At 43.4% G+C, this 61,707-nt stretch overlaps 3 protein-coding genes across 3 annotated transcripts; 1 reads left to right on the forward strand and 2 right to left on the reverse strand.

Annotated features, from left to right (window-relative positions):
* Positions 1-16,245: 16,245 nt before the first annotated feature.
* Positions 16,246-22,306, reverse strand: LOC129860647 (uncharacterized). The gene is made up of 7 exons (XM_055931248.1): positions 20,457-22,306; positions 19,369-19,494; positions 18,705-18,779; positions 18,323-18,496; positions 17,922-18,079; positions 17,545-17,718; positions 16,246-17,144 (listed from the first exon to the last, which is right to left on the reverse strand). Exons 1-7 carry the CDS (start codon positions 20,475-20,477, stop codon positions 16,538-16,540), a joined length of 1,335 nt encoding a protein of 444 aa, XP_055787223.1. The 5' UTR covers positions 20,478-22,306; the 3' UTR covers positions 16,246-16,537.
* An 18,005-nt stretch (positions 22,307-40,311) lies between these two features.
* LOC129860648 (tumor necrosis factor receptor superfamily member 5-like) lies at positions 40,312-56,854 on the forward strand. Its single transcript, XM_055931249.1, has 9 exons — positions 40,312-40,610; positions 52,442-52,520; positions 52,652-52,777; positions 53,520-53,666; positions 53,861-53,954; positions 54,078-54,136; positions 55,303-55,395; positions 55,480-55,511; positions 55,613-56,854. The coding sequence occupies exons 1-9, from the start codon at positions 40,581-40,583 to the stop codon at positions 55,892-55,894; spliced, it is 942 nt and encodes a 313-aa protein (XP_055787224.1). The 5' UTR covers positions 40,312-40,580; the 3' UTR covers positions 55,895-56,854.
* Positions 56,855-59,229: 2,375 nt separating this feature from the next.
* LOC129860649 (iroquois-class homeodomain protein irx-1-B-like) lies at positions 59,230-60,727 on the reverse strand. Its single transcript, XM_055931250.1, has 2 exons — positions 60,498-60,727; positions 59,230-60,296 (listed from the first exon to the last, which is right to left on the reverse strand). The coding sequence occupies exons 1-2, from the start codon at positions 60,711-60,713 to the stop codon at positions 59,511-59,513; spliced, it is 1,002 nt and encodes a 333-aa protein (XP_055787225.1). The 5' UTR covers positions 60,714-60,727; the 3' UTR covers positions 59,230-59,510.
* Positions 60,728-61,707: the final 980 nt, after the last annotated feature.

Consider the following 61,707-nt stretch of genomic DNA (forward strand, 5'->3'; position numbering starts at 1 on the left):
GCAGGTGATAAGTAGGTATATTAAAGCATGAGTCATAGAAAGCATGGCATGCGAAGGCACTTACCTCCATCATGTACTGGTCAACAACATGCAGATCTGACACAGACCCCTTATAGGATTTATACATTTCCACATCGTCTGACGTAGGTAGATATCTATAAATGAAACATTTCACTGTGGGAGTTCTTTGTTAACACATAAATCACTAGAAAAATCCCTTTCATGTCATAAGAGAGGTCCCACTTGATTGTGTCATAAGTCAATAAGCAATGTCAGGGTTGAGTAGGTCTGCTTTGCTTCAGACCGATAAAGTGGCTGATATCTATAGTGTGGCATTTCATTCCTCTTCATCAAATAATAATTTATGCAAAATATAATTCCTCAGTCAGTCAGTATAGTGGTGATACATAGTCAGAATGGCAGTGAGGCTTTGGCAATTGAATACTTATAATGCATAAATTAAGTGAAATACAACAAACACTTTTTCACAAGACACACTCTGCTTCATACAAAATAAGCCAGGGTGTCATTTAAGATCATGCTATGTGATGCCCCCTCTCTCTGGCTTTGTCTGAGAGCCATGTGCTAAGCTGATTTCCAGTGGCCTGGAGAAAGGGGAGTGATTAAAAGCCAAGTAGCTCAGATGGCCTCTGTCAGCTCCTATAAAGCAGCATGACCGTTGATGCTGGCCACAGCCATCCATTCATTCACTTGCACTGAGTTTGAACCCAGATCCAGGCCTGGGAATCTTCCAAAATGGACTCTCTTCCTGTCATTTGAGTGTGTTTCAACTCCAAACCAAAGATGTACTTTTTCGTGAGCCTAGGGTTGTGTCGTTGAAGTAGATCTATAGAGCTATAGCCACAGATCATTAATAATGCAGGCCCAGTGGGGAGTGGTTTCTGTCAGAGATTGTATTCCTGAGGCCCATGCCATGCCACATTAAAATTGATATTACGTTTTCATAGAATAAATATAATCCTCTATGCGGTACATTAGATCAGCGTTCCTTGAGCAGATCAGCAGCTCACAAAATAAAGCACTGAGTGAGTAAACTGGTAGGACGTAAGACCGAGACCCACGACACAAGCATTTTACCCAGCGGTATAACAGCTGAGAGAAACTCAATAGTGCCCATCTCCTCAAAAACCTCGCTAATGAAATTTTCATTAGTAGTCTGCTCTGGTAAAAAGGTTCTGGCACTAACTTAACTTGCCATGTCTCACTAGGGTCCATTGCTGTATGTACATGTATGTTCCCTTTATGTACCCTGCATTTATAACACTTGATGTTACACAACCTAATGTTTTACCAGCTACACCCCTTACTGGGCTAGTGCATGTAGGCTATCTGTCACGTTCCTGACCTGTTTTTCCTTTCTCTTGTATTATTTTAGTTGGTCAGGGCGTGAGTTGGGGTGGGTTGTCGATGTGTTTGTTCTATGTTGGGATGTTTGTGTTCGGCCGGGTATGATTCTCAATCAGAGACAGCTGTCAATCGTTGTCCCTGATTGAGAATCATACTTAGGCAGCCGGTGATTCACATGGTTTTTGTGGGTGGTTGTATCGCGTGTCTGTGTTAGTGCCACACGGGACTGTTTGCGGTTTGTCACGTTTGTTGTTTTGTATGTTGAAGTGTTCAGTCTATTTTCATTAAATATGAACACTAACCACTCTGCATATTGGTCTGATCCTTCTCGCCTCTCCTCCTCGTCCGAGGAGGATTACGACGATCGTTACACTACCATGCAAAATGTTTTACTAGTGCCCTGCATTGGACTTGATAAATCCCTGCATCAAGACTGAATTTTTTATTTTCCTCAGTGCAGACAACTGCGGTTGTATCCAAATTCGAGATGAATCTGCAACATGGATGTGTTTTTCTGACATAATCCCTTCTTACCTCCTAAGGGAAGTGATCAGTTCATCAGAGAAGCCTCCCTCAACCTCATTAACCAAGAACAGTTTGTCTTTCAGTTCTCCTGGCTGCACAGGGAAACCTTTGAGGAAAATATCTGGGGGAGCAATAAAAATAAACAAAATCAACAATGACAAATTAAAGCTTTTCTCTTGACAGTCAGAAATGTATGGATTTTCTGACTTTACCTGAAACTTGGAATTAAATAACTACAAAAGCATTTAAGACAAAAGGTGCTTGAATTAATTCTCTGCTCTCAAGTGCCTTTGGGTTGTGCACTCATTTGCATTCTATCAAATCTGAACTAATGAACATTTTTGTTTTACCTGGGAGGAAAACAATTCATTAGTAGTACACTACCATGCTAAAAACAGCATATGGGATGGAATTGTTGTGACATGCTGCAGTCAGGGATGGATTCATGCACTGATTGAGTGACACCCAGTTCAAGGTTAGGGTTTGAGAAGTAATGTGGCAGCGAGCTTCTATGCTATTCTCCTCGTCTTAATTTGATAGGTCGACCGTCAGCGGAGGAATTAAAAAGCACCAATCTGACAGGGTTGTGCGGGGTCCTCACGGCACTCCGCTTCTTTACGTGAGGATAATTCTGCTCCAAAGCAAGAGGTCTCATCTGGAAGGAGAAATAATATGTATTTCATACTGTACATCACAAGGCCGTTCTAAACAACACTCCACAAACATATTCTATTACCTTCCTTTCTTCCCACCTAAATATGTCACCTTGTGTAACGGCAGCCTTCCTCCTCTTCACAAGAAGAGGAGGTGTAGCAGGGATCGGACCAACACGCAGCGTAGCCAGTGCTCAACATGTTTAATAGACGAAACCGTGAACACTTACAAAAATACAAAATAACAAACGTGGCAAACCGAAACAGTCCTATCTGGTGCAGAGAAACACAAAGACAGGAAACAACCACCCACAAATCAGGATACCTTAATATGGTTCCCAATCAGAGACAATGACAAACACCTGCCTCTGATTGAGAACCACCTCAGGCCAATTAACAATCCCCACATAGAAACACAAAACATAGAATGCCCACCCAGCTCACGTCCTGACCAACACAAAACAAGGAAAACACACAAGAACTATGGTCAGAACGTGACACCTTGGATGAAACGTTGAATACGAAAATGGAACATGTTGAGTAAATGTTGAAAAGTACAAGTATAGTGGTTAGTCAGTCACGACCCTTGATGTACCGATTTGCTTTGGCTGTAATGTGACAGGACTGATATGTCAAGTCTTGTGACATCAAGACTGAAGTTATTTTCTATTCAAATGTCAGTGTCTGTGTCGCAATTAAACATGACAAAATGTGTCACATCCAGTGATGACAAAGGATAATCGACTGGTACATTAAAAAGGTAGAGCACTTACAGCTCATGGACTTAAGAATCCTTCACAAAATAACACATGATTCCTCACCGGAGGGTTTTGCTCTAGGCTTTTACGTCACATTCGAAATTACATAATACAGCGTTCAAGAAAAAGAAGGTAGAGAAGCCCTGCTAAGGTACACAATGGTAGGTCTTTGTAGACAGAAGGTGCTCTTTGGTAAAAGGGGTAAATTTGTCATAAAAAATAAACGGAGGACCAAGGCACTCTTCATATAATTAATTAAAATGCCTTCATTTGTATGGCATGTTCAATGGAACAAAGATTTTAACTCTGGCGCGTTTCGTCCTTGACAAAGGCCACGCATCCGAAACGCATCAAGAGTTTGAAAATCTTTATTCCATTGAACATGCCAAACAAATAAAAACATTTTAAATATATGAATAGAGAATTCAACTTTATTTTATGATTACTACACTTACAACATTGTGTTTAAGAGCAGTGATGTTCTTTTAAAATATTACACTTTAAAGTCATGACCTGATGTTGCTAAACTCAGCAAAAAAAGAAACGTCCTCTCACTGTCAACTGCGTATATTTTCAGCAAACTCAACATGTGTAAATATTTGTATGAACATGACAAGATTCAAAAGACAAACTGAACAAGTTCCACAAACATGGGGCTAACAGAAATTGAATAATGTGTCCCTGAACAAAGGGGGGGTCAAAATCAAAAGCAACAGTCAGGTTCTGGTGTGGCCACCAGCTGTATTAAGTACTGCAGTGCATCTCCTCCTCATGGACTGCACCAGATTTGCCAATTCTTGCTGTGAGATGTTACTCCACTCGTCCACCAAGGCATCCGCAAGTTCCCGGACATTTCTGGAGGGAATGGCCCTAGCCCTCACCCTCTGATCCAACAGGTCCCAGGTCTCAATGGGATTGAGATCCGGGCTCTTCGCTGGCCATGGCAGAAAACTGACATTCTTGTCTTGCAGGAAATCACACACAGAACGAGCAGTTTGGCTTGTGGCATTGTCATGCTGGAGGGTCATGTCAGGATGAGCCGGCAGGAAGGGTACCACATGAGGGAGGAGGATGTCTTCCCTGTAACGCTCAGCGTTGAGATTGCCTGCAATGACAACAAGCTCAGTCCGATGATGCTGTGACACACCGCCCCAGACCATGGGTTTGTGCCCATAGGCAATGTTGTTGCCGGTGATGTCTGGTGAGCACCTGCCTTACAGCAGGCCTACAAGCCCTCAGTTCAGCCTCTTTCAGCCTATTGCGGACAGTCTGAGCACTGATGGAGGGATTGTGCGTTCCTGGTGTAACTCGGGCAGTTGTTGTTGCCATCCTGTACCTGTCCCACAGGTGTGATGTCCGGATATACCGATCTTGTTGTTACACGTGGTCTGCCACTGCGAGGATGATCAGCTGTCCATCCTGTCTCCCTGTAGCGCTGTCTTAAGTGTCTCACAGTACGGACATTGCAATTTATTGCCCTGGCCACATCTGCAGTCCTCATGCCTCCTTGCAGCATGCCTAAGGCACGTTCATGCAGATGAGCAGGGCCCCTGGGCATCTTTCTTTTTGTGTTTTTCAGAGTCAGTAGAAAGGCCTCTTTTGTTTCCTAAGTTTTCATAACTGTGACCTTAATTGCCTACTGTCTGTATGCTGTTAAGTGTCTTAACGACCGTTCCACAGGTGCATGTTCATTAATTGTTTATGGTTCATTGAACAAGCATGGGAAACAGTGTTGAAACCCTTTACAATGAAGATCTGTGAAGTTATTTGGATTTGTACGAATTATCTTTGAAAGACGGGGTCCTGAAAAAGGGACGTTTCTTTTTTTGCTGAGTTTATGTTCCTGCCCAGCCTTATGCCTCGATCACACCTACAGCGTCATTGTGTTTTGGTACACCAGAAGTACATTTCCAAAGGAACGTTGCATTTGCCTCGCAGCAGTTCCAGTGCTTTCTGTGTGGTGTATACATTGGATTTGTCACGCCCTGGCCTTAGTATTCTTTGTTTTCTTTATTATTTTAGTTAGGTCAGGGTGTGACATGGGGAATGTTTGTGTTTTGTTGGTTTTGGGTGTTTTTATGGTAAAGGGGTTGTTGGGTATAGTATATGGGTTTGTGTGGAGTACATGTGTCTAGTGTTGTCTATGTATGTTTAGTTGTCTAGGAGAGTCTATGGTTACCTGAATGAGTTCCCAATTAGAGACAGCTGATTTCGGTTGTCTCTGATTGGGAGCCTTATTTAGGGTAGCCATAGGCTCTCATTGGTTGTGAGTAATTGTCTATGTGATACGTTTGTAGCCTGTGTGTGCACATCGTTGTTTAGCTTCACGATCGTTTTGTTTAGTTCATAAGTGTGTTTGTTTCGTTTGCCTTCTTCAAATAAAAAGGAGATGGCTTATTTTCCTAAAGCTGCGTTTTGGTCCGTCAATCCACCACACGATCGTGACAGAATTACTCACCAATACAGGACCAAGCGGCATGGAAAGCGGCAACAGGACCCACCTACACAGGATTCGTGGACATGGGAGGAGATACTGGATGGTAAGGGGCCGTGGGCTCAACCGGGAGAATATCGCCTTCCTCGTGAAGAGCTGGAGGCAGCTAAAGCCGAGAGGAGGCGATATGAGGAGGCAGCACGGAGACAAGGCTGGAAACCCGTGAGTACAACCCAAAAATTTCTTGGGGGGGGCCTTAAAGGGAGTGTGGCGAAGTCAGGTAGGAAACCTGCGCCTACTCCCTGTACTTACCGTGGAGAGCGAGAGTACGGGCAGACACCGTGTTACGCAGTAGAGCGCACGGTGTCTCCTGTACGCGTGCATAGCCCGGTTCGGTACATTTCAGCTCCACGTATCGGCCGGGCTAGACTGAGCGTTGAGCCGTATGTCATGAAGCCGGCCCAACGCATCTGGTCACCAGTGCGTCTCCTCGGGCCGGCGTACATGGCACCAGCCTTACGCATGGTGTCCCCGGTTCGCCTACATAGGCCGGTGCGGGTTATTCCACCTCCCCGCACTGGTCAGGCGACGGGGAGCATACAACCAGGTAAGGTTGGGCAGGCTCGGCGTTCAAGGGAGCCAGTACGCCTGCACGGTCCGGTATTTCCGGCGCCACCTCCCCGCCCCAACCCAGTACCACCAGTGCCTCCTCCACGCACTAGCTATATGGTGCGTGTCTCCAGCCCTTTACCACCAGTGTCTAAACTACGCACCAAGCCTCCTGTGTGTCCCCAGAGTCCTGTGCGTCCTGTTGCTGCTCCCCGCACTAGCCCTGAGATGCGTGTCCCCAGCCCGGTGCCACCAGTCCCGGCACCACGCACCAGGCCTACAGTGCGCCTCAGCCGGCAGGAGTCTGCCGTCTGCACAGCGATGACTGAACTGCCCGTCTCCCCAGCGCCATCTGAGCCATCCGTCTCCCCAGCGCCATCTGAGCCATCCGTCTCCCCAGCGCCATCTGAGCCATCCGTCTGCCATGAGCCTGCAAAGCCGCCCGTCTGCCATGAGCCTGCAAAGCCGCCCGTCTGCCATGAGCCCACTGAGCCGCCAGCCAGACAGGAGCCGCTAGAGCCGCCAGCCAGACAGGAGCCGCTAGAGCCGCCAGCCAGACAGGAGCCGCTAGAGCCGCCAGCCAGACAGGATCCGCCAGAGCCGCCAGCCAGACAGGATCTGCCAGAGCCGCCAGCCAGACAGGATCTGCCAGAGCCGCCAGCCAGACAGGATCTGCCAGAGCCGCCAGCCAGACAGGATCTGCCAGAGCCGCCAACCAGACAGGATCTGCCAGAGCCGCCAACCAGACAGGATCTGCCAGAGCCGCCAACCAGACAGGATCTGCCAGATCCGTCAGCCAGCCATGAGCAGCCAGATCCGTCAGCCAGCCATGAGCAGCCAGATCCGTCAGCCAGCCATGAGCAGCCAGATCCGTCAGCCAGCCATGAGCAGCCAGATCCGTCAGCCAGCCATGAGCAGCCAGATCCGTCAGCCAGCCATGAGCAGCCAGATCCGTCAGCCAGCCATGAGCAGCCAGATCCGTCAGCCAGCCATGAGCAGCCAGATCCGTCAGCTAGCCATGAGCAGCCAGATCCGTCAGCTAGCCATGAGCAGCCAGATCCGTCAGCTAGCCATGAGCAGCCAGATCCGTCAGCCAGCCATGAGCAGCCAGATCCGTCAGCCAGCCATGAGCAGCCAGATCCGTCAGCCAGCCATGAGCAGCCAGATCCGTCAGCCAGCCATGAGCAGCCAGATCCGTCAGCCAGCCATGAGCAGCCAGATCCGTCAGCCAGCCATGAGCAGCCAGATCCGTCAGCCAGCCATGAGCAGCCAGATCTGTCAGCCAGCCATGGGCCGTCCCTCAGTCCGGAGCTGCAGTCCCTCAGTCCGGAGCTGCAGTCCCTCAGTCCGGAGCTGCCATTCCTCAGTCCGGAGCTGCCATTCCTCAGTCCGGAGCTGCCATTCCTCAGTCCGGAGCTGCCATTCCTCAGTCCGGAGCTGCCATTCCTCAGTCCGGAGCTGCCCCTTACCCTGGTGCTGCCCCTTACCCTGGTGCTGCCCCTGACCCTGGTACTGCCCCTGACCCTGGTACTGCCCCTGACCCTGGTACTGCCCCTTACCCTGGTACTGGCCCTTAGTCCGGAGCTGCCCCTTAGTCCGGAACTGCCCCTTAATGCAATGGGGTTAATGTGGAGGGGGGTCATTTGGAGGAAGCCTAGGAGGTGGTTAGGGACTGTGGTGACGTGGGGACCACAACCAGAGCCGGAGCCGCCACCGTGGATGGAAGCCCACCCAGACCCTCCCCTAGACTGTGTAATGGTGCGCCCGGAGTTCGCACCTTAAGGGGGGGGTTATGTCACGCCCTGGCCTTAGTATTCTTTGTTTTCTTTATTATTTTAGTTAGGTCAGGGTGTGACATGGGGAATGTTTGTGTTTTGTTGGTTTTGGGTGTTTTTATGGTAAAGGGGTTGTTGGGTATAGTATATGGGTTTGTGTGGAGTACATGTGTCTAGTGTTGTCTATGTATGTTTAGTTGTCTAGGAGAGTCTATGGTTACCTGAATGAGTTCCCAATTAGAGACAGCTGATTTCGGTTGTCTCTGATTGGGAGCCTTATTTAGGGTAGCCATAGGCTCTCATTGGTTGTGAGTAATTGTCTATGTGATACGTTTGTAGCCTGTGTGTGCACATCGTTGTTTAGCTTCACGATCGTTTTGTTTAGTTCATAAGTGTGTTTGTTTCGTTTGCCTTCTTCAAATAAAAAGGAGATGGCTTATTTTCCTAAAGCTGCGTTTTGGTCCGTCAATCCACCACACGATCGTGACAGAATTACTCACCAATACAGGACCAAGCGGCATGGAAAGCGGCAACAGGACCCACCTACACAGGATTCGTGGACATGGGAGGAGATACTGGATGGTAAGGGGCCGTGGGCTCAACCGGGAGAATATCGCCTTCCTCGTGAAGAGCTGGAGGCAGCTAAAGCCGAGAGGAGGCGATATGAGGAGGCAGCACGGAGACAAGGCTGGAAACCCGTGAGTACAACCCAAAAATTTCTTGGGGGGGGCCTTAAAGGGAGTGTGGCGAAGTCAGGTAGGAAACCTGCGCCTACTCCCTGTACTTACCGTGGAGAGCGAGAGTACGGGCAGACACCGTGTTACGCAGTAGAGCGCACGGTGTCTCCTGTACGCGTGCATAGCCCGGTTCGGTACATTTCAGCTCCACGTATCGGCCGGGCTAGACTGAGCGTTGAGCCGTATGTCATGAAGCCGGCCCAACGCATCTGGTCACCAGTGCGTCTCCTCGGGCCGGCGTACATGGCACCAGCCTTACGCATGGTGTCCCCGGTTCGCCTACATAGGCCGGTGCGGGTTATTCCACCTCCCCGCACTGGTCAGGCGACGGGGAGCATACAACCAGGTAAGGTTGGGCAGGCTCGGCGTTCAAGGGAGCCAGTACGCCTGCACGGTCCGGTATTTCCGGCGCCACCTCCCCGCCCCAACCCAGTACCACCAGTGCCTCCTCCACGCACTAGCTATATGGTGCGTGTCTCCAGCCCTTTACCACCAGTGTCTAAACTACGCACCAAGCCTCCTGTGTGTCCCCAGAGTCCTGTGCGTCCTGTTGCTGCTCCCCGCACTAGCCCTGAGATGCGTGTCCCCAGCCCGGTGCCACCAGTCCCGGCACCACGCACCAGGCCTACAGTGCGCCTCAGCCGGCAGGAGTCTGCCGTCTGCACAGCGATGACTGAACTGCCCGTCTCCCCAGCGCCATCTGAGCCATCCGTCTCCCCAGCGCCATCTGAGCCATCCGTCTCCCCAGCGCCATCTGAGCCATCCGTCTGCCATGAGCCTGCAAAGCCGCCCGTCTGCCATGAGCCTGCAAAGCCGCCCGTCTGCCATGAGCCCACTGAGCCGCCAGCCAGACAGGAGCCGCTAGAGCCGCCAGCCAGACAGGAGCCGCTAGAGCCGCCAGCCAGACAGGAGCCGCTAGAGCCGCCAGCCAGACAGGATCCGCCAGAGCCGCCAGCCAGACAGGATCTGCCAGAGCCGCCAGCCAGACAGGATCTGCCAGAGCCGCCAGCCAGACAGGATCTGCCAGAGCCGCCAGCCAGACAGGATCTGCCAGAGCCGCCAACCAGACAGGATCTGCCAGAGCCGCCAACCAGACAGGATCTGCCAGAGCCGCCAACCAGACAGGATCTGCCAGATCCGTCAGCCAGCCATGAGCAGCCAGATCCGTCAGCCAGCCATGAGCAGCCAGATCCGTCAGCCAGCCATGAGCAGCCAGATCCGTCAGCCAGCCATGAGCAGCCAGATCCGTCAGCCAGCCATGAGCAGCCAGATCCGTCAGCCAGCCATGAGCAGCCAGATCCGTCAGCCAGCCATGAGCAGCCAGATCCGTCAGCCAGCCATGAGCAGCCAGATCCGTCAGCTAGCCATGAGCAGCCAGATCCGTCAGCTAGCCATGAGCAGCCAGATCCGTCAGCTAGCCATGAGCAGCCAGATCCGTCAGCCAGCCATGAGCAGCCAGATCCGTCAGCCAGCCATGAGCAGCCAGATCCGTCAGCCAGCCATGAGCAGCCAGATCCGTCAGCCAGCCATGAGCAGCCAGATCCGTCAGCCAGCCATGAGCAGCCAGATCCGTCAGCCAGCCATGAGCAGCCAGATCCGTCAGCCAGCCATGAGCAGCCAGATCCGTCAGCCAGCCATGAGCAGCCAGATCTGTCAGCCAGCCATGGGCCGTCCCTCAGTCCGGAGCTGCAGTCCCTCAGTCCGGAGCTGCAGTCCCTCAGTCCGGAGCTGCCATTCCTCAGTCCGGAGCTGCCATTCCTCAGTCCGGAGCTGCCATTCCTCAGTCCGGAGCTGCCATTCCTCAGTCCGGAGCTGCCATTCCTCAGTCCGGAGCTGCCCCTTACCCTGGTGCTGCCCCTTACCCTGGTGCTGCCCCTGACCCTGGTACTGCCCCTGACCCTGGTACTGCCCCTGACCCTGGTACTGCCCCTTACCCTGGTACTGGCCCTTAGTCCGGAGCTGCCCCTTAGTCCGGAACTGCCCCTTAATGCAATGGGGTTAATGTGGAGGGGGGTCATTTGGAGGAAGCCTAGGAGGTGGTTAGGGACTGTGGTGACGTGGGGACCACAACCAGAGCCGGAGCCGCCACCGTGGATGGAAGCCCACCCAGACCCTCCCCTAGACTGTGTAATGGTGCGCCCGGAGTTCGCACCTTAAGGGGGGGGTTATGTCACGCCCTGGCCTTAGTATTCTTTGTTTTCTTTATTATTTTAGTTAGGTCAGGGTGTGACATGGGGAATGTTTGTGTTTTGTTGGTTTTGGGTGTTTTTATGGTAAAGGGGTTGTTGGGTATAGTATATGGGTTTGTGTGGAGTACATGTGTCTAGTGTTGTCTATGTATGTTTAGTTGTCTAGGAGAGTCTATGGTTACCTGAATGAGTTCCCAATTAGAGACAGCTGATTTCGGTTGTCTCTGATTGGGAGCCTTATTTAGGGTAGCCATAGGCTCTCATTGGTTGTGAGTAATTGTCTATGTGATACGTTTGTAGCCTGTGTGTGCACATCGTTGTTTAGCTTCACGATCGTTTTCTTGTTTTGTTTAGTTCATAAGTGTGTTTGTTTCGTTTGCCTTCTTCAAATAAAAAGGAGATGGCTTATTTTCCTAAAGCTGCGTTTTGGTCCGTCAATCCACCACACGATCGTGACAGGATTTATCGAACGTATGCATCAAATTGTATGTGTAGACGGCTTGACAGAAATGGTAGCATACATATCCAAGTGATGCTGAGTACCATTATGCGCAATGAGGATGTAGGTGTGATTGAGGCTTTAGCCTTAGCAGAAAGTGTTAGAAACAGAGAATTTAGCTTGTTTATTGGCTCTTCGCCAAACAGTTTTTTTTTAATCCTGACAAATTAGGATATGGAAATGTAAAGTGTATCCCACTGGGGGCGAAGTGAGCCACAGGTGTTTTATGAATTACAAATCCAGTCATTTCTCCGTGTACGTCCCAAATGGCATCCTAATCACTTCATAGTGCACTACTTTTAGCTAGGGCCCTAGGGCTGTAGGGAACAGGGTACCATTTGGGACACACCCTCAGTCATCAATTAGACAAACTAGATTAATGCTCTCAACACAACCTTGATTAGACACACTTACATAAGAGCATACTAGGGAGCTCGTGTCGAATCAATCACCGTATTAATTAAGCACATATTTTAAAGTACAAGAAGGGCAAGCTCTGGGATGGCACTACACAGTGCACAATCTAATTTTTCTTCTTAAAACTGAGAGATGTGTTTGAATATGAGACTTGGGTGATGTTGCTCTCTCTGTGTAAAACATCTAATGGAATAATCCTATGAGGATAACTAGTCTCTTTTGCTTGTATTAGAGAACTGATCTTTACAGCCTTATAAGCTATAAAACAGATAAAAGGATCTAGCATATCCAACTGGCTAAAGCTAAATCCCAAAACATCATCTGCTTGCTACTTAAGGAAGCTAACTAGCTGTATAAAATGTGCTTCACTCAAAGTTGCTTTGATAGGGACATATTTTTCTAATAAATTTAGTCCAACACAGTGTGTTTGATATGTAATAGCTGGAAAAATAGCGGATCATGCCCTGAGCAGTGGTTATTGGCTACTTACACAACGGGTGGGTCTAATCCTGGATGCTGATTGGTTAAAATCGCATTCCAGCCAGTGTCTATTACACAAGTTACCACCGGCTAAAGCTATGATGTTGAAATGCCTATTTACTCTGTTCCATCTCACTGCGCAATCCGCTGTCTCATCAGCCCAGCCAGACAATTTATAACCTCGATCTCCACTGTAAAAAGCATCTAGACATTTCTTTTAGACTAGCAATTGGTTTTCAATAGCGCAGATTTGTATAAAACTTGCGGTCAGTTTCTCTGACATTTGCAGCATTGTTTCAATATTTAAAATTCGATCTCCAGCTGTCCCATAGTAATGAATGTGTAGTGGTCTAGAGTCGGGGCGAGACAGACATGCAGTCAGCTTTTCTCAGCCAGTCGAAATCATGAATCAGCATAATTTTTATGGATATATACAAAGAAATGTCAATAGAAAACAGGTAAAACTAAACGAAATGCAGCTAGTTTGCAGACTTTCCAGCTTCAATTTGAAGTGATTGTGTTAGCTGTGTTGTTGGCTAGCTCCTCTGAACAACAGTGTCTTGACAAGAGTGCACATTTTATATGCCAGGTGAAATCGTGCATCATTAGCTCATTCTTATAAATGTATCCAAATAAATGTAACTAGAAAACAGCTTAAACAAATGCAAATGCGGTTACTTTGCTGTTATTCTGGCTTCACTGTTTGACGTAACTGTAAATTAGCCGTAATTGCAATATTAACCTGGCGCTAACGCTGCAGATAGCACTACTGGGCGATCTGAAAAGTTAGTCAGTCATCAGTAACATAATACTTTTAGCAAAAAAAAATATTTTCAATGTACAATCTGTAGAAACAATGGGAATAGAAAAGTTCAGAACTTTTGTGAAACATCACAGCGCAGTTGAAAAATATTTGGCAAATAGAAATCGAATATGGATGGTGTTAAGAGATATATGGGAGGGGTTGAAGGGAGCTGAAGGTTGGTACTAATAACAACAAGATAACTCATGTAAAACATACTGTGCCTGTAAAACGTATATAGGTTAAGATGTTTTTTGAAAGAGCACAGTTTGAAATATATGGCAAATAGAAATAGCAGGGCAAAGCAGAAATTTGCCGAACTGACTTGCTGGAAAGGTGGCATCCTGTGACTTTGAAAGTCACTGAGCTCTTCAGTAAGGCCATTCTACTGCCAATGTTTGTCTATGGAGATTGCATAGGTGTGTCTGAAAAAGCCGAATCCACTATTTTGAAGGGGTGTCCACATACTTTTGTATATAGGATGCCATTGAAAATATTTGGCATGGGTCCTCAGATCCTCAAAAGGTTCACCATCGAGAGCATCCTGACTGGTCGCATCACTGCCTGGTATGGCAACTGCTCGGCCTCCTACCACAAGGCACTACAGAGGGTAGTGCGAACGGCCCAGTACATCACTGGGGCCAAGCTTCCTGACATCCAGGACCTCTATACCAGGCGGTGTCAGAGGAAGGCCATAAAAATTGTCAAAGACTCCAACCACCCTAGTCATAGACTGTTCTCTCTGCTATCGCATGGCAAGCGGTACCGGAGCGCCAAGTCTTGGTCCAAGAGGCTTCTAAACAGCTTCTACCCCAAGCCATAAGACTTCCGAACACCTAATCAAATGGCTACCCAGACTACTTGCATTGACCCCCCCCCCCCTCTCTTTTACACCGCTGCTACTCTCTGCTGTTATCATCTATGCATAGTCACTTTAATAACTCTACCTACATGTACATACTACCTCAACTAACCGGTACCCTCGCACATTGACTCTGTATCGGTACGCCTCTGTATATAGTCTAGCTATTGTTATTTTACCGCTGCTCTTTAATTACTTGTTACTTTTATCTCTTATCCGTATTTTTTTCAAACTGCATTGTTGGTTAGGGGCTTGTAAGTAAGCATTTCACTGTGAGGTCACATGTGACTAATTTGGCACATGTGACTAATACAATTTTATTTGATATGCATAGTACTTTGTCATTATGGATAAGAGTGTTATGATTGCAAATACAGTACATAACTGTTTTACTATAAGAACCATTAATTATTGTTTTAAATTATTGATTGTAACTTACAAGGCACTAACAGAAGATGTACTGAATGTATCTAGAGACAGTATTAGCTACAGCTCCTTGGATAAACAGAGCAAATCCTGTCATGCATACTGTCCCTATGCAACAAGAAAATAATAGATAACAGCTAGTCAGCAGAGATCCTGCTGATAAACATGCAGAGCTCGTCAAAAACAATCATAATCTGTGTGTGTGTGTGTGTGTGTGTTCCTCAACCCCCTTATCCCTCATGAGGGCAGAGAACCGCATCGCCTGGAGTTGCCCGCAGGCGTTAGTTACCAAGCACAGGGCCCTGTCAGAGCACAACTTTCCAGGGCACAGAGGAGAGAAGCACACTTGGAGTTTATCCTATCCTGTCTATTCCTATGACAGACACTCTTAGCGACTGTCGCACGGTGGCTCCATATTTCATGGCCATGCGTACTCTAATTGTGTTGCCAGCCTGCACACTTGTACTGATGTAGTTTAAAAACCCTTTATGCTGCACCACTTGTGGATCACGTCACGCTTTCTGTGTCACTTTGAAGCCCCGCGAGAAGAGAACTCTGAAATCTTTCTACCTCGATCTCACTCACACACACACACTTTCTCCATTGGTCTCAGGTCGCCAAGTCATAGATGCCCCGCTGAACAGTCAAAGCCATTAAATTAAGAAGAAAAAAAGATTGTAGCTTTACCGAAGCCCTGATAGACTGAGACTGCCCCCTGTAGACACACACTGAAGGAAAGCCCATCTCTGTATCTACACTGAAACTAGCAACATTAGCCTATAAGGAGGGTTAATAGTGATGAAGGGCACATGGCATTAACCCATTCAGGATTTCCCCCAGAATAAATTAATATTTTAGAGAAAGCTGAAAGATTAAATAAATTACTGTCATTATGCATACTGCGAGTCTGGGCCGAAGCCTATTTCTATTCCGATACTTACCTAATAAGGCTTTGATGTTGTTTATTTCTCGCGTCTTGTTACGTAGCTACTGTACGAAATGTTTAGCAGCTTTTCTCAAGCAAATACATGTGATATAGAGATCAGATGGAGTGAGTCATTACAGCCAATGTTAAACTCATTGACTTTCCTGTTAAGTACTACCATCTGGTGGTTTCAAAAGGTGTTGCTTCTTCTAAAACTCAATTACAGTAATCAAGTCGTTTCAAAGAAATCTGTTGTTGGGTCCGATATATAACTTGTGTGCAACCCCAGAACAATTTCAAATGAAGAGCATATAGTTGGCCCATCACCTCACCTCAAGGAATTGTGGAGCTACTTACTAAAGTTGTGCCCCACCTTCGTGTTGAGCATGATGTGGAAGCTATTGCTGTGCTCGGTGATCCCACCGAATGTTCCCAAATCTTGAACTTCAATTTGCTCGTACAAGCGTGAAGTGTCAATTTCAATCTTCCCAGCATTTCCCCGTGTCCAGAATGATTTCTCTATCTGCCGAGAGAGACCAATCATAATCAGCACTGAGACAAGCTGTATTCTCTATGAAATGCAATGCTCTGGGAAAGCACACGACACTGACAGACACTGCAGAGAATAATTTCCTATAGTGTTTAAGGAAATTATGAAGTGGAAAATAGGTACTTCCTTATTTACAATTGCAAACTATCTGACGAGCATGACAAAAACCTCTAACGAATCAGACTCTAGTGTAGTGTAATATGAGGTAATACACCATATTATAAACTGGGTGGTTGGAGCCCTGAATGCTGATTGGCTGACAGCGGTGGTATATCAGACCGTATACCACTGGTATGACAAAACATTTATTTTTACAGCTCTAATTACGTTGATAACCAGTTTATAATAGCATTAAGGCACCTTGGGGGTTTGTGGTATATGGCCAATATACCACGGCTAAGGGCTGCGTCCTGCCTAAGAACAGCCCTTAGCCGTGGTATATTGACCATATACCACACCACTCGTGCATTATTGCTGAAATATAACATAATGCAATATCATATAACATTGTCAATGTGCATGACTATATTACATGCTTACAAATGTAGTGTAATAAATAGGGATAAACAAACACATCCATAGTAGTACCTTATCCGAACCAACTTTCTCCCAATGAAAAGCCCTGGTTCGCTCTGTTAAGGGTTTTCTACTGGGTTCATTTAAGGTCAATGGAGGAGGCATAGGGATGAAGGAGGGTGCTGGGATCACAAGGGTGGTGGGAACAGAGACAGGGGCAGGACCAGGGACAGGCACATGACTAGGGACAACTACAGAACCAGGGACAGGGACATTCACAGATGACTTCACAGGGCTGCGAGATTTCAGGACAGCTTTTGCTGGAGAGGTCGTAGGAATTCTTGGCACCTTCCCTACCCCTGATATCTGATCTGCTGCACCCAACACCGGATCTGATACGCTGAAGCCTTCTCTGCCTGTGGATTTGCTCTCCTCTATAATGTATTGGATATTGTCATAGATTCTTAGATCTGTAACCCTAGGATCCTCATAGATGTGCTCAGATTGAGACTTGCGTTTCCAGTCCAGGCACAGTTTATCTATGGCCTGGACCCAGGCATCCCTCTCTCTCTGGATGGCTTCTGTGCTCTTAGAATGGTCTCTCACAGGTACCCGGAACCTGCAATACATCAGTATGACTTGTCTTAACTTCCTCTCTTGGCTGTGTGAGCAAACAATGACTATCACTGGGCAAACATTTCCCATCTAGATGTATGACATTCTATGTTGTCAAATAGGAGTGTTTTACAGAGGGTATACAAGGCATGCAGTCATAAGAAAGGTCAGATAGCAGCAGCAATGCTCAACTCTTCAGAAAGAATCCTTTGTCAGAATAGAGTTTGTTACAAAGTTACAACATCACTGCTGAATTTAATTTAAATATGTAGATGGACTGACATTGGGAAAGGCCTCATTTACAAAACGACTGCAAAAATAGAAACCATTTCCTAAGAAACTGTCTTTTCCTAAAAAACTGTCCCAAACACCTGCCTCTGAATGGGTTTTTCATGGTCACTCACTGGTACTCATTCTTGTGTGTCAGCAGAGTGAAGGTGTCACAGCTGTGCTGCTTCTCAAAGCTGTTGTCCCCGTCTGAGAAATTAATGACAAATGGCAAGGACTGCTCCCCATCTACCGCCCGTCGGCTGATGGGGAGCAGGTTCAGCTGGCCAGGGTGAAGGCGAGCCTCGTACCTAAGAACACAAGTATAAATATCATCATGATGTAGATAGTAAATAATTCATAGTCAATGTAGGACTCTTCCAAACTTTGTAAAAGCATTGTGCAGTAATCATAGTACAGTACCAGTAGTAGTGGTAGTAGTATCAGCAGTAGCAGTAGTGGTGTAATAGTAGCGGTACTAGTAATAGTAGTGTAGTACAGATCACACACATACTTCACCCATTTAAACGATGCCAAGCCTCCTCTTTGCAGGAACAACAGGCCCTCCATGAGGGTCTTTGGTGCTGGAGGCCGTTCACACTTCTCTTCACTGCCCTCTACTGGATGGCTGTAGACGTTTCTGTAGACGATCTTGTTTACAAGCTGCATCATCTACACAACATGTGTCAAAAAGCCTCAATCAAAAATTGTGAGTCTTAATTGAAAATAACAATTCCTTAAAATGTCTTCAATCTTTATGTCTAGAAGCTGAGTGGCACCCTATTAACCGATCAAGGGAAGTAGCGCCAGAGACAGTGATTGAACTCTTCTCCCTCTGCTATGGCTCTACACAAACCACGCTGCTGTCCACCTCTATAACAGGTTAGAGTTTAGGGGCAGGGATGACTCTCTTACCTTGTGTTTGTCCTCTAGTGAGGTGGCCTCCAGCTCATAGTCATGTCTTCCTCTGAAAGAGACAGAGAACTTGGCCCCAACTCTGTCATCGCAGCTCTTAACACACAGGAAGGGCAGCTGCCGCTTTACGGTGCCTTTCTCTATGCTGCACACCATTTTAGTGTTGAAGTCAATCTAAACATACAGTATAGAGATGCAGATTACTGAGATTTTCACAGCTTTTACTCAATGTTGCATGACAGGGTATCTCTACCAGCACACTACAGGCTTACATCGTGTGGCAGCTGTTATCACAACTCAAGATTTACTGTTTCTAGGCGTTGTAATACCAGTTATTATAACACTTAACTCAATGTCAAAAGATGCCCTATATCTGACTCACCTGAAGAATGCGCTTCTGCCATCTGTAGCAGCTGTACTTGTAAACACTGAAGTTGTACTGGGAAGCTAGCTGTTCCTGCAATGGAGACCAATAAACCAATGACAATGATGCAGGAACAGATCAGAAGAACAGCGTACCTTCGAAGTTGATAGTGAATGACAGAATAACATGGACGACATGTACCACGTCGTGTGTCAATGAAGTTCATTATGTGTGTGCAAAGACCGTCCAAGGTTAAACCCAGGCTTTGTTGTTGCCATGGTTTCCTGTGCTGATTTCGAGGCCCGGTAGTACAATACTTTTACCTCTAACCTGGTCCCAGATCTCTTTGTGCTGCCATGCCAACTCCTAGCGTAGGGTTTTGACCAGAGGCGGTGCTTCGCTCCAATGCTTTCCTTCGCTTTAAATTTTTCTACCGCTCCGCTAGCAGGATTCTCGCCGCTCACCGCTCACCTTCCCACATTCCCCCTCATTGAAAATGAATGGGGCAGAATTTCTCCTGCTGAATTCATTGTTGGTGAAAGCTTGCATTAAGGCCAATGAGTAACATGACCATACGAGTTGGCAAGATGACACAAACACATCTGGGACCAGGTTGTGGAGGTATTATACTACAGGTCCTTGGCAAGACAGCACAAACAGATCTGGTACCAGGCTACAATACCTCCGTGGCCAGGTTTTGCTTTAGATGCTCTTGGTTGTCTCTCCTGGCCTGGTTCAGGGCATCCTCGATGGTCAGCTCCCCACTCTTCACCTTCATCGCAATGCTCAGCTGCATCTCATTGCTCAGCTGGACAAGGAGGACAAAGATCACAGATGAGCAATGTCCAGAAATGATAGTATAATATCTGTGCACACAGCATACAAGCTAAGTGCTCTAAATGTACAGAAATGATAGCATGTGTTCCGAATGCAGAGAAATGATAGCTGGTGTGTTCTGAAATTCCAGTTGAGAATCTTTAACGGAAAACTTCACTTTTCATAGAGCAACCTACACATGCACCTTTAAAACGAATGTGTCACAACAGAAAAAACATCCTGATTTGGCTTAGTGTCAAACATTTGGGCCTAGATTCAATCAGATCAAGCAGCGATAGCAGACACCCACACAGAGGATGTTTTGGCGGTGTCGAAGGTGGAACTGTGTTGGAGCCGTCAAATTGTTGAGCAGCTGCTCTTGTGATCACAGTCACGAAGCCACAACCGCCCCAGTCGCGTTAGAAGTTCAGAACAAGAAAGTGTACGCTTTATAAAAATAAATTACAGTCAAATAGAAAAATCGTCAATTAGGATTTCTATTTTCCTAATGGAGGTGTAGTTTACGTCGGACATTCCATCGTTCCAACTTGTAAACAAGCAGGGCGGTTTCTAGGATTTGGAAAGATTGGGGGCTTAGTCCAAAGCCAGTTGGGGGGTCCGGGGGCATCCTTTCAACAGCTAAATTCATGGTATTGGTGCACTTTGAGATGAACATTGAGAGAATAGATCTTTTTCAGGAAACTTGTAATTTCCCACCTGCCACAGCAGACACTGCCAGTACTCAATTATAGTTGCTACTGTGAACACAGTGTATTGCCAAAAAACACTCAACAACTTCAAACATAGACTCTGACCTGTCCAATGAGTGAAACTGATTAAAGAATCCCACAGTATCCAAACACCCCCTCTCTCTCACACACACACACACACACTCACACTGCAGTAATTAGATTCCATAGAGCAGCTTTAAGTGATAGTCTACTGTGTGCTCACCCCTCCGCTTCCTTTCTCCATCACTTTCTCTGCCCTCTTCTGTTGCTGTCTCTTAGTCTTCTAGGTTGTGGTCTCTCATAGGTGGCGGTCAGTAAGGCTAGGGAAATTATGTAGCCTAATTATACTAATCCTGTCTATACAGAAATAAATACAATCATTCAAAATAGGCTACTAAAGCATGATTTGGCCACAGAGGATCATTCACTTTTTGTTGTTTTAAATCGCATTGCTAACAGTCAGAAGGACAGGCAGCCTGTGCAATTTTGGAAGCCCCTGTGGCAAATGTCAAATACATGGTTGTTGAGTTGCAACTGTCAATGAAAAGTAGAGGCGCAGCCTGGCATATTGCAATATGTCAAAATACAAATCGTGGGGAAACATAGTTTAGAATGCAAATGGTTATTACTGTAAAGAGAAGACAATGAAAATACTAATCTGTCTTTTAGTTATCAAAATGTTCAACTTAATTGAGTGAACAACAGCAGGCCTTGTGGCCTATTTTATTGGCACCAGCACATAGGCAATATCCCCGGTGAGTGCGCACTGTGCATAGTCACTCTTGATCATTGTTGGGTCGGTCGGTGCCACTTAAGTCTGGTATTAAACAATAATTTCCTCTTCCATTTTAGATGGAGTCATACTGTTTGTGTCTCCCCTTCTCATATGCCTATCATATTAAAACAGATGCTGCTAATGTTGCCAGTCAAGTGTAGTAGAAGTGCATGAAATGTAGCGTATTTATAAAAAGACACATTTTGCTGTGCAAAGAAGAAACGTATCTGAAGAACTCTACGCAATGCGCGCCCAGCTATGCATTGAACTGTCTTTTTTGTAAACAGTGATTGAGTTATATTATTATCCTAAATTCTGACTATCCAATCAACTCGTCACATTACGAATAGTAGGCTATCGTACATAAGTCTACAAATGCGATGATGCATGGAATGCTTTATTATAAAGGTGCCTTTTTATGGTAAAAATGTGCTTTCCCAAACTTGAAACTCAAGCGTTGCCTTTTTTTATTTAACTAGGCAAGTCAGTTATGAACGAATTGTTATTTACAATGACGGCCTCCCCGGTCAAACAATTGTGCGCCGCCCTATGGGACTCCCAATATCGGTCGGTTGTGATACAGCCTGGAGTCGAACCAGGGTCTGTAGTGACGCCTCTAGCACTAATATTCAGTGTCTTAGACCACGGTGCCACTACGGAGACCAATGACGTCTCCTCCTCTCTAATCCTGGCCTGGTTGTAAAATGTGTAAAAAATAAATAATTGTTTTAATAGTAATTTCACAGTCTTTTTCACCTCACATGCTAATTCTTTATCTCTTCTGTCACTTTCTCTGTGTTTTGTCTTTTACTGTCTTAGGTCATTGTTAGTTACTCTCCTTTGTCTATCCTCTTCTGTTATGGCCTGTTCTTCTGGTGTCTCTCTCCATCATATCCTACTCTTCTGTTGGATGGCTATAGCTACTTACGAGGACACCGAGGTCCGGACCTCCGTAATTTTCTCTTATTAGATTTTTTTTTATACAATAAATTCAATAAAATATGGGTCAACATCTAGATATTGCTCCCAGCGTTTATCAAAGCTCTATTCAATCTGTAAAGCTAAAGCGTAAAGAGATTTCCCAATATAAATGTAAAGGTAATTTCCGATTGAGCCGACATATGCAGCGTTTACCGTGAATGCAGCCTCCGCTAAAGAGGGATCATTGCCTTAAATTTCAATCACACTGTAGAGCGGAGCCCTTGATCTGACTGAGTTCTAATCGCGCATGCCTATTTGAAAACGAGCGGAATCATGAACAGGGCTTTGTTTGATATGTTCGCCTGCATCCCACGGATTTGCCGCCCAGGTTTGCCTTTTTAGCAGCACATTCACCCATCTCTTAAACAGATAACTCCGCCCTCTCGCTGCACAGGCGAAGGGCCTGAGACATGAAACGAACAAGAGGAAGAACATGGACAAAAGTAACAGTTTGTTTTTTCCCTAATTACTCAGAGATTGATAGAGCTAGACACCATATTTTATGACAAACAACGTATATATGTCATCTACCATTAGCAACTGTCATTTTATTTGTAGGGTAAATTAATTTAAATTAAATAGATGAAAACAGAATTACTCTAATGTTACTTCTGTACCTGCAGCAGGGCAGGAGTAACACAGCCTTGGGATGAAAGTAACAGCTGGCAAGAAGTGCACAATATCTGTTTTATCTCCATGTTTCTGGTTTATAATGCTGGTTACTTTCAACAAATTTACTATCAGCCGTGTTTGTGTCAATTTGAATAATTAATGGTATAGGTAAAATATTTTTGAAAATGAACCATGTGTCAACATCTTAATGTTGCGCAAGCACAATATTTTGCCTTACAATATTACATCGGACTAAAATGGATCACATTATAGCTATATTAACCATCGTTTTCTCATCTCACTTTAATTGGAATGTAGTAGATGTTTTCCACCATTTTTAATCACTATCAATACTTAGACCTACCAATCATGCGCGCTCCTTTTGTCTTAACAGAATAAACGTCTTTATTCTCTTCACAAAGGGCAAACTCATTATGCTTCACATTTCCATGAGTTAATTAAACCACAGAGTCATAAAAATATCTTTAACCACTAACCTGTCGATTAAAGCTCATGTGAGAAGCTGATCCATCAAGTCAATTGATTAAGGCATAATTCTAATGTCATATACTCTGAGTAGACAAAACATTGACAGTGTGTAGATGAAGGGGAGGAAATAGGTTAAAGAAGGATTTTTAAGCCTTGAGACATGGATTGTGTATGTGTGCCATTCAGAGGGTGAATGTGTTACGCCCTGACCTTAGAGATCCTTTTTATGTCTCTATTTTGGTTTGGTCAGGGCATGAGTTGGGGTGGGCATTCTATGTTTTGTGTTCTATGTTTTGTATTTCTTTGTTGTTTGGCCGGTGTGGTTCTCAATCAGAGGCAGCTGTCAATCGTTGTCTCTGATTGAGAACCATACTTAGGTAGCTCTTGCCCACATGGGTTTAGTGGGTAGTTATTATCTGTTTTGTGTGTCTGCACCAGACAGAACTGCTTCGTTTGTTCCGCTTTGTTATTTTTTGTTCTAGTGTTCAGGTTTATTAAAAATCATGAACACATACCATGCTGCACCTTGGTCCTCTACTTCAAACAGCCGTTACAGAATGGGCAAGACAAAAGATGTAAGTGCCTTTGAAACTGATATGGTAGTAGGTGCCAGCACGGCAAAAATAATGAAGGAAATATATACTGTATATATGTAGTATATAATATACACTGGGGCCTACAGTGGATTCGGAAAGTATCAGGACCCCTTCCCTTTTCCACATATTGTCACGTTACAGCCTTATTCTAAAACGGATTAAATGGACACATTTCCTCAATCTACACACAGTACCCAATAATGACAAAGCAAAACAGTTTAGAATTTTTTGCAAATGTATAAAAAACAAATACTATTCTGACCCTTTGCTATGACACTCGAAATTGAGCTCAGGTGCATCCTGTTACCATTGATCATCCTTGAGATGTTTCTACAACTTGATTGGAGTCCACCAGTGGTAAATTCAATTGATTGGACATGATTTGGAAAGGCAAACATATAAGGTCCCACAGTTGACAGTGCATGTCAGAGCAAAAACCAAGCCATGAGGTCAAAGGAATTGTCCGTAGAGCGCTGAGACAGGATTGTGTCGAGGCACAGATCTGGGGAAGGGTACCAAAAAATGTCTGCAGCATTGAAGGTCCCCAAGAACACAGTGACCTCCATCAATCTTACATGGAAGAGGTTTGGAATCACGAGGGCTCTTCCTAGAGCTGGCTGCCCCAGCCAAACTGAGCAATCGGGGGAGAAGGGCCTTGGTCAGGGAGATGACCAAGAACCCGATGTTTACACTGACATAGCTCCAGAGTTCCTCTGTGGAGATGGGAGAACCTGCCAGAAGGACAACCATCTCTGCAGCACTCCACCAATCAGGCCTTTATGGTAGAGTGGCCAGATGGAAGCCACTCCTCAGTAAAAGGCACATGACAACCCGCTTGGAGTTTGCCCAAAAGGCACCTAAAGGACTCTCAGACCATGAGAAACAAGATTCTCTGGTCTGATGAAACCAAGATTAAACTCTTTGCGTCAAGCGTCAAGTCTGGAGGAAACCAGGCACCGCTCATCACCAATACCATCCCTATGGTGAAGCATGAAAAGTTCTACAACTGCACCATCGAAGAGCACCCTGACTGGTTGCATCACTGCCTGGTAACTGCTCATCCTTCGACTGCAAGGACTAGAGAGGGTAGTGCGTACGACCCGTACATCACCGGGGCCAAGCTTCCTGCCATCCAGGACCTCTATACCAGGCGGTGTTAGAGGAACGCCCTAAAAATTGTCAAAGACTCCAGCCATCCTAATCATAGACTGTTCTCTCTGCTACCGCACGGCAAGAGGTATTAGAGCGCCAAGTCTAGGTCCAAGAGGCTTCTTAACAGCTTCTACCCCAAAGCCATAAGACTCCTGAACAGCTAATAAAATGCCTACCCAGACTATTTGCATTGCCCCCCCCACCCCCTCTTTTACGCTACTGCTACTCTGTTATTATCTATGCATAGTCACTTTAATAACTCTAGATACATGTACATATTACCTCAATTACCTCAACTAACTTTTGCCACCGCACATTGACTCTGTACTGGTAACCCCTGTATATAGCCTCGCTACTGTTATTTTACTGCTGCTCTTTAATTATTTGTTACTTTTATTTTGTATTTTTTACTTATCAATTTTTTACTGGACATTTATTTTTCTTAACTCCATTGTTGGTTAAGGGCTTGTAAGTAAGCATTTCACTAAGGTCTGCACCTGTTGTATTCGGTGCATGTGACAAATACAATTTGATTAGATTTGGTGGCGGCAGCACCATGCTGTGGGGATGTTTTTCAGTGGCAGGGACTGGGAGACTAGTCAGGATCGAGGGGAAAGATGAAGGGAGCAAAGTACAAAGAGATCCTTGATGAAAACCTGCTCCAGAGCGCTCAGGACCTCAGACTGGGGAGAAGGTTCACCTTCCAACAGGACAATGACCCTAAGCACACAGCCAAGACAACACAGGAGTGGCTTTGGGACAAGTCTCTGAATGTCCTTGACTGGCCCAGCCAGAGCCCAGACTTGAACCCGATCTAACATCCCTGGAAAGACTTGAAAATAGCTGTGCAACGACGCTCCCCTTCCAACCTGACAGAGTTTGAGAGGATCTGCAGAGAAGAATGGTAGAAACTCCCCAATACAGGTGTGCCACATTTACCGAGAGTCCTTTAGGAGCCTTTTGGCAAACTCCAAGGGAACTGTCATGCGTCTTTTACTGAGGGGTGGTTTCCATCTGGCCACTCCACCATAAAGACCTGATTGGTGGAGTGCTGCAGAGATGGTTGTCCTTCTGGCAGGTTCTCCCATCTCCACAGAGGAGCTCTGTCAGAGTGACCATCACCTCCCTGACCAAGGCCCTTCTCCCCCGATTGCTCAGTTTGGCCGGGCGGCCAGCTCTAGGAAGAGTTGGTTTCAAACTGCTTCTGTTTAAGATTGATGGAGGGCACAGTGTTCTTGGGGACCTTCAATGCTGAAGACATTTTTTTGTACCCTTCCTCTGTGCCTCGACACAATCCTATCTCAGAGCTCTACGGACAATTCCTTCGACCTCATGGCTTGATTTTTGCTCTGGCATGCACTGTCAACTGTGGGACCTTTATATAGACAGGTGTGTGCCTTTCCAAACCATGTCCAATCAATTGAATTTACCACTGGTGGACTCCAATCAAGTTGTAGAAACATCTCAAGGATGATCAATGGAAACAGGATACACCTGAGCTCAATTTAGAGTCACTTAGCAAAGAATCTAAATACTTATGTAAATAAGATAAGTCTGTTATTTTCAAACAACTGTTTTTGCTTTGTCATTATGGCATATTGTCTGTAGATACATTTTGTAATTATTAATTTTATTTAACATTTATTAACTAGGCAAGTCAGTTCATTACAAATTATTATTTATGACAGCCTACACCGGCCAAACCCGGACGACACTGGATCAATTGTGCACTGCCCTATGGGACTCCCAATCATGGCCGGGTTGTGATACAGCCTGGAGTCGAACCAGGGTGTCTGTAGTGACACCTCAAGCACTGAGATGCAGTGCCTTAGACCGCTGCACCACTCGTGAGGCCTGATTGATGAGGATTTGTTTTATTTAATCCATTTTAGAATAAGGCTGTAACGTAATAAAATGTGGAAAAGCGGAAGGGGTCTGAATACTTTCCAAATGCACTGCACACTATTGGTTCATATCAAGTCGTAGTAAAGTTCAGCTTCAGACTACAGTGGGGCACTGTGTCACTGTCAGAAGATATGTGCTTCAGTCATAAAAACGTTCTCTAATCTCTTCGGTCTCAGCTAGCTAGTCAGCCAGTACCTACCTAAGTGGCTAGCCAGCCAAGCTAGCTACAGAAACGAAACATATCAAATGCACTCGCTAGAAATAAACACTTTAACTAATGTAATGACTTATATCAACATCCTTAAATATACTGTTAAATAACTCTTACTGACACCCAATAGCTTAAGGGTGCTGAGTGCTAACGCTATCTTACTAGCATTAGCCAACTGTTATGCTGAGGGAGACAAGCTGGTTAGCTACCACCAACTCTGCACAAACCTGTGGCTAACTTTCTGGCTGTTCCGCCCTCTCCATTTCATTCACTGCTGCCTGCTCATGCTCAACCTGCTCCCTTTTTTTGCCTCTCTTACGGAAGAAGTTCAGAATATCCATATTTGCTCTGTGCTACACTGCAGACTCAAAGTGAGTGACAGGTGTTTTGCTGAATGATGACATTGACAACTAACCGGTGCTGTAGGGGTGGGGTCAAGGGACGTGAGCGGTCCACTGTGTTGTGAAATCCAGACTAATCACAGCAATTACAGCATCACTCCTGGAGCTTCTTGCAGTGCCTACTACTGGGTTTGTACTAGATAAGTCAAAATTGGCCAAATAAAATAGCTTTTTGGTCTTAATTCAAGGTTAGTGTTAGGCCCCAGAAACCCAGGCCCAATGATGCCACTGTAAACAAGGCTGCATGGGATTTCTCTTAAAGCCGGGAGCCACTTAGTGGATTTGACAGCTCTAACACAGTTCTCCGACACAGCCAAAACAACTGCTATGCGGATGTTGACTGAAGCGAATCTGATTGAATCGAGCCCTTGATATATGTATGATGATCTTAGTTCCTCTTTAGTGAGAGAATAGCAGGGCTGCATTTCTGGAATTGAGGAAGTAGAATCCCCAGACGAAAACACCCACACAAGTTACTCACAGCTTGTTTCAGTATTAGTATAGTACTGTAGGACTATGCTATTACAGTCATACAGACGCCTATTGAATGACACCTATTTCTACAAAACATGACAGCAACACTAAAGTCAACATGTCATCAAGAGTTCAAGAAAGAGCATAGAATACACCAGAGAATTTGCCTTTTTATTGAAATAACTGCATTCATCATAATGCAATTGCTTGGAATGAGGATGAGTTTGATTGGTACACACGCTGAAATGATAGAATCTTACCTGTGGCACGTCCATTGAACCTTTTTTGTCAAACTAAATCTCAGCAAAACTTTCCAGTCTAGAATGCATGTTTTTTTTGTCATGTACAGTAACACTTCCTTTAAAAGCCATCTAAGAGGTAAGGGGAAGAAAAATGATTTACCTGGCTCTATGCACCGCCCACTTGTCAGATTTCACTTCTCTCTGGTCTATTGTTTACAACGCTCAACAAACGTTGCATGTCAGATCTTGCATCAGTTCATGTTGTGACCTTGTAATCGGGCCTGTGTGTAGCTGGTGTAGAGAGTCAGGCGCAGGACAGCAGATATGAGTAATCAACGTATTTACTCAAGAATACACAAATACAACACAATATACCGACCCCATAATAACGGACCGTATACAAGACAAACATTCACTCACAAACAACCATGGGGGAACTGAGGGTTAAATAATGAACAAGTAATTGGGGGATTGAAACCAGGTGTGTAAAACAAAGACAAAACAAATGGAAAATGAAAAGTGGATCGGCGATGGCTAGAAAGCCGATGACATCGACCACCGAACGTCGCCCGACCAAGGAGAGGGACCGACTTCGGCGGAAGTCGTGACAGACCTGTGCTTTTGCAATTAGTTTTTGCCCGGTAGTCATTCTTTCATTTTGTGGTTTTGTCCAAAAGAATAGGCTTATAAAGGAGCTAAATATATAAAACCATAACATTTAGTGATTTTTTAAAATAAAAATATATAGTTTATTTTATATAACTAAATATAAAAACCTTCATGAGATCAAAGTCCTAGAGTCAGTCCATACCCAGACGTATTATATTCTAACTTGCCTTAAATTACCAGACATTGGAAATGGTATAGTTTATGAGAAAGCACATTAAAAAAATGCATTTATGTGTTTGCATGGATGTCCTCTGATACCATTGATCAGCCTACCTGTAAAAGTAGGAACGCATAATCAGGATGCAGTCTTGAATAAATTACACAATATAAATGAGACAATATTTATGTTGCACACCTTTTAGCTTTCTCATTAAATTCTTTACATTCTTGTATATGAATTTCTACAATTTATAGTTGGTTTGGGGTTTTTAAGTCATAGAAATTTAGAACTATTGGAATTTTTACATATTTTCCGATGTACATTGTGTAATTTGCCAATGGTCCCTAACTAGACTCAGGGAAATCCAATGTCAACCCAAATTTACCACAGGCATTACGATCTGGTCTTGTGAAGCTGCACTCAGAATGTATTATTAATTGTGTGCTGCCAGCTGTGGGCATGTGGACAGGATTGGAACAAACCCAACCTAATTATTTGTCATGCCTCATCTGAGCAGGATCAGATGGTGACAGGGGTCTCAACCAGGGAAGACCAATGTGATGGCGCTAAACTTTTGCAGATACAACACTTTATTCTATCTGTGCAGCAAACATTGAACAAGCCAGAAGTTCAAAGATTGAAACTATTTTAAGGCAGTCTAACAAACCCTAAAGTTTATTTTCAAACCGTATCAATGGTTGACAGGGGCTTTTCCCGATCAAACAAAAAGAGTCAAGCAAAAATGTGAGAAAGACCTGGGAGACTATTGATGATGATGAATGTTTACAGATAGGTTTGAATGCCCCATCATGTTCATATAATTGCAGACATAAATTACTGCAGTTTAAGACCATCCAAAGAAAGTACAGTGCGGAAAGTTCGGAAAGTATTCAGACCCCTTGACTTTTTTCACATTTTGTTACGTTTTAGCTTTATTCTAAAACTGGTTAAATAAATAAAAAATCCTCAGCAGGAATTTACCCAATAATGGTAAAGATTTTTGCAAATGTATTAAAAAGAAAAACTGAAATACCTTATTCACATACACTACCAGTCAAAAATGTTAGGACATCTACTCATTCAAGAGTTTTTCTTTATATTTTACTATGTACTACATTGTAGAATAATAGTGAAGACATCAAAACTATGAAATAACACATATGGAATCATGTTGTAACCAAAAAAGTGTTAAGCAAATCAAAATATATTTTGTATTTGAGATTCTTCAAATAGCCACCCTTTGCCTTGATGACAGCTTTGCAAACTCTTGGTATTCTGTACATAGCCCCAAGGCCCCTCAAACTCAACTCTCGACCTTGAAGCCAGTTCCACTACTACTTTTCATTGTTCCCCTCTAATCAGAGACTGATTTAGACCTGGGACACCAGGTGTGTGCAATTAATCATCAGGTAGAACAGAAAACCAGGAGGCTCCAGACATCGTATTGTAAGAGTTGAGTACCCCTGTCCTAGGCTATATGAAAATAAAGAGACATGAGCCTCAAAAAAAATGTAAATAGTTTGGCTAGCCATTTGATTAGATTTTCAGGTGTCTTATGGCTTGGGGGTTGAAGCTGTTTAGAAGGCTCTTGGACCTAGACTTGGCGCTCCGGTACCACTTGCCATGCGGTAGCAAAGAGAACAGTCTATGACTAGGGTGGCTGGAGTCTTTGACAATTTGTAGGGCCTTCCTCTGACACCGGCTGGTATAGAGGTCCTGGACGGCAGGAAGCTTGGCCCCAGTGATGTACTGGGCCGTATGCACTACACTCTGTAGTGCCTTGCGGTCGGAGGCCGAGCAGTTCCATACCAGGCAGTGATGCAACCAGTCAGGATGCTCTCGATGGTGCAGCTGTATAACCTTTTGAGGATCTGAGGACCCATGTCAAATCTTTTCAGTGGCATCCTATATACAAAAGTATGTGGACACCCCTTCAAATGTGTGGATTCGGCTATTTCTGACACACCTATTGTTGACAGGTGTATAAAATCGAGCACATAGCTATGCAATCTACAGAGACAAACATTTGTAGTAGAATGGCCTTACTGAAGACCTCAGTGACTTTCTACGTGGCTCCGTCATAGGATGCCAACTTTCCACCTCCAAACGGACAATGACCCCAAGCATACTTCCAAAGTTGTGGCAAAATGACTTAAGGACAACAAAGTCAAGGTATTGGAGTGGCCATCACAAAGCCCTGACCTCAATCCTATAGAAAATGTGTGGGCAGAACTGAAAAAGCGTGTGTGAGCAAGGAGGCCTACAAAACCTGACTCAGTTGCACCAGCTCTGTCAGGAGTAATTGGCCAAAATTCACCCAACTTATTATGGGAAGCTTGTGGAAGGCTACCCGAAATGTTTGACCCAAGTTAAACAATTTAAAGGTAATGCTACCAAATACTAATTGAGTGTATGTAAACTTCTTACCCACTGGGAATGTGATGAAAGAAATAAAAGCTGAAATAAATCATTCTCTCTACTATTATTCTGACATTTCACATTCTTAAAATAAAGTGGTGATCCTAACTGACCTAAGACAGGGAATTTTTACTAGGACTAAATGTCAGGAATTGTGAAAGCCAAATACATTTAAACTCCTTTTGTCCAGGTGGGAAAGGGAAGTGTGGAGTGCAATAGAGATTGCATCATCTGTGGATCTGTTAGATCGGTATGCAAATTGGAGTTGGTCTAGGGTTTCTGGGATAATGGCTTTGACGTGAGCCATGACCAGCCTTTCAAAGCACTTCATGGCTACAGATGTGAGTGCTACGGGTTGGGAGTCATTTAGGCAGGTTACCTTAGTGTTTGTGGGCACAGGGACTATGGTGGTCTGCTTGAAACATGTAGGTATTACTGACTCAGACAGGGAGAGGTTGAAAATGTCAGAAAAGACACTTGCCGGTTGGTCAGCGCATGCTCGCAGTACACATCTTGGTAATCCATCTGGCCCAACGGCCTTGTGAATGTTGACCTGTTTAAAGGTCTTACTCAAATCAGCTGCTGAGAGCGTGATCACACAGTCATCCGGAACAGCTGGTGCTCTAATGCATGTTTCAGTGTTACTTGCATCGAAGCGAGCATAGCAGTAGTTTAGCTCGTCTGGTAGGCTTGTGTCACTGGGCAGCTCTTGGCTGTGCTTCCCTTTGTAGTCTGTCATGGTTTGTGTAGTACGATTCAATCTTAGTCCTGTATTGACGCTTTGCCTGTTTGATGGTTCGTCGGAGGGCATAGCGGGATTTCTTATAAGCTTCCGGGTTAGAGTCCCGCTCCTTGAAAGCGGCAGCTCTAGCCTTTAGCTCAGTGAGGATGTTGCTTGTAATCCATGGCTTCTGGTTGGGGTATGTGCATACGGTCACTATGGAGACGACGTCATCGATGCAGTTATTGATAAAGCCAATGACATATGTGGTGTACTACTCAATGCCATCGGAAGAATCCCGGAACATATTCCAGTCTGTGCTATAAACAGTCCTGTAGCTTAGCATCTGCTTCATCTGACCACGTTTTTATAGACCAAGTCACTGGTGCTTCCTGCTCTAATTTTTGCTTGTAAGCAGGAATCAGGAGGATATAATTATGGAAATATTTGCCAAATGGTGGGCGAGGGAGAGTCTCTGTGTGTGGAGTAAAGGTGGTCTAGAGTTTGTTTCCTTCTGATTGCACATTTAACAAGCTGGTAGAAATTTGGTAAAACGGATTTAAGTTTCCCTGCATTAAAGACCCTGCAAGTTCCCGGACATTTCTGGGGGCCCTAGCCCTCACCCTCCGATCCAACAGGTCCCAGACGTGCTCAATGGGATTGAGATCCGGGCTCTTCGATGGCCATGGCAGAACACTTTCCTGCAAGACACATTCCTGTCTTGCAGGAAATCACGCACAGAACGAGCAGTATGGCTGGTGGCATTGTCATGCTGGAGAGTATGTCAGGATGAGCCTGCAGGAAGGGTACCACATGAGGGAGGTTACCCCAGGAAATCTCAAGTCTTATTACATACAGCGGGGAAGAACTATTTATAAGAGCAACGTCAACTTACCAACAATACAACCAGGAATACGACTTTCTCAAAGCGGATTCTCTGTTTGGACCACCACCCGGGATAATGGATCGGATCCTAGTAGGCGACCCAAAACAACGGCGCCGCAGAAGGGGCAGACGGAGGGGTCTTCTGGTCAGGCTCCGTAGACGAGCACATCGCTCTCCGCTCCCGAGTATACTACTAGCTAATGTCCAGTCCCTTGACAACATGGTAGACGAAATTCGAGCAAGGGTTGCCTTCCAGAGAGACATCAGAGATTGTAACATTCTCTGTTTCACGGAAACATGGCTCACGCGGATTACATTATCAGAGTCGGTACAGCCACCCGGTTTCTTCACGCATCGCGCCAACAGAAACAAACATCTCTCTGGTAAGAAGAAGGGAGGGGGTGTATGCCTTATGATTAATGAGTCGTGGTGTATCATCATATCATAATCATAACAACATACAGGAACTCAAGTCCTTTTGTTCACCTGACCTAGAATTCCTTACAATCAAATGCCGACCGCATTATCTACCAAGAGAATTCTGTTTGATTATAATCACAGCCGCGTATATCCCCCCCCAAGCAGACACCTCGACGGCCCTGAAAGAACTTCATTGGACTCTATGTAAACTGGAAACCACATATCCTCGCCCTCCTTTCAGCAAATCCTACGACGACTCCATTTTGTTGCTCCCAGCCTATAGACAGAAACTAAAACAGGAAACGCTCGTGCTCAGGTCTGTTCAACGCTTGTCCGACCAATCTGATGCCACGCTTCAAGATTGCTTTGATCACGTGGACTGGGATATGTTCCAGATAGCCTCAGACAACAACATTGATGTATACACTGATTCGGTGAGCGACTATTAACCTTCCCCAACCAGAAACCGTGGATTGATGGGAGCATTCGCGCAAAACTGAAAGCGTGAACCACTGCTTTTAATCATGGCAAGGCGACCGGAAACATGCCCGAATACAAACAGTGTATCTATTCCCTCCGACAGGCAATCAAACAAGCTAAGAGTCAGTATAGAGACAAAGTAGAGTTGCAATTCAACGGCTCAGACACTAGACGTATGTGGCAGGGTCTACAGTCAATCACGGATTACAAAAAGAGAACCAGCCCTGTCGCGGACACCGATGTCTTGCTCCCAGACAAACAAAACAACTTCTTTGCTCGCTTTGAGAACAATACAGTGCCACTGACACGGCCCGCTACCAAAACCTGCGGGCTCTCCTTCACCGCAGCCAACGTGAGGAAAAAATGTCAACGTGTTAACCCTCTGATAAGGAAATTTATATGTTTAAAGTAATGATAAGAGAATCTGAATGACATTAAGAGTAATGACTAAAGTATTTCACCCTAATAGTTACAGAAGCTTAGACAATGTGTTTAGACATAATACTAGAATATTGTGAGACAGTGGGAACATTATGTTTGTGTGTGATAAAGAGGAACTGACAACAGACATGTTTTGGTACTGTGAGACAAAGGACAGGAGATTAAGTTCCTCCACCCAGGGAGGAACAGATGCACTTGTAGGCGCTTGTAGGAGTTATATAAAAGGCTGTGCGCATTATATGATTTTTAGAACGTTCTCGTGAATAAAGAACCAACCTTTTGCAGAAGCTGAGTCTTTGCCTAATTATTATTAAACCCAGGGTCTTACAAACCTCGGGGATTGGTCAAAGCTTAAATAATTGTTAGTTATAATCATTGGGATTGAAAATTCTCCTGACACCCTCACAAGGCTGCCGGCCCAGACGGCATCCCTAGCCGCGTCCTCAGAGCATGCGCAGACCAGCTGGCTGGTGTTTTTACGGACACATTCAATCAATCCCTATCCCAGTCTGCTGTTCCCACATGCTTCAAGAGGGCCACCATTGTTCCTGTTCCCAAGAAAGCTTAGGTAACTGAGCTAAATGACTATCGCCCCGTAGCACTCACTTCCGTCATCATGAAGTGCTTTGAGAGACTAGTCAAGGATCATATCACCTCCACCCTACCTGACACCCTAAACCCACTCCAATTTGCTTTCCCACCCCAATAGGTCCACAGACGACGCAATCGCAATCACACTGCACACTGCCTTAACCCATCTGGACAAGAGGAATACCTATGTAAGAATGCTGTTCATCGATTACAACTCAGCATTTAACACCATAGTACCCTCCAACCTTGTCATTAAGCTTGAGACCCTGGGTCAACACCCCGCCCTGTGTAAATGGGCCTTGGACTTTGACGGGTCGCCCCCGGGTGGTGAGGGTAGGAAACAACATCTCCACCCCGCTGATCCTCAACACTGGGGCGCCACAAGGGTGCGTTCTCAGCCCTATCCTGTACTCCCTGTTCACCCATGACTGCGTAGCCATGCACGCCTCCAACTCAATCATCAAGTTTGCAGACGACACTACAGTGATAGGCTTGATTACCAACAACGACGAGACGGCCTACAGGGAGGAATTGAGGGCCCTCGGAGTGTGGTGTCAGGGAAATAACCTCACTCTCAACGTCAACAAAAAAAAGGAGATGATCGTGGACTTCAGGAAACAGCAGAGGGGGCACCCCCCTATCCACATCGACAGGACAGTAGTGGAGAAGGTGGAAAGTTTTAAGTTCCTCGGTGTACACATCATGGACAAACTGAAATGGTCCACCCACACAGACAGCGTGGTGAAGAAGGCGCAACAGCGCCTCCTTAACCTCAGGAGGCTGAAGAAATTTGGCTTGTCACCAAAAACACTCACAAACTTTTACACATGCACAATCGAGAGCATCCTGTCAAGCTGTATCACCGCCTGGTACGGCAACTGCTCCGCCCACATCCGTAAAGCTCTCCAGAGGGTAGTGAGGTCTGCACAACGCATCACCGGGGGCAAACTACCTGCCCTGCAGGACACCTACACCACCCGATGTCACAGAAAGGCCAAAAAGATCATCAAGGACAACAACCACCCGAGCCACTGCCTGTTCACCTGTTAAACAGCCATCGCTAACATTGAGTGGCTGCTGTCAACATACTGACTCAAATCTCCAGCCTCTCTAATAATGAAAGATTGGATGTAATAAATGTGTCACTAGTCACTTTAAACAATTCCACTTTCATCATGTTTACATAACCTACATTACTCATCTCATATGTATATGTGTCACGTTCCTGACCTATTTATGTTAGTTTGTTATGTGTGTTAGTTGGTCAGGACGTGAGGTTGGGTGGGCATTCTATGTTTTCTGTTTCTGTGTTGGTTTTGGGTTGCCTGGTATGGCTCTTAATTAGAGGCAGGTGTTTGGCGTTCCTCTAATTAAGAGTCATATTTAGGTAGGCGTTGTCACAGTGTTCGTTGTGGGTGATTGTCTTCCGTGTCTGTGTAATTGTTTGCACCATACGGGACTGTTACGGTTTGTTCGGTTTGTGTAGTCTAATTGTCCTATTCGTGCGTTCTTATTGTTTTATGTAAGTTCGTCGTATAGGTCTGTCTTCACCGTTTTGTTGTTTTGTTAGTTTATACAAGTTTGTGTCTTTGTTAAATAAATATGTGTTCAAACTTCGCTGCGCCTTGGTTCCCTCAATACTCCTCCTTTTCGGTCGAAGAGGAGGAGGACCGCCGTTACAATATGCTGTACTCTATACCATCTACTGCATCTTTCCTATGCCGTTCGGCCATCGCTCATCCATATATTTATATGTACATATTCTTATTCATTCCTTTACACCTGCGTGTATAAGGTAGTTGTTGTGAAATTGTTAGATTGCTTGTTAGATATTACTGCGCGGTCGGAACTAGAAGCACAAGCATTTCGCTACACTCGCATTAACATCTGCTAACCATGTGTATGTGACCAATAACATTTGATATGATTTGTCTTCCCTGTAACGCACAAGTCCGATGATGCTGTGACACACCACCCCAGACCATGACGGAATGTCCACCTCCAAATCGTTCCCACTCCAGAGTACAGGACTCGGTGGAACGCTCATTCCTTCGACGATAAACGCGAATCTGACCATCACCCCTGGTGAGACAAAAGCGCGGCTCATCAGTGAAGAGCACTTTTTGCCAGTCCTGTCTGGTCCAGCGACGGTGGGTTTGTGCCCATAGATGATGTTGTTTCCGGTGATGTGTGCTGAGTACCTACTTACAACAGGCCTACAAGCCCTCAGTCCAGCCTCTCTCAACCTATTGCGGGCTGTCTGAGCACTGATGGAGGGATTGTGCGTTCCTGGTGTAACTCGGGCAGTTGTTGTTGCCATCCTATACCTCTCTCGCAAGTGTGATGTTTGTATGTACCGATCCTGTGCAGGTGTTCTTACACGTGGTCTGCCACTGCGAGGATGATCAACTGTCCTTCCTGTCTCCCTGTAGCACTGTCTTAGGCGTCTCTCAGTACGGACATTGCAATTTATTGCGCTGACCACATCTGCAGTCCTCATGCCTCCTTGCAGCATGCCAAAGGCACGGTCACGCAGATGAGCAGGGACCCTGGGCATCTTTCTTTTGGTGTTTTTCAGAGTCTGTAGAAAGGCCTCTTTAGTGTCCTAAGTTTTCATAACTGTGATCTTAATTGCCTACTGTCTTTAAGCTGCTAGTGTCTTAACGATGGGAAAGTGTTGAAACCCTTTACAATGAAGATCTGTGAAGTTATTTGGATTTTGACGAATTATCTTTGAAAGACAGTGTTCTGAAAAAGGGACGTTTCTTTTTTTTGCTGAGTTTATGTGTGTGACCAATAAAATTTGATTTGATTTGAGCCGTCATGTTGGTTTTAATTTCCAACTTATTTACATTCGTTTTTACTTACACTTGTATGTTGACTTCTCCATATTAATGTTGGTTTTAAGTTTTGGATGACTTTTCTTAGCGGATGTACAATCATTGCGTATTGAATTAAGGGGCGATTCATCCCGGAGAGAACACAATTATACACTTGCAAACTGATCAAAAACGAGGGCTGAGGGGCTTACGTTGCCTACTCCCCAAGCTTGGCTAATCATTTGGACCGACGACAAAGATGGCCGCGGGGATTCCCCCAAAAGTATAAGGCGAAAGTAAGTGGAGGGTGTGTCTTTTTATTTACATGTTTGAAACGCAGCCAGGCGTTCTTCCAGTGCCTGCTACTGCCTAGCGCATTATATTGTATTGTTTGTTTTTGTCATAAAAATGTGTCAGTTAAAAATGTTGGGTAAATAATGTATAGCGCAAGAGATGTGTGGTTATGGAAACTCATATCAAACTGAAATGTAAACGACGACAACAAAAAACTCCACGACATTTCAACGTGGACATTTTTGTAATATTTGGTTGACGTTGATCAATAAGATTTCAACCTTTATTCACCCACTCAACAAGACAGCCAACAGTTTGTAGAATTCCCATTGTGTTATCACAATGCTTTCAACCAAATTCCAATGGGAAAACAATGTCAGATGTTTGGTTTAGTTGTCATTTAAATATGTTATCACTGCGCTTTCAACCACTTAAAAGCAAAACAAAGTTAAAATGTGAATACAATGTCAGATATTTTGTATTTATACAGCAATTGTATGTGTTATCACTGTGCTTTATCTAGCGTAACAAAATGACGTGGGTTGCATTCGAGATTACATTAAAAGCACATAGTGCAAGTGAACAATTATTTTCGAGATTCTTTGCAGATCATAGGAATTGTGATATGAGTTTCTAAAACCACAGAACCTTTGTATGCCAACTTGAACATGCACTCTTTCTATGGTTGCATAAGTAGACATTTACAGTCACAGTAACCTCAATGTGACACTGGATATTTTACTCAAAAGGTTGAATAAATACTGTTATATTAGTTTGTAAGATAGCCTTAACTTTAGGCTATTTACTGTAAAAGTAATACTGTGTTTGATCGACAACATAACCAAATATCAACATTTTAAAGGATATCTAATGCTTGGATAATTTCATCTGAGCCACTGGCTTAATCATATTCTTTAACTTTAAGTTTGGTTTAGTTGGAGATGTGAATTCAACATAAAATGTGTTACTTTATCGACAAGTTAATAGGCTATTTACTGTATTACAAAAGTGATATTGAATTGTGTTTGGTTGTCAATGTTAACAAATATCAACATTTGAAGGAGATGTATATTTTGTGCTACTGACTTCTGGCTTTAATTCCCATTTGTCTACAAATTAATAATTGATATGTTGGATTCATGTCTCCATCACAACCAAAAATCTAAGTTGATGAATAGGACTAAATCTAATCAAACTTTAAATGTACTTTCAATAAAGTTTGATTTGATTTAGTCCTATTCTTTAACTGTTTTTGGTTGAGATGGAGACGTGAATCAAACAAATGAATTCAACCTAGGCTTGAAACCCTAGGCCTATATATATTGTCTATTTTTAGTTGAACCGTGGGTTGAATTGAAACCCAACAGCTGTTGAAGACTTCACAAATGCTATATAGGCCTAAATAGTATCATTGATGATATATGACTTATAAAGTATGGTTACATTTAATTAGCTCTTTTAAATCTGCCCTTTTGACTGACTTTGAGACCATCAATGAATCTATTTAGTTATTAAGAGATCTCTCAATAATCTTTCTCAGGATAGCACATTGGTAGTAGTCACTGACAAATATCTAAGATAATTAAGGCTGGGCTTGATAACATTTTGGGATGGGAGACCAAATTAATACCTAAGATAAATCAACTCTCTAGTAGTAGGAGGTGCTGCCCAGCCTATTGTTTTTTTTTACGTTAGTGGATAAAACGTTGAAGATGTGACCTGTTTCAAAGGTACAAATTCAACATATTTTATACAAGGTTTGTCTATGTTGAAAATTGGTTACCATGATGGCATAATCCTGTGGTTGAAATTTCAACCTCAAAACAACAGTTGATTTACTTTTTTAAGATCCAATGTATTTTCCACATACTGTAGATTCCACGTCACAATACCTTGACACGTTATGCTGAAACAATGTTTATTCAACTAGTTTGTCTCCCGTGGGTATTATTGAAAGTGTATATTTAAAAAAAAGTGTATATCAGGGGTGGCTCACGGGTGCCCGTATCCCGCTGCTGACACCAGTGTAGAAAATGTGGGGGGGGGTAAAGTGGGGAATGACACTTCCAAACTATTGGTCTCAAGGCAAGCACAAACCACACTCCCAAATAGACTTACGTTATTTCCATTGAGACTGCCCTCTTTAACCTAAACTTGATGTACACCTATGATAAATAGCCTAATCAAAGATCACATTTTTCACACAAATATTGGTAGGCCTACATGACTCATGAATGTTCGTTCCCGCATTCCACATCATCTTGAGTACGTTAAACCTCGGGCATTTTACAGGAAAGGGTCACGTGTGTTTGTCTTCTACGGAATCTCCCCTGTTTCAAGTCACTTATTTATTCTCCGAGTCCAGCCCACCGCTCAGCTCGTTGTCAAGAGACTGGTACAGTCTACAGGTCTACAGTACCGTTGCTTGACTACCCAGACTCGTTGCTCTGGCCAAACGCTACGCCTTACCAACGTTTATGTAGCGAAAGCAGCGGAATAATTTAGTGTGAAGGCTTGTACAGCAGCCTATTTTCGGAGTGGGATTGCATAGAAGCGGAGGAGAGGAGTTGCAACAATACTTGGTTGTTTTAATACTACGACAAGGATCGAAATGATCGTTCTGCTTTTATGTATTCTGTCGGTGAGTAGCTTAGGTTACTTTTTATTATTGTGTGCTATAATGGCATACGTCTTTTGCATTAAGGGAACCATATACAACACATAATATGTTACAAATTGCCTATATTGATGTTGTGTTGGGTTTCTTTTGACTTCATTTTACAATTTAAGCGTTTGTAAAAGATTGCCAAATGCGTCAAAGCTCATTCAACACTTTCACTTTCGATGTCGTTTTGAAGCAACTGCCCCTACAAAAAAAAACATGTCAGTTAAAGCTACAGTGTTGGAATATTTTGTTATTTTACTAGCTCTAATGTGAAACATTTGCGCATCTGATTTATGAAATGTGGTTTTATAGGCAATAGTGGCAAATCCTCAAAAAGGGCTTACGTTTTTGAGATACCACAACCCGAGGTTTTCACGTCTCACGTCTCTGCCTCTCATTTATGAAATGGATGGTCGTGAAAAAATATTTGACAGCAAAAGTTCTTAAATTGATAGATATTAGGACTAAACTCAAAACGTGCAGAATAGCTCCTTCCACCAGCCTCCTCTGCTCCAAATAAATTATGGTGTCCAAAATTCATTATGGCTGCCACAATATCATTAAATGGTGGTTTAATCACCTGTATATACAGTACCTGTAACGTTTGGACATCTACGGTTTTTCTTAATTTTTCCTATTTTCTACATTGTAGAATAACAGTGAAGACATCAAAACTATAAAATAACACAAATGGAATCATGTAGTACCCAAAAAAGTGTTAAACAAATCAAAATATATATATATATATTTTGAGATTCTTCAAAGTAGCCACCCTTTGCCTTGATGACAGCTTTGCACACTCTTGGAATTCTCTCAACCAGCTTCACCTGGAATGCTTTTCCAACAGTCTTGAAGGAGTTCCCACATATGCTGATCACTTGTTGGCTGCTTTTCCTTCACTCTGCAGTCCAACTCATCCCAAACCATCTCAATTGGGTTGAGGTCGGGTGATTGTGGAGGCCAGGTCATCTGATGCAGCACTCCATCACTCTCCATCTGGGTCAAATAGCCCTTACACAGCCTGCAGGTGTGTTGGGTCATTGTCCTGTTGAAAAACATTTTTTAATTTTATTTCACCTTTATGTAACCACTCTGGTACAAGTGGGGCGCTAGTGTCCCACGTAACCAACAGCCAGTGAAATTGCAGGGCGCCAAATTCAAAACAACAGAAATCTCATAATTAACATTCCTCAAACATACAAGTATTATACACCATTTTAAAAATAAACTTCTTGTTAATCCAGCCACAGTTTATGATTTCAAAAGGCTTTACGGCGAAAGCACACCTTGCGATTATGTTAGGTCAGCACCTAGTCACAGAAAACCATACAGCCATTTTCCAGCCAAGGAGAGGGCTCACAAAAGTCAGAAATAGCGATTTTAAATTAATCACTAACCTTTGATCTACATCAGATGGCACTCATAGGACTTCATGTTACACAATACATGTATGTTTTGTTCGATAAAGTTCATATTTATATCCAAAAATCTCAGTTTACGTTGGCGCGTTATGTTCAGAAATGCATTGTCTCAAACAAACATCCGGGGAAAGTGCAGAGAGCCATATCAAATAACAGAAATACTCATCATAAACATTGATAAAAGATACAAGTGTTAAACATACGAATAAAGATAAACTTCTCCTTAATGCAACCGCTGTGTCAGATTTCAAAAAGGCTTTACGGCGAAAGCATACTTTGTGATTATTTTAGGTCAACGCCTAGCTACAGAAACACATACAGCCATTTTCCAGCCAAGGAGAGGGCTCACAAAAGTCAGAAATAGCATTAATATTAATCACTTACCTTTGATCTTCATCTGGTGGCACTCCCAGGTCTCCATGTTAGACAATAAATGTTCGATAATGTCCCTCTTTATGACCAAAAACCTCCTTTTTGTTTGCGCGTTTTGTCCAGTAATCCGAATGCACAAGACGTGTGCACTAAGTCCAGACAAAAAGTTTTTTTTAAGTACAATAAAAGTTAGTAGAAACATGCGAAACGATGTTTAAAATCAATCCTTCGGTTGTTTTTGTCATAAATAATCAATAATATTTCAACCGGACAAAAGCTTTGTCAATAGGAAAGGTGAAACAAGAAAGGCGCGTTCCTGATCAGGCGCATGGCTGATGTCTGGAAATTTCCACTGGCCTCTCATTGAAAGTGCTGTATCTCCCTCATTTTTCAGAGTAAAAGCCTGAAACAATGCCTAAAGACTGGCCACATGTAGAAGAAGCAATAGAGCTTGTGAACTGGGTCCTAAGTCTTTGTGTGGTGGATAGGCTTTCAATGGAAAAACGGCCTTTCAAAATAATAGTACTTCCTGGTTGGATTTTCCTCTGGTTTTTGCCTTCCATATCAGTTCTGTTATACTCACAGGCATTATTTTAACAGTTTTGGAAACTTTAGAGTGTTTTCTATCCAAATATACTAATACTAATACTAATATATGCATATCCTAGCTTCTGGGCCTGAGTAGCAGGCAGTTTAACCTGTTTGGCGTGCAAGCCCGACGTCGGTACACTTATGACAACAGCCACTTCAAGTGCAGGGCGCGAAATTCAAAAGATATTTTTTTTAAATATTTAACTTTCACACATTAACAAGTCCAATACAGCATATGAAAGGTACACATCTCGTGAATCCAGCCAACATGTCCGATTTTTTAAATGTTTTACAGGGAAGACAAAATATGTAAATCTATTAGCTAACCACTTTAGCAAAAGACTCCACTTTTATTACTCCATCAGTTTTTGACTCCATCAGTAGCTATCACAAATTCGGCCAAATAAAGATATAAATAGCCACTAACCAAGAAACAACCTCATCAGATGACAGTCTGATAACATATTTATTGTATAGCATATGTTTTTTTCGAAAAATGTGCATATTTCAGGTATAAATCATAGTTTACATTGCATCTACATTCAGAAATTGCACCGAAAGCAGCCATAATATTTACAGACACCAAAGTCAAATACCTAATTACTCATCATAAAACATTTCTGAAAAATACATAGTGTACAGCAAATGAAAGACAAGCATCTTGTGATGCCAGACATTATTTCCGATTTATTAAGTGTTTTACAGCGAAAACAAAATGTAGCGTTATATTAGCTTAGCACAATAGCCAGAAACACTTGGGCGCCGGCGACTACGACAGATATATGAAATAACATCATAAATTGGGTCTTACTTTTGCTGATCTTTCATCAGAATGTTGAACAAGGTGTCCTTTGTCCAGATGAGTCGTTGTTTGGATTCAGAATGGTAACTTTCTCTCTCCATTTAGCAAGCGCGCTAGCCGGGTTGCACGGATCTCTCCATGTAAACAAACGGAAGAGAACGGAACACGGCAAAACTCCCGAAAAAAATTCAATAATCTGATGAAACTATATTGAAAAAACATACTTTATGGTGACATGTATCAAATAAAATCAAAGCCGGAAATAATAGTCGCCTATAACGTCAGCAAAACAAAAGGCAACCCCACTGTCCAAATCGCATTCTTCAGAGTACCGGAAATAGGGTACACGTCATTCCAAGAGGATTTATTCCATCCCAGATCGAGATAATCACCTAATTTCTTCTCTCACAGCCTTCTTGACACCCAGAGGAAGGTGTATGACGTGCATGTATACTAATAGCTCTTGTGCCCATTTATAGGCAGGAAGAGGAAGAGAGCATCGATTTCAGACTTTGAACTTCCGGGTCAGGAAAAGTGCTGCAGAATGAGTTCTGTTTCACTCAGAGAAATAATTCAAACGATTTTAGAAACTAGAGAGTGTTTTCTATCCAATAGTAATAATAATATGCATATTGTACGAGCAAGAATTGAGTACGAGGCCGTTTGAAATGGACACATTTTATCAGGCTACTCAATACTGCCCCTTGCAGCCATAAGAAGTTAATTTGGGCACACTTTTCATCCAAAATGCCAAATGCTGCCCCCTACACTAGTGAAATTAACCAGGTAGACTAGTTGAGAACAAGTTCTCATTTACAACTGCGACCTGGCCAAGATAAAGCAAAGCAGTGCGACACAAACAACAACAACACAGTTACACATGGAATAAACAAACAGTCAATAATAGAATAGAAAAAGTCTATGAGGTAGAAGCAAATGAGGTAGAATAATGGAGGTAAGGCAATAAATAGGCAATACTGGCGAAATAATTACAATATATAATATGAAGCAAGGGCCAGCCAACGAGAGCATACAGGTCGCAGTGGTGGGTAGTATATGGGGCTTTGGTGATAAAATGGATGGCACTGTGATAGACTGCATCCAATTTGCTGAGTAGAGTGTTGGAGGCTATTTTGTAAATCACATCGCCAAAGTCAAGGATCGGTTGGATAGTCACTTTTACGAGGGTATGTTTGGCAGCATGAGTGAAGGATGCTTTGTTGCGAAATAGGAAGCCGATTCTAGATTTAATTTTGGATTGGAGATGCTTAATATGAGTCTGGAAGGAGAGTTTACAGTCTAACCAGACACCTAGGTAGTTGTCCACATATTCTAAGTCAGAACCGGGCAGGTGTGGGCAGCGATCGGTTGAAGAGCATGCATTTAGTTTTACTTGCATTTAAGAGCAGATGGAGGCCACGGAAGGAGAGTTGTATGGCATTGAAGCTCGTCTGGAGGTTAGTTAACACAGTGTCCAAAGAAGGGCCAGAAGTATACAGAATGGTGTCGTCTGCGTAGAGATGGATCAGAGAATCACCAGCGACATCATTGATGTATACAGAGAAGAGTCAGCCCGAGAATTGAACCCTGTGGCACCCCCATAGAGACTGCCAGAGGTCCGGACGACGGGCCCTCCGATTTGACACACAGAACTCTGTCTGAGAAGTAGTTGGTGAACCAGGCGAGGCAGTCATTTGAGAAACAAAGGCTGTTGAGTCTGACGATAAGAATGTGGTGATTGACATAGTCGAAAGACTTGGCCAGGTTGATGAATACAGCTGCACAGTATTGTCTCTTATCGATGGCGGTTATGATATCGTTTAGGACCTTGAGAGTGGCTGAGGTGCACCCATGACCAGCTCGGAAACCAGATTGCATAGCGGAGAAGGTACGGTGGGATTCGAAATGGTCGGTGATCTGTTTCTTAACTTGGCTTTTGAAGTCCTTAGACAGGCAAGGTAGGATAGATATAGGTCTGTAGCAATTTGGGTCTAGAGTGTCTCCTTCTTTGAAGAGGGGGATGAACGCGGCAGCTTTCCAATCTTTGGGGATCTCAGACGATACGAAAGAGAGGTTGAACAGGCTAGTAATAGGGGTTGTAACAATTTCGGGGGATAATTTTAGAAAGAGAGGGTCCAGATTGTGTAGCCCGGCTGATATGTAGGGGTCCAAATGATAGTCCCACTAAGCGCAAACAAGATGGGATGGCGTATTGCTGCAGAATGCTGTGGTAGCCATGCTGGTTAAGTGTGTCTTGAATTCTAAATAAATCAGAGACAGTGTCACCAGCAAACCACCTTCACACCTCCTCATCCATGCTTCACGGTGGGAACCACACATGCAGAGATCATCCGTTCACCTGCTTTGTGTCTCATAAAGACACGGCGGTTGGAACCAAAAATCTCAAATTTGGACTCATCAGGCCAAAAGACAGATTTCCACCGGTCTAATGTCCATTGAATATAGAGAAGGCAGCAGACTGCTTGACATGACAACACCAAGCATTCCAAGTCACAAGTGTCTCTGATGATCAATGAGGCAACTCGGGGGGCTTCAACGAAAGGAAAGAGAACCCTGGACATCTTCTCCATAGCTCTACATCTTGCGGTATACCAACTGTGGTATAACTTGTGGCTCCAGGATTGGGCTCTTAAGTCACCTCCTTATTATTTGGAAGTAAGCTTTGAATAATTGCTAGTCCAATACTGTTGCCTGAATCCAACATGACCTTCTGCTGGCTCACTGCATTTGTGATGCCAATTGGGGTGTTCCGGTGCACTCTTATGATATTTGGGTTGAGCTGGCGAATTTAAAAAATCATGTCCACCATCCTGGCTGTCTGCACTGGAGTTGCCTTATACAGTGGCAAGAAAAATGTGAACCCTTTGGAATTACCTGGATTTCTGCATACATTGGTCATAACATTTGATCTGATCTTCATATAAGTCACAACAATATACAAACAGTATGCTTAAACTAATTACACACAAATTATAGTATTTTTCTTGTCTATGTTGAATACATAATTTAAACATTCACAGTGTAGGTTGGAAAAAGTATGTGAACCCATAGGCTAATTACTTCTCCAAAAGCTAATTGGAGTCAGGAGTCAGCTAACCTGGAGTCCAATCAATGAGATTAGATTGGAGTTGGTTAGAGCACTGCCCTATAAAAAAACATTCACAAAATTTGAGTTTGCTTTTCTCAAGAAGTATTGCCTGATGTGAACCATACATCTAAAAAGAGATCTCAGGAAACCTAAGATTGCGAATTGTTGACATGCACGAAGCTGGAAAGGGTTACAAAGTCTCTCTGAAAGACATGACATTTACCAGAGCACGGTAAAACACATTTTCGAAAATGGAGAAAGTTCAGCGCTGTTGCTACTCTACCTAGGAGTGGCCATCCTGCAAAGATGACTGCAAGAGCACAGCGCAGAATGCTCAGTGAGGTAATGAAGAATCCTACAATGTCAGCTAAAGACTTACAGAAATCTCTAGAACATGCAAATATCTTTGTTGGCGAGTCTATGATACGTAAAACACTAAACAAGAATTGTGTTCATAAGAGGACACCACGGAAGAAGCCACTACTGTCCAAAAAAAACATTGTTGCACGTCTGAAGTCCGCAAAAGAGCACCTGGATGTTCCACAGCGCTACTGGCAAAATATTCTATGGGCAGATTAAACTAAAGTTGAGTTGTTTGGAAAGAACAAAACACTATGTGTGGAGAAAAAAAGGCACAGCTCACCAACATAACCTTATCCCAACTGTAAAGTATGGTGGAGGGAACATCATGGTTTGTGGCTTCTTTGCTGCCTCAGGGCCTGGACAGCTTGCTATCATCAACGGAAAAAGGCATCCCCAAATTTATAAAGACATTCTGCAGGAGAATGTAAGGCTATATGTCCGCCAATTGAAGCTCAACAGAAGATTGGTGATGCAACAGGACAACGTCCGAAAACACAGAAGTAAATCAACAACAGAAAGGCTTCTAAATAAGAAAAAACGTCTTCTGGAGTGGCCTATTCCTCTTTACGAAACTGTTTCAGTTCAGCAATATTCTTGGGATGTCTGGTGTGAACGCTCTCTTGAGGTCATGCCACAGCATCTCAATCGGGTTGAGGTCAGGACTTCCTCAACCGATTTGCGATGCTGTGGAATGACCTCAAGAGAGCGGTTAAATAAATAATAAACAGACACAGCCCTTTCACAGACTCTCCTTCACAACCAGACAACCAACATTACACTACAGGAGTATCCCCAGCATCAATCAGACTGAGAACTATAGTCAATGGGTGTCGTTGGCATGCAAGCTGCATCTGCTGAGTGCCTGCACCCAACTGTCATAGAAATGGAAACTGCTGTACTACAGGTTGCTTTCCTGTAACTTGGTTATGCTACTATGTGCTTGTGTTGTGAAAAACATGAACACAGATTGATGAACTAGTTGGATTCAGCTATTCAAACACAACCGAGGCAGGGCAGTGCCACTCATAGTTTGAGTTATACCAAAAGCAGTAGCGGTGGGTGGGTAAAATCACAGGGGAAGCCAAGTCAGGGGGAAAAATGCAATTTATTACAACCTATGTGTTGTAATAATTGCATTGTTTGCTCTATAACCTGTTAGTTCATATGACTTCACAATGTGATACAGTGCTTTCGGAAAGTATTCAGACCCCCTGACTTTTTCCACATTTTGTTACATTACAGGCTTATTTTAAAATGGATGAGACATTTTTGTAAATTCATATAAAACTGGAATATTACATTTACATAAGTATTCAGACCCTTTACTCAGTACTTTGTTGAAGCACCTTTGGCAGCGATTACAGCCTCAAGTCTTCTTTGGTATGACGCTACAAACTTGGCACACCAGTATTTGGGGAGTTTCTCTCATTCTTCTCTGCAGATTCTCTCAGGTTGGATGGGAAGCGTCACTGCTTTGGCGTCGCTGCTTTGGCTAGGCCACTCAAGGACATTCAGAGACTTGTCCTGAATCCACTCCTGCATTGTCTTGGCTGTGTGCTTAGGGTCAATGTCCTGTTGGAAGGTGAATCTTTGCACCAGTCTGAGGTCCTTAGCTCTCTAGAGCAGGTTTTCATCAAGGATCTCTCTGTACTTTGCTCCGTTCATCTTTCCCTCGAAAAACATCCCCACAGCATGCTGTTGCCACCACCATGCTTCACTGTAGGGATGATGCCAGATTTCCTCCAGATGTGACGCTTGGCATTCAGGCTAAAAGAGTTCAATCTTGATTTCATCAGAGCAGAGAACCTTGTTTCTCATGGGACCTTTAGATGCCTTTTGACAAACTCCAAGCGGGCTGTCGTGTGCCTTTTTACTGAGGAGTGCTTCCTTCTATCATAAAGGCCTGATTGGTGGAGTCCTTCTGGAAGGTCCTCCCATCTCCACAGAGGAACTCCGGAGCTCTGTCTAAGTGACCATCGGGTTCTTGGTTACCTCCCTGACCAAGGCCCATCACCACTGATTGCTCAGTTTGGCAGGCCGGCCAGCTATAGGAAGAGTTGGTTTCAAGCTTCTTCCATTTAAGAATGATTGAGGCCACTGTGTTCATGGGGACCTTCAATGCTGCAGACATTTTTTCCCTAGGTCGTTGCCTCGCCTCAATCCTGTCTCGGAGCTCTACGGACAATTCCTTTGACCTCATTGTTTTTTTTTCTCTCTAACATGCATACAGTGGGGAGAACAAGTATTTGATACACTGCCGATTTTGCAGGTTTTCCTACTTACAAAGCATGTAGAGGTCTGTAATTTTTATCATTGGTACACTTCAACTGTGAGAGACGGAATATAAAACAAAAATCCAGAAAAATCACATTGTATGATTTTTAAGTAATTAATTTGCATTGTATTGCATGACATAAGTATTTGAAAACCTACCAACCAGTAAGAATTCCAGCTCTCACAGACCTGTTAGTTTTTCTTTAAGAAGCCCTCCTGTTTTCCACTCATTACCTGTATTAACTGCACCTGTTTGAACTCGTTACCTGTATAAAATAATTGTCGTAATAGGGAAAGAAGGAAGTGTTTTAAAATGCCTAAATAAAGGTTGGCAATAGGTTTAGCTACCTAAGAATCTTCCTGCATGTTTTCAGACCAAGAAAGCTGTAGATCAGCATGCGTGTGTGTGCATTCTCACTTCTCAAACTATGCAAGTATGGATAGCTGGAGCCCAATATGGCGACCGGAGTATGGGCGAGTGGGTGTGTCGAAGGGAGTGGGTGTATGGAAAGAAAATCAGCTAATTGGGCAGATTTGTTACCACTCAAGACCACTTTGCGTGGCTGATTGGGTTGCACTATGAGTTGATAGTAGGCCACCAGTGCTCTGGTGTTGTGCCTGCCGACTTGAAGTGCTTTCTACTGGGTATCATGGTCATGTCACCGGTGGTAGCAGCATGGTCATTTTTTTCTCTCACATGGTTTTATTTAAAGTAGGATAGCAGTCTACACAAGAAATAACTAATATTGCTAACCTTGACACCTTGATACATACAGTCTACTACTCAATGGTGAGGGCATGAACGGCATCAACACCGGGACACAGTGCCCTTCGCTCCGCTTGACAAGCACTACTGTCTGGCAACGGCGTGGGAAAACCTTGAAATCAGCCCTTGCCTTAACAGGAAGCCAGTGTATATAGGCTAGCACTGGAGTAATATGATCAAATTTGTGGGTTCTAGTCAAGATTCTAGCAGCCATGTTTAGCACTAACTGAAGTTTATTTAGTGCTTTATCCAGGTAGCCGGAAAGTAGAGCATTGCAGTAGTCTAACCTAGAAGTGACAAAAGCATGGATTAATTTTTCTGCATCATTTTTGGAGAGAAAGTTTCTGATTTTTGCAATGTTACGAAGATGGAAAAAAGCTGTCCTTGAAACAGTCTTGATATGTTCGTCAAAAGAGAGATCAGGGTCCAGAGTAACGCCGAGGTCCTTCACAGTTTTATTTGAGACGACTGTACAACCATCAAGATTAATTGTCAGATTCAACAGAAGATCTCTTTTTGTTTCTTGGGACCTAGAACAAGCATCTCTGTTTTGTCTGAGTTTAAAAGTAGAACATTTGCCGCCATCCACTTCCTTATGTCTGAAACACAGGCTTCCAGGGAGGGCAATTTTGGGGCTTCACCATGTTTCATCGAAATGTGCAGCTGTGTGTCATCCGCATAGCAGTGAAAGTTAACATTATGTTTCCGAATGACATCGCAGAGAGGTAGAATTATATAGTGAAAACAATAGTGTTCCTAAAACGGAACTTTGAGGATCACTGAAATGTATAGTTGATTTGTCAGAGGACAAACCATCCACAGAGACAAACATATCTTTCCGAAAGAAAAGATCTAAACCAGGCCAGAACTTGTCTGTGTAGACCAATTTGGGTTTCCAATCTCTCCAAAAGAATGTGGTGATCGATAGTATCAAAAGCAGCACTAAGGTCTAGGGGCACGAGGACAGATGCAGAGCCTTGGTCTGATGCGATTAAAAGGTCATTTACCACCTTCACAAGTGCAGTCTCAGTGCTATAATGGGATCTAAAACCAGACAGAAGCGTTTGGTATTCATTGTTTGTTTTCAGGAAGTCAGTGAGTTGCTGCCCAACAGCTTTTTCTAGAATGTTGAGAGGAATGGAAGATTCGATATAGGCCGACAGTTTTTTATATTTTCTGTGTCAAGGTTTGGCTTTTTCAAGAGAGGCTTATTACTGCCACTTTTAGTGAGTTTGGTACACATCCGGTGGATAGGGAGGCGTTTATTATGTTCAACATAGGAGGGCCAATCACATGAAGCAGCTCTTTCAGTTGTTTAGTTGGAATAGGGTCCAGTATGCAGCTTGAAGGTTTAGAGGCCATGATTATTTTCATCAATGTGTCAAGAGATATAGTAATACAAAATTTGAGTGTCTCACTTGATCCTAGGTCCTGGCAGAGTTGTGCAGACTCAGGACAACTGAGCTTTGGAGGAATACGCAGATTTAAAGAAGAGTCCGTAATTTGCTTTCTAATGATCATGATCTTTTCCTCAAAGAAGTTCATGAATTTATCACTGCTGAAGTGAAAGCCATTCTCTCTTGGGGAATGCTGCTTTTAAGTTGATATTTCCACCTATTGTATCTCTGTGTTTACAGGTCTATATTTCCAAGATGCATTGAGATATCCTGATGTTGTGTATGTAGGGCAGACAACTGACTATTTGTATTCCACATTTGAGCAATTTCAGAGCTTATAATATTGGGTTACATGTAACCCCTACCCCACCCCCCTCCAGCCCGGCATTATTCTGCACTTTTTGAGTTTAGGTTGTGTGTCACAATACCTGTCAATATAAACACTTTTGCAGTACAACATTTTTTTCACAACCAGTCCATTTCATAAATGGGAGACATTTAGAGATGTGAAAAATATGATTGTGTTTTGTTCTACCCCGGGTAGGAGTATCTCAAAAATGTGGCTGCCTTGCCACAAGCCTATTAGACTAGAGCGTGAATTTAGGTACTTTCCGCCTCTATTGTAGTGGTCGATCTTGTGACAGTTGAGGTGAGAGAATAGATCATTGTAGGGACTATTTTTTTTTCTACAATTTTTTTCTTCTGTTTCCAGGTTTTGACCGTGGTTTACTCATGTGATCCAGAAACACAGTATTTGAAGAATGGGGAGTGTTGCAGTATGTGTGGGCCAGGTAAGGAAGAGAACATTCATTATTTGACATATCTGTACTCTTATCAGCCTTTTGAGTGAAACTGAGTCAATATACCCTTATAGGATCTACACTCAATATTCATAATCCACAAAACTATATTATCTTAACAGGCACCAAGATGTTATCCAGCCATAGCGGTTGTTTTGATCCACATTGTATGCCATGCCCAGATGGGGAATACCAGCATGCATTCACAGACAAGAACCTCTGTAAACTGCAACCATACTGCGACCCAAGTGAGACTTTTGATGCTCTTTATGTATTTGAAGACATAGTATGTGTCCGAAATCAGAGGTGTCATGCCTATAGTAGGCACAGGGGCAAGATTTGTACTGTTAAAAAAATAAAAAATAAACATCTCTGTAATACTACTATCCACTTAGCAATTTTATGAAGTTGTCTTTAGTTAGCCCAGATAGGTTCCCAATCCCGCAAACTCATAACTAGCTACCAAGAAGACATTTCAGACTATCAATCAAGTTAGAATAGCTTAGCTGGCAAGGTTGGTAGAGTTTAGAAAAGCAAGCATGTACTGAATAAGACTCATATTCCTTTCAATATTTTACCCAGAGCTGCAGAGAAGCATATTTAATGTATTTTTAAAAAGAACCACCAGTCAGGAAGATACAGACAAAGAGGTATGCTTAGATATGCAGAAAAATAGACCTATTTATTACATAGAATTCATGATTATGGTTCTAGATTGGAGGAAAAAGCTGTTTCAGGTGTTTGAAAAATGCCCTCCTCCGGACCACCCCCCAGCCATCCTCGCATACTTTCTGCCCCATCAGATTATTGGGGTGCATGACACCCCTGTCCGAAATGACACCCTTTTCCCTATTATTGCATTAGTGCAGGCCCTGGTCAAAAGAAGTGCACTAAGGACTAGCATGCCATTTCAGATGCACATAGGGCCTACTGTTTATCTGGCTTATCTCTTGGTAATAACACAACACTTGTATCTCCTTCCTGCCACAGATAAAAACTTTGAGCACAGTACCAATAGGAACAAGACAAGCCTCAGCCCATGCAAATGTAAGACTGGATACCACTGTTCCAGTGAAGAGTGCCTGACGTGTGTTCCACATACTAAATGCAGACCTGGAGAAGAGGTCAAATCCAAAGGTAGAAAACACTCACTTTCATCATGCTATCAGCAACGATTGAGTTCCATGCTAGTGTTCCTACTACATGTTCAAACATGGCTTTTAAGTTTCTGTTTCTATTCCGTTGTATTCTATTAAACTGCCAGAGTTAGGCTACCTAAATTGTGTAATTTTTGAACGGATACTCTAACCGGATACTGTATATTTTCTCAGGTAGCCCCATACATGACACAGTGTGTAAGGCCTGTCCTTTAAACATGTTCTCCAGTGACAGTTCTGCAGAGAGCAAGTGCAAGCTATGGACAGTGTGAGTAGTTCGATCCTTGTACCATTCAAAAATGGGATGTGTATGTTGTCAAACTGTAAATGAAACCGCAGCCATCATACACATAATAATGTTGGTTTGTTTAATCCCAAATTATGTTTTCAGTTGTAAGTCTGAATTCAAAACTGAAGCCGAAGGGACAGCCACCTCAGACACGGTCTGTGGTAAGTACTATACAGGGTCCACACATTGAATGCAACACAAATTACACATATCACAACATTTTCATTCTACCATACTGAATTGGGGAACTATAAAATATATTCCTTTAGTGTCAGTTGACCATCACTTTCTTACAGTAACTCATTCACTTGAATTGGGCTACATAGTAGGAGGGGCCTGTTTATCCTGGTTTCAAAATCAGACAGCTTAAACCGAAAGTTGTGGTGTGGGAGTGTTTTCTCAGTATTACAGTAGCCTGTAGTAGGGCGGCCAACAGTAGCCTGTAGTAGGGCGGCCAACAGTAGCCTGTAGTAGGGCGGCCAACAGTAGCCTGTAGTAGGGCGGCCAACAGTAGCCTGTAGTAGGGCGGCCAACAGTAGCCTGTAGTAGGGCGGCCAACAGTAGCCTGTAGTAGGGCGGCCAACAGTAGCCTGTAGTAGGGCGGCCAACAGTAGCCTGTAGTAGGGCGGCCAACAGTAGCCTGTAGTAGGGCGGCCAACAGTAGCCTGTAGTAGGGCGGCCAACAGTAGCCTGTAGTAGGGCGGCCAACAGTAGCCTGTAGTAGGGCGGCCAACAGTAGCCTGTAGTAGGGCAGGTTTCAGTAGCCTGTAGTAGGGCGGCCAACAGTAGCCTGTAGTAGGGCGGCCAACAGTAGCCTGTAGTAGGGCGGCCAACAGTAGCCTGTAGTAGGGCGGCCAACAGTAGCCTGTAGTAGGGCGGCCAACAGTAGCCTGTAGTAGGGCGGCCAACAGTAGCCTGTAGTAGGGCGGCCAACAGTAGCCTGTAGTAGGGCAGGTTTCAGTAGCCTGTAGTAGGGCAGGTTTCAGTAGCCTGTAGTAGGGCGGCCAACAGTAGCCTGTAGTAGGGCGGCCAACAGTAGCCTGTAGTAGGGCGGCCAACAGTAGCCTGTAGTAGGGCGGCCAACAGTAGCCTGTAGTAGGGCAGGTTTCAGTAGCCTGTAGTAGGGCAGGTTTCAGTAGCCTGTAGTAGGGCAGGTTTCAGTAGCCTGTAGTAGGGAGGCTAACAGTAGCCTGTAGTAGGGAAGCTAACAGTAGCCTGTGTGGTACCTCTGTCAACACTAGTTTAAGGGACACATAGGTCGTAGGCTATGGTTGGTTAACAATAGTTGGTTGAATTGTTTGTAATGTTCTTTTGATTTACTTTACAGTGCCAGTATCCAGTTCCCATCGAACAATAATCCCAATTGTAATGGCCTTTCTAGCTGCTGTGGTTTTGGGCATTGTCCTGTTCAAATTTAGAGGTATTTAACACTAATTTATTATGTTATTTGAGTGATAACTTTACGTTGGAATCTTTAACTAATCAAATTTTTATTTTGTTCTAGGTCAACTTGGAGAGGCCTGCAAGAAAGCAAATGTACGTTCTCTATATACATTTTGTACCAGCCGTGACAGTATTACTGCTATTCTGTTATATTTAGACACTAATTCACATATGCATTGTGTCATTCACCGTAGGAATCCTGTATGGATTTTAATCTTAAGAGGGGAACTAAGAGGGCTACAGCAGACGGAAAAGCAGAAGAGGGAAACGCAGAAGGACCTGAAGAGAGGAGGGAACAACTTCAACCTATGATCCAATTTAGAGAGCCACCATCAACACTATACCCACCATTACCAGGTCTTCAAATACCAGAGGAGGTTGAAGCTAAAGACGTGTCAGAAAATGGACATTTGGTGGTGCAGGAGGAGGGTAAATCTCACCATGTTTCTGATACACAAAGTGTATGTTATGAATAGCTATAGATCACATGACCACCTGGCTTTACCTATTGCTTAACATGATAAACAACAGCCAGGTTGTGCATTAATTAATACAGTAGGGGTGCGTGGGTATAATCACTGGGGAAGCCAAACCAGGAAAAACGTCACACTAAAACCTATGTTGTGATAATTGCGTTGTTTGCTCTATACCCATTAGTTCATACACCACCATGATATACAATAAGACTGTGACAACAAAAAGACAACAGTCACACAGTGGTGGAATAAATTCCACTACTCATGCGTTTGTTTCATCACAAAACCAAAGAGCAACATCTGACCGGTGGAGTCCACAAAGCATATTGCACATAACAAACAGTTGTATTACCCACAGCATGGTCAATAAAGTTAATGTTTTTGACAGTTACTAAACAGCTACTGATTTGGAACCACAGAATTACCTCAAGTCAACACAAAGACAACAGGAACACTGTCCCCGCTATTCCAGCACTATTTCAACTTAAACATTTAAACATCATCATCATGCTTATGTTTAATACACTGAAAACAAACTTAAAAATACCAAAAACATTTTAGTCCAATCAATGTTGCTAAATATAATTCTGGCTGTGTGCGTGCGTGCGTACACACACGCAAGTGGGAAAAAAGTTCACTCACCCTAATTGTAGACTAGTTGAAGGTCAATGCCATCCTCCTCTCTTTCATGTTGGCAAAACGTTCTATGGCTTAGTCATACAGTATGCTTTTAGTTTTTATTTTCATAGGCTACCTAGCTAAAATGCTTGCTATCCTAACTTCCTCACATGGGCAACAATGATTGATATGGTTGAATATTCTGTACGTGTAAACTGTTGTAAAAAGTATTGGTTGCTGTATTCTGTTATAGAAGATGTTCATAAGCACACTAGAGAATGGCTTTTTATTATGTCTTTCTGTTTTAATTACTCTCCTTTGCATTAAACTATCAAAAATAAATGCTACTGAGTTGTTCATAAAGACAATGCCCATTTTTTAAATTTTAAATGTCTGTTTTTTTAATGTTTTTATTCAAAATTAGCATTCAAAATCAAGACTATTTTTTTGTGTCTTTCAATTTAAGTTACATTTATAAAGTATAGATTATAATATTGTTGGAGCACACTGTACCTGGCATTTTATTTTACAGTACTTTTACATTTTTGGGTCAGTAGCAGGTACTCAGATTTTCCACAAGGGGGGGTAGTGCTTCACTAGAACCTTGAGATTTCAGCATCAGTCAGGGGTGGACTTCACCCTGTGGTGGAAAAAGTACCCAATTGTCATACTTGAGTAAAAGTAAAGATACCTTAATAGAATATGACTCAAGTGAAGGTTACCAATTAAAATACTACTTGAGTAAAAGTCTAAAAGTATTTGTTTTTAAATATACTTAAATAACAAAAGTAAATGTAATTGCAAAAATATACTTAAATTAAAAATATAGAGCCTTCCAAGTGGTGCAGCAGTCTACGGCAGTGCAAGAGGCGTCACTACAGACCTGGGTTCGATCCCAGGCTGTGTCGCAGCCGGCCACGACCGGGTGACCCATGAGGCGGCACACAATTGGCCTATTCCGCTCAGTGCGGCTTGGCAGGGTCGTGTTTCGGAGGACGCATGGCTCTCAACCTTCGCTTCTCCCGAGTCTGTACAGGAGTTGCAGCGATAGGACAAGACTGTAACTACCAATTTGGATAACACGAAAAAGGGGTAAAAAGTACAAAAATAAATAAGTAAAAATATAGATCATTCCAAATTCCTTATATTAAGCAAACCAGAAGGCACCATTAGCCAGGGGCTCACATCATTTTCAAACAAAACATTTGTGTTTAGTGAGTCCACCAGATCAGAGGCAGTAGGGATGACCAGGAATGTTCTCTTGATAAGTGCGTGAATTGAACCATTTTCCTGTCCTGCTAAGCGTTCGAAATCTGGGTGTCAGGGTAAATGTATGGAGTAAAAATGACATTGTTTTCTTTAGGAATATAGTGAAGTAAAAACATAAATAGTAAAGTACAGACACCCCCCAAAAAAATATGTTTTTTTACTTTACACCACTGGTGGCTCTGTCATACTTTTGTGAGAATGTCATGATCTTGGGAGGCCAGAACAGAAGGGTACTCATAAATAGACATATTAGCTTTACCTTTTAGATGGTGTAAACAAGTTAATTCTGTCACAATTCAAATGTTCCATGTAGCTTGGGTATTTGAATAATTAAAAAAGTTAACCAGCAATGTATTCGACTGTTTTAAAAGTACAGTGTGTGCTTGGATTAATCAATGCTGTACTTGTTTAATATAGTTTGTGACAGATTGGATCCTGTTGTGTCTCCCTGTTCTGAGGGCTCACACCCTATACGGTCTATGATTATGATCCTTTGGGCCACCTGTAAAACAGGGGACCAATCTACCCTCTGTGTTAGCAATGGACTGGGTGTGTGTATCTTTAGGTGGGATGAAGAATAGAAGACAGTGCATTTCAGGCTTCTTTCCTCTTAGGTGATTTCTCATTATCCCCGGATAAGTGCAGTTACAGCCCTTTACATGGAAACCTGGGTGATTGACAAGGGAGAGGTTTTTCTAGTCTTTCACCCCCCCACTCATCTCCCCCTAACTGAATCTCACCCATCAGATCCTGTAGGTATGATCTCCTGTTGTCTGATTATGTCCGTTTCTCTCCTACACACACAATCTCTCTCTCCATGTGGAGGTTTGGAGATGCAGAAAACTGAACTGGTTTAGGTTAGCAGGCCTGCTCCCCCTTTTGGACTCTTCAAGTTGAATTGTAGGATCAATCTGTTTCTACTCATCTGCAGTTCTACTGTGTTCCATTTTGAAATGGTATTATTCAACTCCTGTCTGAATTTGGATAACGACCCCCATGCAGTTTCCTTGTTTGGGCTATGTTCCATCAAGTTGTTAGTGTGACTATCAACCTGCATGGCCCAACAATGAGAGAACCAATTACTTTACTATTAATTCATTGAACTAATTTAAACTGATAAAAGGATGATTTCAGTCAGTGAACATGTGACCATGGGCCATGATTAATTTTCATCCTTGTTATTATTCAATAATATTTATCCTGCATAGATTGGGGTTTAGATAACAAATATTTAATTTGCATATCAATCAGATCTGTTAAATCTTTACAGTCAGGTATTAAGCAATATTCTTGGATAAAAATCGTAATAAACTACCAGAATAAGTTTGGAAAGCTAAATATAAAACCTTAAAAATCTGATTGTGGCCTTGCCAGACCTTGCCCAAAAAACAGTAAGAACTGGTGAATGATCAACACATGACAATTCCATTTCATATTTTGAGGGATTTTATTTTACCAAAATAAATGTTAATGATAAGACAAATGAAATTATAATGTACAGATTATTAATGGAAATACATCTACACGTATGTACACAAAACATAACTCTGTAAGAGTCTTCGGTCTTACAAGAAGCTAGACAACATATAGGCCTGACCAGAATTTTCCATAGTAAGCGTGTAGGCTACCACATAAAAAATAAGCCTGTTCCAATCCCTGGAGTTTGGCATTTTAAAGTGCAAAATATGTAAACATGTGTTTTTGGTCATTTAAAACTGTAAACGCTTTGTTAAAGAATATCGTGAGCAGTATATCTGGGAATATACAGTCCATTCCTTGATGCCCATTCTGACCAGAATTTGCCCATTTCTGTGCTCCTGGGATGACGCGCATTGTCCTGGTGGGGCTTTTTCACCGTTTCCGAGGTCGCGGTTTCTGCCAAAGACCATATTTTGGGCTTTTGACACTCAACGTTGTCCTTACATCCTAGACGAGATGGGGATGATGTGCGTTCGGTGTCACTCTTTTCGACATAATTTTCCCCGTGAACACGCGTGCTGTCTCTATGGTCGTCGCTTGATTGTTTCTCCAGGCGTGCATTCACCAACTCTGGCGTTGAGTTGTCCACTCTATGTCCAATATCCTCCACCTTGTCATCGACGGTTTGAGGATCTATTTCTTCTTCATCAAGCAAAGCGCTTTTCTGCAGAGAGACATCACTCTTCTCCTCGTCGCTTTCGCCCTCCTCCTCGTCAGATTTCCCCTTGAACGCCCAGCTCACCCTATTCTCCTTCTTCAACCGTCGCCTGGCGTTGGCAAACCAAGTTGACACCTGCGTGAGGCTCATCTTGGTTACGATGGCAAGCATGATCTTCTCGCCCTTTGTAGGATATGGGTTCTTGAGATGCTCGTTCAACCAGGCCTTGAGCGCGCTGGTGCTTTCCCGGGTTGCCACCTTGGCGACTCTGCTTGGGTCATCGGTTACGCCTGGTCGGTATTGCGGGTAGAACGGCCCTCCTCGGCCGAGAAGCGCTTCATAATACGGAGAGACAGTCTTCAGGTCGAAGGAGTTGTTCTGAAAACACAAGAGAGAGTTGCAACGTTTAAACTTCTGCATAACCGACCACACTGATTGTCAAGTGCGTAATTACGCATTTAATTTTATTGGCGAGAAAGGCAAGCATCAAGCACAGTTGTACGTTGTATCTGCTGTATTCAGATTACAAAATGTAATGAATTATCCATTAGAAGCATAGGCTATTCTCAAGTAATTTACCATGTGCGCGATGTGTCTGTAGTGTGGATAGGGGATAAAGTTGTATCCCTGTAGTCCTGAATATGCCAAAGGGACCCCAGCCATCGCAGCAAGATGAGGGGCTTGTTGCTGTTGTACCCCGGGTTGACATCCCAAAACCGGTATCTGATATCCAGGGAGCATGTTGATGTTTCTTTCAAAGAAGAAGTTGCCCAATCCAATTTGTGACGCAGGCATCCTTACGCCCTGACTATCAGATTTTGAATGACAGTATGTGCACCCTCGCGAACTTTTAATATACCCCTGTGCAGTCATGGGCGTTCCTTAGCCGCGGCGACTGACGGGTTGAAAAGACTCGCTTTCACTCCGACCAAATCCCATCAAAGGAGAACTCCGCTGTTCCTTTTAACGGTTTCTTAAAGGCGCTAAATAGCCTACGTGATACTTATCTCGAACCAAGCATTTCTATGGTGAGAGACGAATAATTAAACTTCATTTGAAATTCACAATTTTATTCTGATGCATAGGATATAGAGATCTAGCTAACTATTTCTAATAATTGACTTACTATTTTTTGTCACAACATGATCGGTAACCTTAATAATGGAACAATTCCAAACTATTAATTTATGTGTCACCTGAAATTAGCCAAAATTCCACCTTTTATTTAACAGATTTATGAACGCCCAACAAATCGTAATCATTTCCCCTTTACTTACCCCAAAATTTAGGAATTCCAACAAAATTAAGTGTTTTACAGGCAAAGAATAAACACATTTTCCAAAAAAGAATGAAACTCTTTTAAAATCAAACTCAAGTTTCCCATCAAATTTGATAATAAAATGACTTGAATAAGATTAACACCAGGCAGACCTATCTTGTCTGACGATCAGACCTCTGTTGGAAAATTACTTCTGAACATATAGCTGTGAATTTAGTTAGCCAACTGAATTAGTCTAATGATGTTAACAGATTTTCAGGTTTCTTTCCATGACCATTGGCTGAAACTGTAATGTCTTTAATATATTATTATTTGGATTTGTCTGAGGTTTCATCTAATATTTGGAGCTTGAATTAAGCTATTGGTTTTTGTAGGCTATACTAAATGTCCCTCAACATCTGAAACGAAAAAATGTAGTCATTATGCTGTTATTCCACAAGTCTATCTTAAACTATTACATTAATTTAAAATCGGTAAACATCTCACATATTTAGTTAGATACCAATTTAC

The sequence above is a fragment of the Salvelinus fontinalis genome, chromosome 8 (assembly GCF_029448725.1).
Source record: "Salvelinus fontinalis isolate EN_2023a chromosome 8, ASM2944872v1, whole genome shotgun sequence".
Classification (NCBI taxonomy): Eukaryota; Metazoa; Chordata; class Actinopteri; order Salmoniformes; family Salmonidae; genus Salvelinus; species Salvelinus fontinalis.

Coding starts and splice junctions, on each gene's coding strand:
- LOC129860647 (XM_055931248.1), bottom strand. CDS start 20,477: ATGGAGAAAGGAAGCGGAGGG. Junction 18,497..18,704: donor GGCAGAAGCGCATTCTTCAG/GTGAGTCAGATA, acceptor CTGTATGTTTAG/ATTGACTTCAACACTAAAAT. Junction 17,719..17,921: donor GCATCGTTTAAATGGGTGAA/GTATGTGTGTGA, acceptor TTGTGTTCTTAG/GTACGAGGCTCGCCTTCACC.
- LOC129860648 (XM_055931249.1), top strand. CDS start 40,581: ATGATCGTTCTGCTTTTATGTATTCTGTCG. Junction 54,137..55,302: donor CACCTCAGACACGGTCTGTG/GTAAGTACTATA, acceptor TTTACTTTACAG/TGCCAGTATCCAGTTCCCAT. Junction 55,512..55,612: donor AGGCCTGCAAGAAAGCAAAT/GTACGTTCTCTA, acceptor CATTCACCGTAG/GAATCCTGTATGGATTTTAA.
- LOC129860649 (XM_055931250.1), bottom strand. CDS start 60,713: ATGCCTGCGTCACAAATTGGATTGGGCAACTTCTTCTTTGAAAGAAAC. Junction 60,297..60,497: donor ACAGACACATCGCGCACATG/GTAAATTACTTG, acceptor TTGTGTTTTCAG/AACAACTCCTTCGACCTGAA.